Source organism: Tetrao urogallus (assembly GCF_951394365.1).
Source record: "Tetrao urogallus genome assembly, chromosome: 1".
Classification (NCBI taxonomy): Eukaryota; Metazoa; Chordata; class Aves; order Galliformes; family Phasianidae; genus Tetrao; species Tetrao urogallus.
In genome coordinates this window covers 125,154,692-125,226,780 of record NC_136813.1, presented here as the reverse complement: position 1 = coordinate 125,226,780, position 72,089 = coordinate 125,154,692, and the positions used below count along the sequence as shown (strand labels likewise).

General features: G+C 40.0%; 1 protein-coding gene across 1 annotated transcript; it reads right to left on the bottom strand.

The window, feature by feature from the left end:
- Positions 1 to 41,435: 41,435 nt before the first annotated feature.
- Positions 41,436 to 59,779, bottom strand: SHISAL1 (shisa like 1; the record flags this gene model as incomplete). The annotated part of the gene is made up of 3 exons (XM_079549653.1): positions 41,436 to 41,769; positions 49,692 to 49,905; positions 59,713 to 59,779. 3 exons carry the CDS (start codon positions 59,777 to 59,779, stop codon positions 41,436 to 41,438), a joined length of 615 nt encoding a protein of 204 aa, XP_079405779.1.
- Between the last annotated feature and the right edge of the window lie 12,310 nt (positions 59,780 to 72,089).

Here is a 72,089-nt window from a genome sequence, read left to right as displayed (position 1 = left end):
CCTGCTTGTGAGCCTGCTGGAGCCTAATTGTTTTAGAGTGGAAGCAGAACAAAGCAAACAGGCTGCAACAGGGTCTGTACAACTCTTTAATGCTGAGATGGGACAAATCCATTCCTTTGGGGAAGCATTTCAGAAGATGCAGTTGATCTATATTGTGATGGTTATTATTATTATTCTGGAGCAGTTTATGTATCTCTAGCCCTGTGCCTTATGTTTTCTTTGAAAGTACAATATAATCCTTAAAAAGCTTTGATGCAGACATGTAATAGAGGGAAGAAGGCAATAAAGGGAGCAAAAAAACAACACTGAAGTAAAAAAGAAAAAAAAAAGAGTAGAGGTGAAATGATGTAAATGAGAAAGAGGAAGAGATGACTGATTCCTAATTCTGTCAGCAATCTGGGGTATGAAGACAGAGGACATGGTCACAGCTCTGCAGCAAAGGTAAACCCTGTAGGAACGTGGGAAGTGCTGGGAAGTATGGTGCAAGGCACTTCCAAGCATCTCCACATCTTCCCAGGCCTGTAACATCCCCAGGGATGCTGCTCCCATCCCAGATCGTTTGGGTGCCACTAGCCACACCCCTGAGAACATGGATGAACTCTCTTCAGTCTCTTTCCGCTGGTGAAAGTAAGGCAAGGGAACAGCCTCATGGTGCACCAGAGGAAGTTTAATTGGACACTGTGAAGTTCTTCATGGGGATGGTTGTTGAGTATTGGAATGGACTGCACAGGGGAGTGCTGGAGTATCCGCCCCTGGAGGTATCCAAGAAATGTGGATGCGGCACTGAGGGACATACATGAGTTAGTGATGACACTTGATAGATGAGGCTCATGGTCAAACTTGGTCCAATCAGACATCGCCCTGTGGTGTCATCAGCTTTTCAACAGCTTGCTTGTTTGCTAGCACCTTATTTTCATGATATGTGACTTCTGCAGCACAAGTGAGCACCAAAACAGCTCCAAAGCAAATGCAGCAGAAGTTGCTGTAAGTTGCTGGAAAACAGCCCAATAAAATAAACAGATTCTGTCATTAAAAATAAAGTAGGAGGCCTGCTGAATAAACTGCCCCTGAAGAAAGGGAAAATATCTCATGCCTCACACATTGCATTGACTGGGTTTTATTTTGGTAATTTTGAGCTTCTTGAGCTAGTGTTACCGAAGCCTTGGTTGCATGCTTGCTGTTGTTGTGGTGGGGAGGGCTACAGACCCCATGCTGTGGAAATGCAGTGCCTGAATTTTCCAATGATACCTTCACTTTGGCAGATGGCGTGCTCTGGCTTTTTTAGAGAAGCTGGTTATTTTGCTTTACATGCAAAGAAAAATAGTTGAGGCATATAAAGTTTGGACTCAGAGGACCCCAACCATTCTTTTTTCCTTACTTGAAGAGAACAGGGCTGCTTACAGAACAGAAAACCTGCCAAGATCAAATTGGTAGAAGATGTTGAGAGCAGGCCAGTGCAGGGGGTAAGCTGAAATGGAAACCCCATTGCTCTGGGGCAGTCACAGCCCACTGGAAGTAAAAAGAGATAAGGACAGCTTCATCCTATGATCCTTCCTGAGGATAAATACAACTGTGATAGCTCAGGGGACGTGGCAGAAGTGAGTCTGCAGACCTGTAGTTGTTTCCTAAGGAAGGTGAGAAGAATGGAAATCCTGCCTTCCTCAGTGGTCTACCAATATAACCCAGACTTCGATGTTATAGAGAAGACAATTAATGATTTAGTTTGTATTAAATCTGCCAATTTTATGGCTATGTGGCTGAATTACTGCTTCCCTGCAGGGACACAACGGGGACTATTAATGGAACAGGCCAGGAGGTGGTGGGGATGGTTTGGTAGCAGTGATCCAGAAACAGCGCTAATATCTGAGCCTATTTTCATCTCCTTCGTATCGTGTCACTGCTAGTTTCTAGTTTTAGCTTTGCTGACATCTTATTTTGCAGAAGACATTCCCATTTTAAGGTCTTGCACTCTCTGTGATTGCTTTTTTTTTTTTTTTTTTTTTTTTTTTTAAGTGATTTTTTTTTTTAATACAGTCTAAAACATATTTTTTAGGTACACTGCATCCAGCAGTCTATTTGCTTGGATACTGTGGTGCCTGGAACATTTGGGAATGCACTCAGCTCTTTTGAGTAGTTTCTTTGGGGAGGCTGCTTTGGATGTGGCTGGGCTTCGGCTCTCACTGTTATTCTGCAGGGAAACTCGATCAGGCCCAGAGTCCAGCAAACAAATCCATGCTGTAAGATTCTTCTGATAATTACTTTTACAGATGTTAGGGGAATTAATTCCGTAACTTCTGAGAAGTTGAATTTCCCATTCCTTGTCAGCATTTCAACCTCTTCTGAAGTTTTGATCCTTCTGAAGAATTTTCTTAGTAAGCTGATGTTGGAAAATCTTTCTTTTGTTATTTTTCTCTTCTTAAAGAATTAACGAACAAAAGTGTTGTAAGCTACAGCATTTAAGGCTAATCTTTTTACAAACCCACAAAAGCAAGAAATTGGAAAATGGCACTCCCTCTTGTTTCTTGTGCTAGTTGCTAACAGGGGGAACTCCTAACCAGAGTACAGGCACTTCTTCATCACCAGCTAAGCTTCCCTTTAGCTCTGATGCATGTGCATTTTCTGTGGGTCAGGCAAGCGATGGACCCGAGCAACTAAAGTTGTATATATTAGTAGCTCTGATTAGAAAATAGATTGTTTTATCCTGCAGAAACACTGAGACTTTGAAGGAGCTCCCCTTCCTCACTTCAAATTAAGCACTTCCAGAGACTGCAAGAACTCATTTTATTTCCATTTTAGACTTCAGAAGAAAATGTAATATAGTCCATACGGCTGGAAACTGTATATTTTTTTAAAAAATCCATATTTAAATATTTCTTTCTGAAATGTTTGTGACAGAATAAGGTCCAAATTCGCTTTTATGAGATCATTTCACTGCATTCTCTTCCAATTTTGGTAGAAGCAAAGTGACATTTCCCACTGAAAAGCTGTTAGTGAAAAGCCATCTGGTTTCTGGCCACCTCCTGTATGTGCCCCATTCAGGGATCTCCTGCAGCTATGGACCCAGCCCAGTCCTTGGGCAGGCAACCTTCCTGTATGGCCTTCACTGAACCTCCCAGAGCTCACAAAACTTCTCTGCTCCTCCTTGATGCTCCTCTGGACAGTCAGCCTTGCCTCTACAAATTTTACACAGAGCTGAAAGTAGGTTCATCGTTTTTCAAAAAGTGAAATACTTTTACTGTGGGGCCTTTGCTGAGGTTGTGACTATTGTCAGTGAAAAAGTTGTTGACAATGGTGGTGGTTAATATATGGAGGGACAGTAGCTCTTCTAAGAGTGTATTAATTCTTTTTGATGAAAAAGGGTGATACTTTCAGTTGCCACACAGTCACCAGCACCTAGCAGTGCATTATGAAATGATTGTAACTTTGCCATGAGAAAAACCCAGATTGTGAGTACAGAAATGAAAGTTGTAAGTAAAAATGTTAAGTTAAATACACTCAAGTTATATTTGGCAATGCAAATGCACTAGGGCATCCAGGAAGTCTTGGAAAGATACCTCGAATCCAGAGAGTGGTGGTCAGTGGCTCATTGTCTGGATAGAGATCAACGACAAGTGATGTTCACACAGGTTAGTACTGGGACCAGTGCTGTTCAATATCTTCATCAGTAGTGACATTGGCAGTGGAATTGAGTGCACCCTCAGCACGTTTGCAGATGACACCAAACAATCATGCAGTCTACATGCCTGAGGGATAGAATGCCATCCAGAGAGACTACACAGGTTTCAGCTTTGGGCCCAGAATGATATCCTTAGGTTCAATAAATCCAAGTGTAAGTTCATGACCTAGGTCATGGCAATCCCAATATCAATACAAACTGAGTGGTGAAAGGATTGAGCACAGCTCTGCTGGAAAGGACCTGGGGATAATGGTGGATGGAAAGCTGTACATGAAAGAGCAGTGTGTTCTTACAGCCCAGAAAGCCAATCGTATGCTGGGTTACATTAAAAGATGCCTGGCCAGCAGATTGATGGAGGTGATCCTGCCCCTCTACTCTGCGATGGTGAGGCCTCACCTGGAGTACTGCATCCAGATGTGAAGTCCTCAGTACAGGAGAGACATGGATCTGATGGAGTACATCCAGAGCAGGACCACAAAAATGATCTAACGGATGGAACACCTCTCCTATGAAGACAGGCTGAAAGGTGGGACTGTTCAGCCTGAAGAAGAGAAGGCTCTGGGGAAACATGAGAACAGCCTTTCAGTATTTAATGGTATGGCTATGAGAAAGAAGGGGACAGGGTCTTTATCAGGGCCTGTGGTGACAGGGCAAGGGGAAATAGTTTCAAGCTAAAAGAAAGGAGGTTTAAATTAGGTTAAAGAAAAAAAAATACAATAAAGATGGTGAGGCACAGGAACAGGTTGCCCAGGTTGTCCATAGAGGAGGTTGATGCCCCATCTCTGGAGACATTCAAGATCAGACTGGATGAGGCTCTGAGCAACCTGATCTAGCTGTAGATGTCCCTGTTCGTTGCAGGGAAGTTGGATTAGATGATCTTTAAGGGTTCCTTCCCACTCAACCAATATTATAATTCTATGATTCTAAGACTGATATGTCAAGGTCAGTGCCATCTTGGTTGGTTTTTGGCACTCTGTTCCTCCTTAACTTTTCAACTTGAAAATATGAATTTTCTTATTCATCTGTCTTCTTTCTCTTTGTTAGTTTGGTTTTGGGGAAGAATTTTTCCCCAGAACTGGGTAGGCTTTTTTTTTCCTTGATATTTGTTCTTGCATTAACCTTCATCCAGGTCAACTCAAGGAACAGCAAACAGCTGTGTTGTGCTTCTCAGAGCTCGCAGCAGAGCTCCTTGACCGTGGCACCTGTACAGAGAGGGACTGCCACCTGAACATCACTTCTCATCCCAGCTTCTGACAGTTTCTGTTGTTACTGTTTTATATGCTGAGCAGATGGCCTTGCTAAAGCAAGCCATGGGGACCAAGTTTTTTAAAAAGTTGCTTGTGTTTTTGGCAAGTTGTTTTGATTCTCTAGTCCCTGATTCAACAAAACAGCATCTGTTTTCATGGTGGTGACAATTATGAAAGGAACAGGATCCTGAGATGCAGGGATGTTGTTGGCTACTTTGGTTCTGAGAGGCACATCTGCATTCCAACTGTTCCTCCATGCCCAGTCTCTGCCCAAAACTTGGTGTTGAATCTGAATGCTCCCTGGACATGCAGAAGGAGAACAATGCAGGAGCCCCAGTTCATGCCAGTGAAGAGGAAGCCTAGTGCAGAGATTTGGGGGATGCAGCGTTCCAGTATGCATAACCCAATGGAGGCAGGTGAACACAGCAAGGTTTGCTCCACAGCTTGACATCATCTCCCACCCTGGCCACAAGGAGATCTTTTTCTCCCTTATCACCTGAAGATACAAATGGGAACCTAGCAATTCAGCAGACTGAAGTGAAGCCCATAGGGTCCGATGGCTGTGGTGGTATGAGGGGAAAACATTACTGCTGTTGGTAACGCCACCCATGTTCATATTATCACTATTGGTATTATCAGCACTTTCCAGCCATTAGCTGCTTTAATCTCTTCATGTTCTATGCAATGCTATAAATTTGCGGAGTACCTTTTTTTTTTTTTGTCTCCTTTCATTTTATTTTGCTTCGGAAAACAAGCTTAATCACTTTATTCTTTTAGAATGAGAGGCAATGTCATGGGAATTGTGTCAAAATTGAAATGAGGCTTTTTTGCTAATATGTTGTTGCCAGTAGTTTTTTGTTTGGTGTGTTTTAATTTTTGGATAAAATGGAAAAGTCCAGAGACAGCTGGATGTACATTAATCTCAGCTAAAAGCTCTTCAGCAGATTAACCCTGGAAAGCAGACAGGATGTGAGCACAGCTGGAATGAAGGATTGTGTTTTTATTTCAAACGAATATCCATAGTGCTTTTTATTTTGAGGACTCACACCAAGTATTACAAAATTATCTTTCTTTGTCTTTCTTCAGACTTGTCTTTTGAAGTGTCCAGAGACTGCCTTACTACATACATTGATTTCTGTGGAGCTGTTGAAATAATTTGCCAGAATCCTTCCAACCCTTCTTTTGCACTATCGGTATGAGCTCTGATTTCTTGGGATTTTTATCTGTTTAAGCAAAGCTTGTTGGGAATCCATTAGCTGTAGGACTAAAATATAGGATCATGAGACATTCATGTATCTCAATGCTTGCATCAGACTATTGTATTAGAAATCTGGTTTCCTAAAAAGTGCATCTTTTGGTCTTCTGGCTTGGGGGGCAGCCAGAGTCATCCCTGGGGTCTGAGGTTTAGTCACTGAGCATCCTGCAACAAGGAGGAGTCAGAAGGAAAATGACAGTTTCATTTTAGGGGCAGAAGTGGCAGGTAGAATAGTGTGAAGGATTTGAACAAATCTTTTGTCTTTCTCCCAGTGCTGCAATGTTCACATGCAGATGTGCTCTTGCACGCATGCATTTGTGAAAACAAAGGTCCGATGCCTCTGCCACATGGTGCCGAAACACAAAACAAGATGCCAAGGAAACCCCAAGCCCCGAACTAAAAAGCAAGCAAAATGCTCACATTGCTGTTATGCTGAATGTTTCTGCCTCTCCTTTACATGTGACTTTGGTAAGGCTTCCTAAAAAAAGCTCATTGGAAAGGAGCAGCTCAGCTTGTCTACAAAGGTGTCAGCTAATGCCACTGGGCTCTACGTGCCCGGGATGTTTCTGCAGTTACTGATGAATGCAGCACTGAGAGGTGAGTGTGTTGCAGTGAGGCTTGAAAGACTTTACATGTGGAGAGAAACAGGCACTGGAAAAGGGCACGTCACTCACAGAGACAGTGTGATCGCTCCTTTAGCGGCTTTGTGGTGTGGGGCAAGGAAAGGGCGAGGTGGCCATAGTGTGGAGAAAAGGGCTGGAGAAATACACTTCAACTTGAATTACTGAGAAGATTTTCAGAGGCCTAAAGCAAAGTGCATATAAAGTGTCTGCCTTTCTCTCTGCCTTCTCCATCAGAGCATCAGAAACTTCACAAAAATTCCCAGGTCGTTCCCTTGCAGTTCTGGGCTTGGATGTGCAAGTTTCCCTGTGTCCATTTATGAAGGACCTGTAATAGCAGGAGAGATGGACTGCGCAGCCTAAGGGCCTGCAGTCAGCTGCAGACAGCCAAGAGCTGACCAACCTCCCACTGCGCTCACACTGAATGCTGAGGAAATATAGCAGGGTGGATTTGGAGAGGATATTTTAGATGAAAGCGGTATTAAGGAGTACTGTGAGGCAAACAACCCCTGGTGACATTTGACGAACCGTTATTAACCCGTAATGTATACATATTTCTGCTACTGCTTATTTGGAAAAAAACATAACAAGAAAGGATAATAAAAATATCTAAAACTTTTTAGTGCCCGTATGACATCAAATGTCCTGTTGAGCTGAGGGCTTTGATGAGAAAAGATTGCAATTATATTTTTGCTGATTCTCCAATGTCATTTCAGTGGGGATTAACCACTGGTGCTGACTGAGGCTGCATGTGCTCCAGCTGCCTGCTTTGTAATGGAGCTGCAGCCACTGTAGCTTATAGGGGAGGAAAGGTTGTCCTGCTTAGGCCAATTGGAGATCTTCGTTGTTCTAGCTGAAATTTCAGATCATGTTCTGAAAAATGGTGAGAGACTGTTGTTACAGCTACCTAACCTACAGCTCTTTTCTGTCACCTCTGAGGACATTAGAGACTTCTCCATGTATATTTCCCACTGCTGGAGCAGGGCGTGGGTGGGTTGTTGCACACCCAGCATGGTGTCACATACAGTGTCCTGGTGGGCCTTGGTCCTGTGCTCCTTCTGCTCCAGCCAAAACACCTGGGCTGCTTCAAGCTCGCTGCATCAGCGCCAGGAGCTGGAGGCACTGGGGATGTGAACGCCTTGCTGAATTTCCAGTGAAGAAAGAATCCTTCCCTACTGTTCATTTATCAGTGTAATCTCAAGCTCCTGGGGGAGGGAGACCTCACTATGCTTCTATTATAGTATAGGCTCATAATGAAGTTTTGACTTTTGTTTCATGATCAGCATTTATCTCTGTCGTGCATTTCAGTTTGGGGAAAACAGGGAAGGAAAAACCTCAATCTGTTTTATTTTTCCTGGGGTTTATTAATCACCAGGGAGCAAGCAATATTTTCTATGGAAAGTGATTATTGTTGTTTTGTTCTTGCTTATGATATTAATATTTTTTTGTGTGTGAGATATACTGATCTTCTGAATACGTTTGCACTAAATCAGTAGTTCTGTTTTGTTTATTAAGACCAAACTCCCCTTATTGTCTATTGTTATAGAATTAATTACAAGCCTTTATTGAATTTCTTCCTTTTTCAACAAGGAAGCATTGTAGCAGCAGACTCTGAGGATACATGAGCCAGAATAGTTTTCATAAAGCTCTAACAGGGCCCGGATCAGCTGTTTTGTCATGCACGTGGATTTCTGTATAAAGGCGTTAGAAAAACGCCCTTACATTTATGTCCAGTAAGTCTCTCCTAAGGTGGCCTATAAAGAAGGCAGCACAATTTTCTACAGAACATTTTCTGTTTTCTCCCTCTGACACAGCCTATGACAAGAAGTAGCTCAGCCTTTTTCGTTTTTCTGTCTTCCATGGAAGTCCCATGAAGAGCAGCATCAGTGCTGACCTGTTGGATCTGATTGCTGCAAAGCCTCTTTTTATTTTATTTTATTTTATAACTTTTTTTTGCAGAAGTTCTACCAATGCAATCTAATTGTATATTGTTCTGTGAGCTCTGACGTGAAGTGGTTTGGGAGGCATTTGGGATTCAACTTACGTGCGATCATGGTGGTCGAGTGGGTGACTTGTGCTGAGACCTGAGCCAAGAAGGTGGAACACTCTGGCCTCCATGGGCTCCCATCAGATCACTCTTAATGCTTTCAGACCATCCTTGGTATGTGCTTCTTTGGATGTAGGGTAGCCTCCTAATGTTTGATTTTGTGATGGGAAAAAGAGCTTGACAGAGGCGTGTAGCTAATAGATATGAGCAAATAGCCATGCTAACAGGAGTTGAGTTACTGCTAGCCCAAAGCATCTCCCTTCCCAGTGAACAGATGTGCCTTCTTTCAGACTCTGCCATTTTTACTCTGCTGTTCCCCAAAGTTTGTTCTCCAGTTGCCAGCCTGCTGAGATTTGTCCCCTTGGTTCTTCTCTACAGAGCTTGGGCAGGAACAAACCCACAGCCTCACTACAAACTGGACAGATTTGGGCAGCAGAGCCTGGCTTTAAACAGCAAATACCAGAAAGGCACTTTGAAGTGTTTTCAGTTTCAACAATTTCTTTGCTCCTTTTGTGCACTGACATTTTTCTGGCTCAAGGTGGAAAGGAGCAAAGTGTGGCTTTGAGATATAGCACGGTCTACAAGTCATAGTGGGGTGGGAAAACAGATGCTTGACAAGGCAGGACCTGGCCAAGGCAACTGCAGGGATTCAGTATTTAGTCTCTTGGAAAGGACACAGCAGCAGGGAATGTCAAACAAAGCTGCAGAAACATGGCTCTAGCATCCACTGCAAGAGCCCTCCACTGCTCTTGAGGAGGAGACTCTTTGGGGAAATGTCTGGGACAGAGCATGCCGGCCCTACAGCACTGACCCTGCATCAGTGGCCCTGTACTGTCTGTCCCAGTGAGTGCAGGTGCAGGCTTACAAGACTTGCAGAGGAGAACAGGAGCCTAGGACCAGCTGGAGGAATGGGAACAGAAACCTTGATCCAGCTTTTAGCTGTCAGGAAAGAGATATGGCACTGAGAATTAATTTGCTCAATTTGTTCATTCCTGCTGAGAAGGAACGTGTGTCTGTGCAAAATGATGCTGGAAGCTTTAATGCATGCATTCATCCATGTCATGGGTAGAAGGTGAAAAGAAAGGATTTCTTAATGTTGCTGATTCTCCCCCATAATGCCTGATTTCCTGTGGTCTGACCATTAGGAAGCTGGAGGAGGAAGTAAGAGAAAAAGTGGTGCATAAGTAATCCAAGTAACCTATTTTATCTCAGTCCTGAATCAGTTCCAGTGTCAGGCATGTCTGAGTGTCTGTGGTACCTATCCCCTTGCTGTGAGAGTGATGGTCATTGGGAAAGGAAACAGGACTGCAACCAGTGGCATCAGCAGACAGTGCCATGACTGGGAAAAGCTCACATGCAGCCTAGGAGTGGAAGCACTCAAAGAAGCCCAGCGTTGGTCCTTGCACCTATGTGCAGGCATGCTCAGTGCTCAGAGGCATGGCTCTGCCTCGTGGAGGTGGGAAGATGGAGCATCTGCAGGTGGATGAGAAAGCACTTGCTGCTTCAGTGAGAGCAGGAATCAGAGCTGAAAGAAGCTCGCCATGAACACCATGGAGTTGCCTACTGTGAAGCCCATGGGTTTGACAAGAACTTGACTGTGGGCTTATGTGTGTTTGTATGAGTAGCATAGCAGAACATAAAATCTATGAGGCTGACAGTGTTGCATGGTTCATTCTGCTAGGGCTTGGGGCTTTCCACTTCATTTTTTATTATCTACAGGAAAAAGATGTCTTTAACCTGTTTCTGCAGAATAACAACAGGCATAGCACAGGGATGCTGTGTCTCTTTACTGGATAAAATCGCAATTGGCTTTTTCTGGAAGTGTTTATTCAGGAAAGAGGATGTGTGCTATGTAGTTAAAACTATAATGGAGCATATAGAGCCAGCCCTCACTGCCCCATCATCAACAGGAGTCAATTTGTTTGTCATACAAGGCTGCCACCCAGTAAAGGATTTCCCAATACAATCGGTAATGCTGGAGGAAGTGAAATTCACAGTGAGCAGTCTGAGAGCACATACATTAATTATTGGTGATCTAATGTACTAATGGTTGGACTAGCTAATATTGGAGAATGAAGCAGGTAGGTTCTCTGTGGGGGAGATAAAACTTGAGGTCAACTGAAAATAGCTCTTTACTTGAGTAAACTTGAGTTAACTGAGTAAAGGGATAGCAATGGTTGAGAAGTATGAAGTCAATATTCTCTAGCTTAAAAAAAAAATATCAGAAAAATAAAGCAGCCTTGCACAATAAGAAGTATGTATGCAGGCACACAACTTACATTAAGGAAGCTGTGTTGTTTTGGTGACGAGCACCAGCCCCTAGGAGGTGTGAACTGCACTCCCACTGGGAAGCTGGAAGAGTGCATGGAAGAATCACTAGGAGTGCTGTCCTGTGCAGGCAGAGGCAGAAGGGAATGCAGGCATCTCAACTGGATGCTTGCATTGCAGCAGAGCAAATCACTTTGTGTTTATGTTGGAAATGTATGTAAAAAGAAAGGTGCAAAGGCTAGCTGATGGAAAGGTATTGCTGAGAGGCACGAGTTTTTTTCTCTCTATGTGACTCCTCAGTTCATCTTAAAATCTGGAGGATTTCTTGTTATCCTTATAAATAAATCCTGAAATTTTATCCTGAAATAAATCCCAGTGATCACACTTAAGGATGATGATGCACTGAATGATGCACTGAAAATGTAAAGATCTTGAGGCTCTGTACAGCACAGCATTCCAAAGCACAGGATCAGAATTCTGACTCAGAAATTCAAAATACATTATGCTTACACATGAATGCTCACACATGCCTAAAAGATTGGTGTCCCCCCAGCCTCCACTTCACACATGGACTGCATTAACTGATGAGAATATCTAAAGAGAGCTGGGCAGAGTTTTGTTGTCTCAGAAGTAAATGTCAACGCTAAAGACACTTTTCTCTTCTTGTCTTTCTGTCTGTATTTGTGCATGATGAGCAGCTCAACACCACCTTTGCTTTCCAGCAAAGCAAGCATGTAATTTAAAGGAACTGATGCTCCTGTTTGTTTATGATTTGGCGATAATGGCTTGGTAATGGCAGTCTCTAAGTCACTATCGACATCCTAACATCTTTTGTGGACTTTTCAGAGATATCTCATTTGCTTGCTTGGTATATAAAAGCTGCTCCTGCTGAGCATAATGTCTTGAATATAATTCTTACTCAATTACTAGAAATGCGCTGTAACATTGTGGAAATTCGGTAAGGGAGCCGTAACACACTTCATCTATCAATTTACTCTTCTTCTGTCATTTGTCTGACCTTATGAATGGATCTGTCTTCATAACTGCAAATACAGTTTGAGAAGGGAAGTGGGCTATGATTATTTGTAGCTATTTTTAAAACCATCTTTTGTCCTCCCATTCTTTGCCATATGTCTCTGTGAGTGAGCACAGTGGGAAGTAATTGCAGTTGCAAGTAAAGGAAGAATTATTAAAGTGTTGCTTTAATGAAAATGTTGTATTTCTGAGCTGATGTGCGCAGATATAGAAACTGCAGGAATGATCTTTATTGCAGGAAATAATTGACATTACAATGGATTTCTCAGATACGTCTATACTTTAATTTTGATTTGATGTTCCTCTGCCTTTTCCAGTGTAGGAGAACACTCACTAGGGAGCCAGGGAGCTGCAGGAGAGGAGCTGCTTCTGTCTGGGGACACAGATCACACCAGAGGGCACGAAGCCCCTCCAAGTCCTCTCTGTGTTGCCATGTGTTGTGCTAGGGCCCAAGCTCACTCTGAGTGCTACTGAAGATGCCAGAGACTTTTTCTTGAGGAGTGGGTGAGTGGAGGAGAAGAATAAGTATAAGCAAGGCTACCAACATAGAACAGTAATTGTGTTTGTCTCTCTGAGTTTGTACAGGTACAACTTGGCAGTCAAAAATGCCCCCTCTGACTAGTCCAAAAGTTGAAATTTCAGCTAGGTATCACAGAATCACAGAATTGTAGGGGTTGGAAGGGACCTCCAGAGATCATCGAGTCCAACCCCCCTGCCAAAGCAGGTTAAAGGTATGCTAAAGATTTTCTGGAATATTGGCAGTGTGACAAATGGACTTGAGAGAGCACCATGTGCTCAGAAGGTCTTTCTGGGAAACTCTGAGTCCTTTGGTCCAACAGAAGAAAAATGTAAGCCTTGCCTTGGTGAGCTGTGGATTCCATCTTTTTTGCAAGCAAGTTGAAGTGTATTCACCCCACTTCAGCTGGGGTGGTGAAGCTGCCATCACACGTGTGGAAAGCAGTGTGGTACATTCCTTCTGCTCAGTTGCATATTTGGCTTCTCAGCTAGTCCTGAGTAGTGGAAAGGTTATGTTTATTTCTAGGAGTCTTTGTTAAACATCCCACACTTTCCTCTAAAGTATCTGGTATTAGTAGCTGCTGGAAATGTAATGCAGACTTAATGGACCATGTGTTGGCAAGTGCTACTTGTGACACCAATCTAAAAGCCTTAGCCTTTTTTATTTTTTTCCCTTCAAGCCCAAGCATCGTTCCTTGTGCTAAATACAAAGTCTTCTTCATTTCCACTTATATAAACTACAGAGTATTGGTATCTGGGGATTTCCCTGCACGTGAAGAGGGAAGACATGAAGTCTCAAGCTACCGAAAGAGGTTGGAAACTCAGACCTCTAAAGCTATTCCAGATGGTCTTGAAACATTAAAGCAAGTTTTATTATAGAGAATAGTTTACATTACACTCATTTATTAAAACCTAAGGACATCTTTATAAAAACTACTGTATATAAAGACAAGAGCAGTGCAATAGCAGTGTAAAACACATTTTTGGTTTACTTGGCAACCACTTTAGAAAGACAACATGATTCATAATATGAAGTTAAGTATGCTGCAAAAAACAGGACAGGTTTAGATCAAAAACTAGATTAGCAAATCACTGACACTGGCACATATTGATTTCAAACATCGAGTGTTATGTAAACAGTATTATCGTCAGCATATCAATAGTGAGAAATCACTGTAACCCTAGAATTTCTAGTTTGCTTAATTAGCCTAAAATTTGACTGTAGACTATTAAAATGGACTATTGTACTGTATCTATTCTTAGTGATTTACTACTTATATAAAAAGAGGACTAGAAAAAATTGTCTGTCTTACGCAATTTTCAAATTAGAATTTTCAAGGATGAGAAAATATGCTTCCTTCCAGTGAGTTGGTTGGGTTTTGGGTTTTGTTTCAGTTGTCCTAATTTTCATACATCACCACTGGTAATTAAATAGAACTGGCTTCAAAAATTGCTTTGATGCATTACTTGAACACTTCTGTAAGTGGACAGTCCTCGTATAGAAATTACAACCATAGTAAAACTATTAAAAACAGTTATCTAAAATAGCTGCTACAATATGCTGATGTATACATTAAAAGGCCAGGTTGTTATCACTTTCTGTTTTTTTGTACAATCGATAACCAGGCACAAAATATGGTTAATTACAACACCAAGTCCTGCACAAGCTGTATTACGTATCTTTTTATGTTCTATGTTACGCACAGCAATTATTAAGAAGTTGGACATTCAGTTCTTGGTAAAAAGTAGGAGAGAAGATGAGTTGGATGAGGAAGAAGACTTCTGGAACACAAATGTAATTAACAGCCACTGAAGTAGCTGCCATTGGTGTACAGGGCGTACAATGAAATTATGCACTTTTTGTTAATTTTATATCCTTTGTTTTCCAAACTATATCAGGATGGAAACTGAGAAATATATTTTAGCCTAGGTCTTTTCTTTTAGAGAGAGATCGTGTTTGAACCAGGCTCTTTCTGCAGAAATACTTGAATGATTCATTGCAGTTCATCTGGTACACCACGATTACTTTGGTCAGGTGAATGCATGGCACTATCAGACCTCTGCTATACAGAAGTTTGGCATGTTCAGGCTACCTTTTGTCTAGCAGTGCTCTTCTGCAACATCTTGTCAGTATGGGGAATCAGCGTGGGAGAAGGGCTGACAGAAGTCAAGGTTGGGAAATGTGTATGCACTGCTTCCCTTTAGTTTAAGGCCCAGCAAGCATTAGTCTTATTCAAGGTCTATTCTGCAAAACTAGGTAGGCTATCAGGTGATTATAGCAACACAGTTGATGTACATCATCAGCTACGATGTGGATTTATCCATAAATTAATTGGTAGGCAAAATCAGAACTTCAGCCAGAGAGTATCTACCTTATATAAACTGGCTTTGTATGTAGAATCAAAGGAAAACAAAGAAAACTGCTCATCAATTACAAGGTATACATGTACTAGAAGTAAAGCATAAAACTGCTCATTAATAACGCACAATTCCCAGAGGGAAAAAAACCCTTACAAAATACAGTAATTCACACAAATCAGTATCTAATACAAATTCCTCCATGAACATAAGTTTTTACAAAGCTCTCTGTGGCCCATTGCCTCACAATGAAAGAAGATGCTGACAGAAGGCCAAAGGAGCAAACACCTACTGCAAAACACCAATGTGGGACTGACTGCTGTAGGCATAGATACTTTGGTGGCTGTCTGCAAGGGATCGTGAATCTTGGAGCTAATGTGGAAGTGGGAGAGGACACGATGCCTGCAGAGGCATGGACAGTGTTGTTTCCAGCTACTTGGCCTTCTTGCTGTTCTTGCAAGGTGGCCCTGCTAGCATCAGCATGTGTCCTCAATAGGAGAGATCTGCCAACTCTCAGAGCTCAGCCTATTCCCCTGCTGAAGCTCCAGGCTCCCACGATAGAGCCACTGGGGCTGTGCTGATATCTGCAAGCTACTTATGGTGCTTGTTTGCTGGAGATTCTTTTTTGTTCCCAGCTGAAGTTCCTTAATTCTTCTGCCATGCACTAATGAAATGTTCTTGTGAAAAACTAAGGTCCGCTGTGTTTGGAGTGAAACAAGGTTTAAAAAGTACTGACTGCTTTTTATTTGAAGTGCTGCAAAGAAGAACACGCATTCTGCGAAGAGAGAGGGCAGCCAGGCTTCTGCTTACCTAGAGCAAGACGGAGCCTAATGCCTGCAGGCTGACATACTTATCTGCAGCATTTGAGTTCTTGGTAGTTGGTTTTGCCTGCCCCTGTACAGAGGTACTCTGCTTTTTTTTTTTATATTATTTTTGCCAATTGGATTGCAAAGAAAAGGGACTTGAGCATGTCAGTATCCTCTTCAGATCTTCTTTGGAGACCAGGCACTCCTATGCTCTCTAGTCCTGCTGGCTCCCCCAGCAGTAATTGTTCCTGGGGAATTCAGTTGCATACTGTCATGCACTTCAGTAGCTATGAATTAGTTCAGATCTCTCAGGAATCTACCCCTTTTGAGTTCACCTTAAGACTAAAATGCTCTCAAATCAAAAAGGCTAAAAAAATAAAAATAAAAAAATACTTATTCACAAGGTGCTTCTTTATACTCACTGGCAAAGTGTTCTTCATGCTGGTTGTACAATCAAATATGTCATTATCATAAAATTACTTGTATCCATGGGACAAAAGATTAGGCAGGAAAAATTAATGTGGTATTAGCGTGACACTGTGTTGCAATTTTTAGATGAACTCTGCTTAGTTGTCATTGCCAGACTTTCCACACATAGATCTTAACAAATGATTACATTTCACAGAATTTGTTTGTGTAATTGATATTGTGTGATTCTTAAGTAAGCCTGTCCTGTGGAAAGTTAAGTTAAGCTATCATAACTTAGTGACCAAGTACTCCATGTCCTTCTGTGCAGCATCATTGCTCTTTTGACTTACAAGTGAACTCTTAGATTTGAGAGGGATAAACTCTGACACCAGTCAGTGGCTGAGGGAATTGGATTATTGCCTTGTAAAGCAAAGGGACAATGGTATTATTGCTTTTGTAACACAAAGGTTGTTGCTTGTCTTCTAATATTCTTTCAGCTTCAAGGAGTATGGGGGAGGAATGGGGTGTCTGCTGCTTCTTAATAAAAGCTCCCCTCTTCAGAAAAGCATGTGAAGCTGAAGCTGAGATGTATTCAGGTGTTTGATATCAGATGCTATCCTGCAGTTTGATTGGTATTAAAGGCTTCACATACCTTGTTATGCATGACAATGTGGGGACTGCCAGCATCTACTCTATTGTGACGAAGTAATCACCAGAGAACTTTGGAAAAACTCACATTCCTTATTCCGACCATTTAGATTAGGCTCAAATGGCAATAGATGGATGGGGAGGCAAAGAAAAGTTATGTACCAAAGGTTTGTCTTGTGATCTTTTTCCACCTTTGTCCAGATTTGCCAGAGCAACTTTATTTTCTTCCTACTGAGCACTTTCTCAGACATTATGTTTCCTTTCAAAGATAATATTGGTGGTCTAAAATTAAAATATTGCTTACGGACTACTGTCTTCTGGAAATTCTTCCTACATTGTTTGCCTACAGAGGTTGTCTGAAAGATGTTTCTCTCCAGGTGACTTGGTCAACCTCCATCCGGTCCTTTTTCTCTCTCTGCTGCTATCCACCATTTTTTAAGCTCTTGTCATTGAATTGTTTCCTTGAAAGCTGCTCCATGGAGTCTGATCTTACCTCTCCCATCCTGAGGCACATCAATATACTTTTCTGGAAGACACAAAAGACACAGGTTCCCACAACGCTTTGTAAGCATTCAGCATCAAAGTACTTTCTGTAAAGATAAAAGCGTAGTATTCTCAGGTGTGGATTTAATCTGGGAAGGTAGCAAAAGAGCAAGGAAATGGGTGAGAAAGAAAAAACTACAGACACTCAGATCTGAGGTAAAGACAATAATCAGATTATATTCCAAATCTCTTTTTTTCTATGTGTATGTGGGTTACTGTTTCACATTGCTGAGCCACCTTCTACCTGTGTGATGAAAAGATAAAATATTTATCTAAAAGGTAACAACTGCTCAATTCTTCATTTCCAGTGCAAGCTGTCCACTCTGACAGTACAAAGTGCAGAGGACTTCCTTTTGCAACTATAAATTTACTTTGAAGTAAATTTTACTTGCTTACACAATCTTACTTTTGCTGTTTACATGAGCAAAAGGGTATTCCTATGACCATATTGTAAATGCCTTTAGCAAATATCCTGGAGTTTTCCTCTTGCACTTGTTACCAAGGTACGCATCAGATCAAGAACAGACGGATTACTCCAACCTCAATTCCTTTCATATGATGAGAAAATGCTGTTTTTTTCTACTTCTGCATATATAAATGACTGTATGTTATAGCTATGCTTTCCTTACGGAATTGTTGTGTTTATTTTTTTGCTCGCAGCAAAAACAACGGTGTAACTCCACCCATCTTCACCTTGTGCTGAGTGTGTAATTATGTGATATAGGAACTGTGATACATGTATAAGTTGCCTAACAAAGAAAGTGTTGAGATAGACGGGGACTGCTAATCATAACGATAAACTGAAGTGATGCATCTGCTTGCTTGAGTAGGAAAGCATTAAGGGTATGAGTAGAAGCTGTTGGAGGCACAATTAGGTATCCTAGTAACAGCAATACTTTATTAACTTCTCCCAGCAGATTTCTTTGTGTACTGGGTATTCCCAAGTCCATGCACTACATTATACATGTTGCATTTCATTAACGTATAAAATGCAAAGAAACATCTAGTTCAGACAGCAGAATATCCATGGGAATCAGAGTGCTTGAGGTTATCTATCTACCCATCAAATCTGTTTGGTGTATGAGGCAGTATATGCTCACTATATCCTTGATAACCTTATTCATATTAGAAATAGAGCAAAAGTATTTTGGATTCTGTTTTTTCACTGTTCTTTTTTGACAAAAACGGCCACTAACAAATCTGCAGACCTGCCTCTCTAAAGGCAGAAGTTTAAAAGTAAGTTTGCTTGTATCTAGAAAAGAACTTCCTGACACTTGGCTATCGCTAATTTAATAAACAGCCGAAAGAGGGGAAAAAGAAGAGTGAGAGCATGTGCCATGGCTTGGAGCCACCTATGACCTTTACAACACCTTCCGTACCTTCTTTTCACTCTTTTGTGGAGTGCTGCATGGGCTATAGCTCAGATTGGATCAGATCCATAGAATCACAAAGATGTAGAATATCTTGAGTTGGAAGAGACCCTCACAAACCACTCAAACAAACTTCTGGCTCCACCCAAAGTCCAAACCCTATGGCTGAGAGTGCTGCCAAGATGCTTCTAGAACTCCAGCAGCTTGCGTCCATGCACACTGCCCTGGGGAGCCTATTCCAGGGCCTGACTACCCTTTTCTTAACCCCCAACCTGACTCTCCCCTGATGCAGCTCCATGCCATTCCCTCGGATCCTGTCACTGTCCCCAGAAAGAAGAGATCAGTGCTGCCCCTCTGCTCCCCGTGTGAGGAAACTGTAGGCTGCCATGAAGCCAGCCTCTTGCACCAAGAAGGAGGCACCCGCTCACTGTTCCCCCAGGTCTGGCTGTGGCTGGTGGAACTGAGCCCAGTCAGCACAGACGCCAGGCTAAGTGTCGCTGCTAAAGGTGCAACTCTCAGCTTGCAAGCTGTTGAGTGGCACACAGGCCCAGTAAATTCCAATTCATGACCATGTTCTGTTTCCTCTCAGCTTGACCCATGCCCTAGAATGAGAAGTGTATGGGGGCAGTGACTGCAGGTTGGACTGATGATGGGCCAGTCAAACTGGGAGGTTTGACAACAGTGGGATCATTGGAAATGCTTGCATTTTCCTAAGGGAAAGAAATGCCAATTTCTATGCATGGTTAGCTAGAGTGCTCTCGGCAACAAAACCTTGTCTTGTGGTCTCTTCTATTGGGTTTTTATATATTAAGAGTTGATGCACTTGGAGCTGGCTCAGCTTGCTGTCACTCACTAGCACAGGTCACCATCCACGTGTTACCCAGACTGCCATTATTATGGCTCTGCCTGGCTGCTCAGGGGACAGACCCATCATGCTGCATCCATTCACACTGACAGACAAGGAAGTAGCTAGCTAAGAAATTGCCTCTATCTTCACAGCAATGGCTTTGCAAAGCGGCTTAGCTCCACTGAAAAAAAAAAAAAAAAAAAAAAAAAAAAAGACATCCATTAATAACAAAGGAGTGATGCAGAGCCTCTGGAGAGAAGGCTTTTTGGGGGAACTTTTTTCATTTTCTGACAAATGAAGTAAACAGTTGCCACATTCCTGGTTCCAAGGCCTCTTGCAAAGTTCGTGTTCACATAAAAACACTATCAATCACTACAGCTCCACCAGAGCCGAGATAACAAAGCAAATACCCTCTGCTGAGATAACAAAGTGAACAGCCTCTGCAATGTCCTCTTCTCTCTCTGGTATAAAATTGTATTATGCTGATCAAACGCACCCACCCTGATCTCGAGGTTCTGGTGCAATGCCTTCAGCTCTGCTTGTTTGGGAAGTGGAGGAAAAGCTTTTCATAGGAGGAGCTCAGATGCTGGACTAACAGACAGCTTTCAGCAGCAGGATGTGAATGTGTGGATGCACTGATTGTTATAGGCACCAGGCATGTCCTCCTTTCCCATAAATGGAAGGACAAGAGAGAACAATGCACAATGCACCAGAGTCTGAAAAAAAGCCTCGCAAGTTTGAAAGGAAAGGATATGGAAAATGAATTGCAGGACAAATACCAAATGAAAAGCCATTCAGTTGTCTAAATATATTGCAAAGCAGAAAGAAATAGAACATAATCTAATCCCTCTGCCTAAGGAGTATGAAAAAAAAAAAAAAAAAAAAAAAAGAAAATAGTTTTCATGGCTTGGCATCTGTACTGTACTGTCCAATGATTGCGTTATACAAGGCAAACAACACAACATCCAAAATATATGCTAAAAGAATGCTCAGGTTACCAATTCTAAATCTTAAAAGGTATGAAATGCAAGAACTTAAGACTGCCTCTGCAGTCTTAATTTGGCCCCCTTGTTTGGGTAAAGAAAAGCAGAAAGCCTCAGACTTTAGATAGAGCTTGTCTCCTTTCTTTGGGAAAACTTTTCTTTCTTTGGGAAAACTTTTCTTTCTTTGGGAGAGCACCAAAATAGCTGAATGAATCACTTTTTTCCAGTGTAGTGGCAACACTTCAGATACAACTAACATTTGCTTCAGGTTGGAGCAGTAGTCTGAAGAGGCCACAAATATTGTTCTTCTGAGCTATGAGCATTTCAACATCAGGCAGTGGCATGGGATGTTGCTATCTTGACATGGAGGAGCATCAGTGTGGCCCTCGTTTTCAGCCCCAGGCTGTGATTTCTTGCTGGCTTACATCGCCTCTGGGGCCGCACAGATTCTCCCATGCATCATAGAACCTTCAGGGGGTCTGATAAAAGGGCTGCCTTTAAATGGAGGCAAATTGGTTTTGTTACAATCTTTACACAAAATTACTGCTGTCACTGGTAGCCATTGCTAATGTTTCTAAAATACCAGTTGGCTCAGGGCAGAGACATCTGCTGCTTAAGAGTTTAAACAAAACCCAGGCACTGGAAATTTTTGACTTGAGAAACAGACTCTGATTTTTCAACTCGTGTGTTCTTTCTGCTTTAGCTGACAATTCTGCAAAGGTGGAAATGTCTCAAAGTGTTTGAAAGCCAATAACTCGGGAAGTGTTAGGGATTAAATGGAATGAATATGTAGCAAATGTCAGATTGATCAGAGTGAAGTTTATTCCTCAGCTGCAGGACTAAGAAAAAGAGGCTGACAAAACCAGAAGCTTCTGTCCTGGTAGGTGTATTCTTGGCAGCTGGGGGCACCTAAATGAGGCCAACTGAGAATTGGGCCCTTTGCTAAGCAGTCACAAATGCCTGAGAAATTGCTGTCCATGAGCTGTTAAGAAACACCATGGGACTTACTGACAGGCCCACAAGCCCAGGGGGGCATGGGACTGAGGGTATGCTGAATTTTGCTCATATTCTGCTGGAGTGTTTTGGAGGGTATCCTTTTTGAGGCATACACCAACTGCATTAAGCTGGCGGCCCATGACTAACCCAATGCACATGTGAGTGGTGATTAGAAAGGTTACTACATGCTCTGGACTAAGCGTAGATGGAGAAATGTGAATCACAGTTATGTGAATCACAGTTCTGGGGTGTAGCACCAGAGTGCTTAGCAAATTGAACAGTTCCCTGCTGTTTTAAGAGAGACCTTACTGGGATTTCTCTGCCATGCCCTTCTGGAGGACATAACTTGCTCTTTTGTCCTCATAGCTCATGAGCCACCATCTTGATTCAAGAGCATCAGCAAAAGGCAGGTATTTTTACTCAAAGGGTGGTGACACAGTGGAACAGGTTGCCAGAGAGATTGTTAATGCTCCATTCCTGGAGGCATTAACATGGAGCCATGGATATGGCTCTGGGCAGCCTGGTCTAGTGGTTGGCACCCTGTACATAGCAGGGGAGTTGAAACCAGATGATCTTTAAGGTCCTTTTCAACCCAGGCCATTCTGTGATTCTATGATTTGCAATGGGGATCAGCTGTGGATTGGAAGAGATTGCATTTATCTGGTGTGTTCTGGAAGGCTGAGGCCTACTGATAAGTCTTCTGCAATGTGCTCAGAAGAGTGCTGGCATATGCCAAGGACTTCAACACCAGGCGAGAAAACTTTTTCTGGGGTGGGTTCACTGCAGTCCTACTGAAGCAAATTGTAAAAGTGAATTCTGTGTTAGCTGTCTTCAATACTGGAGCATTGCAGCAGTACATTCAACAGTAGCAATTACTGCTAACAGAATCACAGAATCACAGAGACACCAAGGTTGGAAAAGATCTTCAAGATCACCCAGTCCAACCACCCACCTATCACCAATAGTTCTCACTAAACCATGTCCCTCAACACAAAATCCAAACATTCCTTGAACACCTCCAGGGTCGGTGACTCCACCACCCCCCTGGGCAGCCCATTCCAGTGCCTGACCACTCTTTCAGAAAAGTAGTATTTCCTAACAACCAGTCTAAATCTCCTCTGGTGCAGCTCAAAGCCATTCCCTCTAGTCCTATCACCAGTTACGCGAGAGAAGAGGCTGACCCCAGCTCACTATAACTTCCCTTCAGGTAGTTGTAGAGAGCAGTAAGGTCTCCCCTGAGCCTTCTCTTCGCCACACTGAACATTCCCAGCTCCTTCAGCAGCTCCTCATAAGGCCTGTGCTCCAGGCCCCTCACCAGATTTGTCGCCCTTCTTCGAACCCGCTCCAGGGCCTCAATGTCTTTCTTGCAGTGAGGGGCCCAAAACTGGACATACTTGAGAGTACTCAAGCCTCGGTGCTTGAGAATACTTACAATGCTTGAGAAAGGACTACGCACAAAAGTTCAGAGCTTTTTGGTAAGCAGAGCTTGGGATGTGCTTGGATCCCAGGTCTGCTATTAATTAAGCTAACAGAGAAAACGGGTTTTAGTAATATTTATGATTGCACAAATTAAATACATCTTCTGTCCCATCAGTGGGGCTGGGTGGGAAAGGAATGAAGATGAACAGGATACAGTTTTTTCTGTATTTTACTAAAGGCTATATTTTAAAATACTCACCAAGCATAGTGTATTGAAATCAATAGAGTGGCTAACATAAATATGTATTACTTACTGTGAATAATGGTTCCTGAACTGTGAATGATGATTTCTGAAGTAATTCTGTGCTTCTGAAATATGTACTTTTCAATTAGTAGTCATGTGTTTCATCTGATAGTTTCTGGCAGATACTCCCCAAGACAACTGTCCTGGACCTCTCAGCTGGGGAGACATTGAGTATTTTTGAAGGAAATATGAAGTGTTCAAACTTCTGATTTATGAGTATTGAATAGAGAGACAGATGAAGGTTTGAAGCATAAATTGAAAGATGATCACTGAAAACTCTATGTGTTTTCCCTCACTGAAGTACATTGATTCTTTAATGACTTGAATTTTTTTCTTCCTTCTATTAAAGCTATTAAAATATATATGTATACTCCAGACATCCTGGGACTACCAAAGCACCTTAGATGTGTGGATCATCACCTGTAAGTAAAATGGAAGCAAGCTGGACTGCCTGATTTGCCTTCTGAAATCCTCCATTAACCATCAGTGTCTGATAAGCTGGATCAGCTGAAGATGCAATTCCACTGGCTGGTTGTTGCCCAGATTTCCTGCAGGCTGATGTGTGGCAGCTATTAAATAACTGATGTACTTGAAGGCCAATTAATTTGCATAGTTCACAAGAAAAAATGGTTTTATTATGTGCAGTTTGAACTACTTCTGATTTTTGTCAAGACTTCAAGGAGTTCTGATGACAAATTCGGTAGGAGTATGTAATTAACAGATTTCTTGTTCTATTTGAGCCTGGGGTCATTCTCACGTGTTTTCTTACACTGTATGTACATGTGCAGTGCCAAACGTTTCTCCCCTCTCTTGTGAAGTCCCAGTGGCTCAGAGGCATGATGAGTGCATCCCCTGAGGCTATACCCCAGGCACAGTTACACTGCAGGTGCTTCATGCCCCTGTAAATGGGCAATGGATGGGCGCTCTTTGGGGCAGGCCTTAACATTCTGTTTTTTTTTTTTTTAATTAAAACAGTAAATGCTCTTTGAAACCCTTTAAAAAAGTCTGAGAACCTTTGAATATTTTTATGTCAGTGTTAAACGGTCTGAATGATTTGAATGTCCCCAATTTCAGCTCATCCCAGTTTCCCAAAAGCTGATGTTACGGGCTTTCAAGATCTGTTTCCACAAAGGGGCTGTGACATACGTAAGATATTCAAGTGTTCTTCAATTTTGCAGAGCTCTAACACAGCAGTGTCAGATGTAACTCTAAAATCCAAGAGAACACAATGAGAAGTACAAGAGGCTTTACAAGAGCATGCCCTTCTATGTAAAATTGAAGTACACGATATGAGAAAAAGGCTCCTTTCATGCTGGCTGACAATTTGAATTTAACAATTCCATAAAATTTATAGGATGATGCATATGGTTTAGGAGTTGACATTAATTGAACTGCCCAGAAAAGATACCAAGTGAATGAAAAATGAGGTCATACATAAGTATTGTAGGTAGATACATAGGAGTATGAGTACGCACACATATATTTGTATGTACACCTGCATATTACATTAACATTTTGCCTAGTATTCATAATTTATATTCACCAGGCTGACAAGTTCTGTAAATACTCTGACAGATTCTTTATGTAAGTGGACACACAGTATAGAAACTAGCCCTGTTTCTTCACAAAATTCAAGAAGGACTGACTGAGCTAAACAAAAGTGGGTTAATCTTCATCTGGTGACTAGCCCGCTCCTGGCATCCTATCTCTTTTTGCCCTTGTGATCTTTACCATCTTGGCATCAGCCAGACGCCACTTATTAGAATTGCTGCCTGGCACTTCCTGAAGGCCAACAGCGGATTAAACTCCTATATTCCTGGAAACGGAGCATTGGAATCTTCTGAAGCAGTTTAGATTTGAGTGTGCTTGTGCTATCTGTAGAGCTGTAAGGTTCTGACTTCTTTCAAGTTCTGTGGAGGTCAATAAAACCAAAAGACATTGAATTTGCAGAATAATTACATTAGAAGCAGATTTTTTTTCTACATTCCACCAGAAAGAAGGCAGCAAGGTTGGTTTGCAAAGCAGAGATAAATGTACTGCTTGAATCTCAGCTGGATCATCCACAATGGCTCCTAGTGCAGTGGAAGAGTCCAGGCTCTTCATTCCCTGCTAGCAGGGTGGGTATGCAGGGATTGAGGGCTGCGTGGTTGCTTATAGAGGGGGGTGGCCAAATCCGGTATCACCCAGCAGCCAGGGAGGTCCTGGGTAACTCTGCATGATAGATGCACTCCTCAGTTCCCACTTCACCTCAGCCCTTGTTTGGCTTCCTGTTATGCTCCTCTCTTGCTCTTGTTTCCATCCTTTTTTCTCTCCTGTATGTTCAAGAACTTCTAGAGCTCTCATTTCGCCTCCAAGAGGGCTGGAGCAATGTGCACATGCTGTGTCCCTTAGCCCTGTCTGAGCCTGAACTTGCTCCAGCTGCAGAATGGTCAATGAAGAAGGAGAATTCCAATGCAGCACTGGAATTCTGATCCCTAAACCTCAGGGTTTTACATTTGCTCTTTGTTAAATCCACTTTTTAAAATTTATCGTGGCAGCATACAGGAAATCCATTCATTTCTAGAAATTAAATGCTTATTGGTGACATATGGGAAAAAAAAAAAAAAAAAAAAAAAGTACCTCTTGAAATAGTTGTTTCTTTTACCAAAGCATCTTATTTTCTACTTTTGCTTTTCAATACTAGGAAGGCTAGTCTCCCGATATAGAGCTCAAGAAAAAAAGGTAGCAATTTCTGTGATAAGAGATAGATTTCAGTGTAGGAGGAGACATCACAGCATTGTGTTTCTTGTAATTGCTCTTTTTCTGCAGGATTTTTTTTTTTTCAACAGAATTTGCATGGTTTTTTCCAGCAGTATGAAATTCAAACCTGTTTCTGCTAAAATAAATGTCTGAATACACTCCAAATAGGAACACAGAACATTTTTAATGTTAACAGAATGATTGTGGCAACAATTAAACGAAGAAGAGCAAAGCTGTCATGGTGTAATCTGGTTATGGTGCTTGGTTTCCTGTTGCAGGTCCAGTATATGTTTGTTTTGCACATAACTACTAAAGCAATATGCAATTCTTAACGTTATTTGTAGTTAAGAGCAGAAGAGCTGCACCTGCAAGAGCACCAATGGAAGCAGCGCTGCCTGTAGAAAAGTTTTCTGCAGGATATCTCTTCCTTCTCCCTCCCTGCTTTCCACACACAGTGAGACCTGGAGAAGTGGAGGTGAGTTGGTGTGGACAGAAGAATCCAATTCAGCAGAGGGCAGGAACTTTCTCTTTTGTGGCTACCTGAGCTGCATCATGCAGCTCTACAGAGCAAAAAGCTTTGATTCCGGTGATGGGACTGTGACTGGCTTATTGCCTTTAAATTATCTCATGGCTGTATTGGGTTGCTGGGGCATAAAGTTTGCTTTGGTTGCAAGAGGAGCTTTGTGCATGTATCTGTGACAGCACATGACCCCTGCTGAGGAGCAGTTCTTGAGTGCAGAAAAAGAAAAGCTGTGCTTGCCTGGTGCCATCTGGCTGAGGTATCCCACTTGCTATGGATTGGTTTGAACAATCATTTATAAAGCATGGAAATTTCTGTTTTGAGCAGTTATGATGGCCAACTGGATGTTGCTCTCTGTTCTGTGTTATTCGTCATTATTTGTTCACTTGTTTGTGTTCGTGCATGTTTGTATTGTGGATCCACCGCATGCTCATTTTTTCATGACATATTCATGCTTTTTGCAGCTGCCCTGTGCTTTTCAGGTGTGCACTTTGATATTGGACGAGAGGCAGAAAGGAAGTAATAATTTAGAATGAATAATTCAACAATAAGTATCACATGCACTCAGTGTAATGGAGAATCCTGCTGTGCTGTGTCAATGTTCTTGCATCCACTATAATCTTAGAGTACTTCTAAATAAAAAATGGGAAGCTGGCAACATACAAAAATAACCTTCACTTCTTCATCTCTCCTACCACTATGAGCTTTCTGTGCCCACAGATCAGTAGTGACAAGGAATTAGCAGGTGATGCTAAGACCAGAATTTGCTCAAAGATTTCCATGCTTTGGTTTGCTTACGCAGCCACCACAGAGTCCTATTGGCATCAGCAGCTAGTGTGCAGCAGCTGCATAATCAGGAGTTTATTGAAGAGCTGGGGAGGAAGAAGGACATGTTTGTCCCCTGTGTTCCCAGACACAGAGGATGAAACAATTGGAAAAAGCATTGTGTGATTCTGATTTGCAGCTGTTGGTTCCTCTTCTCTGTAAGTCTGATGTGAATGCAGTGCTAGAAATACTGATGATGGTATGTGTCTTTTGGGAGCCCAGCCTCACACGTTCTCCAGCTGTTCTGCTTATGCTCCTCTGTTTGGCCTCCTGTGCAGTTTCAGATGATGCAACCAAGACAGAGACTCTTGCTTATACTTCACAAGTCATCTTGCCTTGTTATAAAATCATACCTAAAGGGGTATTTTGGTGCAAATCAAGGTATTTCCTTGCAGAAATGTACACTTAAGTGATCTGAACACCCCTGCCAAACTCCAGCTGGATCAATGCTAGTGACATGAATAAGCTCATCTTCCAATATACTGACCAAAAAAGAAATAAGAGTGAGAATCACCCAAGTGATTCAGTCCATCCTAAGGGAGATGAACAGCCCTCTGGAATTTTTTCTCTCAGTGTGTCAGGGAGGATGTCTAAATAACTGGCTTGGGGTATATGCTCGAGTTTCAGATGGCTAAGCTGACTGAGGTTAATTCTTCTCTTTCTCACCACTCTAAATTTGAATAAATTGATCAATCAGGTATTAGATGTTTTCATTTTTGCTACAATCCATTGTTATCTGAAATCTCCTCACAAGAATTTACAGACTGGAATCAAATTAACTTTCAGTGCTCTTTTTAGCCTTCAGCTTTTTAAAGTTCTTACAGTTTAACAGACTTTCCAAAACTCAGACCAGCCCACAGCTCTTTTCCAAATGATCTCCCACCTGCTATTAGCTTGTTTTTTGCTACAGGTGGTGAAGGCGATGTTTCCCTCCAGCACTCTCACCGCCGCTAGTGAGATAACAGCTCCCTACCTCTAATTGGCATTTCCATCTTTATATACTTAATAATTTATTTAGCTCACTTAGTCATGATGTGCTGCAGGAAGCTCATGATGGCTAATTACCTATTGTATTCCTGGATATTTTAAATGTAATCAGCAATGCCTGCAGCATAACAGTTAAGAATAGGTTGTGCTTTTTCCCTGACTCTTATATATCCTCCATCTGCTACGTAATGCAAAATGTGCATCTTGGTGCAGTGAGGCAAGATCCTCACACAGCCTCCAGTAAGGCAGGAGCCTCCTCTGTCAGCCTCCAAGAACCTTGCCCTAGCATGAGGTTTATATGTGCAGATCCACTCACTGTGCTGCCATGTGGTTTCCACGAAACCCAATTGGAAAAACTGGTATTCACCTATGTTGGGACAAAGGAAATAAGGCAGGGATTGCCCATGCAATCACTGGAAGATCAGGTCTTGTAATGGGAATTGGATTATTCGTCACTACCCTAATTGCTTAACAAGCTCTTTTGCTATTATTGTGCTTCTCTGTAAATCTTCCCTTACAGCTATCATTATTTTGTGGATTACAGGTGAAGTATAGTTGTGTTACTGCTTCAGGTATTCTCACTCTTTAAGCTCCTTTTACTTTACGTACTCCCAGGGAAAAGAGGCAACCTGAGCAACAGTCGGCAAATTCTGAACCAAATTTATTTTTGGTTTCAGTAGCACGATAGCCTGGTTGTATTTTTAACACATTCACAAAAAAATTCATTGCCATTTTTACCTTATTTTAGTTGCACAAACAAATGGTGGGGCTCTTTTAGCAGGGACACCCTTCTTGCTCTGAGCTTTCAGAGGCTTCATGAAAGAGTAAAATGGAAAAAAGAGGAAAAAAGTCAGTCCCCATCCACTCGTTTAATTTTCTTAGATGTCTAAAAAATGTAAGTTAAGTGAGCATTTCTGTAGATTATCTCAGTTATTAACTTCAGCAGCGTAAGAGAAGTTTGAGAGTTTTTTAGTGATTACAGAGGATGAATTCTGGCCATTTTCAATCAGAATTTCTTCGGAATATTTCAAGTGAAACTGTGATCAAGATGAGCTGTTTGTATAAGTATGATAAAAGGTTCTGTGCTCAGAGCTTCAGTGACTCATCAGTTTCAAGAGATGAGAAGTTGAGAATGAGAAGTAGAAAATAACGTGCCACCCTCATCTGTGTGACTGATTAAAATCTGTATCGCTAATCAAGCTAGAATATAGTTAATGACTTTAATTAATTTACTGTAATTTTTGATGAAACTCTTTGCAATTACTGGCCCACATGCTGCTACATGATAGTAATGATTGTCGACAGGAAGAAGGCAGGCTTTTCAGTGTATTTCAGCTCTCCTGGCAGCATCGCTTTAGTGACTGAAAGGAATTGCTCTAACGCAGGGCTCACCTCAGCGGTGTGATTAGCTCCTCTTAGCACACAGAATCTCCCTTAGCCATGAAGGCTCCTTCATGCATAATCTAATCAACTTTGTGCCACAGCACCAGTCATTCAGAAAGAAAAACTGTAGGCAGCACTTTTGCCCTTTAAATCCAAGCCCATCAGTCTCTGCTCTGCCAGGTGATTGCATGACCCTCAGAGCAAACCCCTTATCATCACTGCTAATAACAGCTGCTGTAAATGGTCATATCTCCACCATCCTTACATCTGTGAAGCTATCTGGAGCATAAGGGTACCAATGCACACAAACAAAAGGAAACAGATCACCCTATTGGGTAGTAAAGAGAAGTGGTTTGAGTATTCCGCAGCTTCTTGGCTTCCTGTTGTTTAAGATGGGTACCCATTTTCCACCATTTATTCCTTTGATGCTGCTCTGTGGAAGCAGCATGTTGCTGTGCTGATTAGCCTGTCTTCTGCAGTGTTTAAAGTCATGTACCACAGGTTTGCCTCCTTGTTCAGTCTGGGATCAATTTATTACCTGCTGCTGGACTAACATTATTGATATTTTTAATTGCTTGAGCTATATTTGTCATACTCCTGCTGTTAATGTTTTAAACCAGGTTCATCTCCTTATCATTTCTGATTTCCTAAGAACTTCTTATGGCAAACTTTAAAGTCTTTCCAGGAGCATTTTTTTTTTTCTGCAGTACATAGATTTTCTTAATAATTGCAGTTGTAGATATCTGTGTACATGTATCTGTAGAATCATAGAGTCACCAAGCTTGGAAAAGTCCTACAAGATTATCCAGTCCAACCCTCCCTTTAACACCAAAAGTTCTCACTAAATGATAACATTGTTCATTTAACTTCTCCAAAAGCTTTTAAATTCTTGAAAATAGTTTGCTGATTGACACAGATGTTCTCTCATGGCTTAATGGACAGTAAAATGACTAACATTTCTCAAATTTCAAGGCTTTTTCATCTGTTTTGCTTTTGAGACTAGAACAACCATTTTTCTGATATTTTCCTAATGATGAACATGCTGACTGTGTCTAATTGCTGGCTTTTTATTGAACTGTGTGGTGAAAGATCAATATAAAACCAAGGTCATACAAACATGCTTTATCACCTTTCTGATGGAATGCCTAATTCTTGCTGTCGTTATCTGCATCATGAACTAATCAGCAACAGTGATAATAGAAGTAATGATGCTGCAGATCCTTGACCTCAGCTTTCAGTGCAAATAACTGACTGACACTGTTACCATTTATGGTCACATTCAGCATTATTACATAAGATTTTGATGATTTAATTATTGTTTGGCATTCCATGGCACGCCATTACTTCATGTAGAAATGTTAACACACTCTCAAAGATCTTCTGCAGCCCTATATAAAGATTATTACATATAGCTTTCGTTTAATAATAATTCTGAGAACGATAAGCTGCTCTGTACATGACCTATGTTGTTCCTACATGAGTTATGAAGTAAGCTATCTGTTTCTTGATAACCAAAATCTATGTTTGTGGTGACTTTCCAAGACACTGAAAGCAATGAGATTTTCATTTAGTTTCTATGCTTTTGAGCATCCGGCTCCTAGAAGGAGATAATGGGTAGGAGAACAAACTACTCAACGAATTATCATGCCTTTAAAATTAAGCAGCTTTTGTTGTGACAGAAATGATGGGACTTGTTGATAAAACTTGTGATATTGTGCTCATTCCTGTGTATGACACCGTAGTGTTGTGACATTATGCAGTAAAATTGCAGGCTTAGTTGATTTCTTCTGATTTTGTATGGACTTTATGCTGTTATCTGGTAATTCAGCAACGTATCTCTGGATTTGTTACAGTGCAGGTGAACAAAGGATCTGGCTCAAGACAATGCTCCTGGCATGACTGCTGCAGATGGAACTTACCTGTCTGCAAGGGGTAAAAGGATCCTAGCCCAGGAACTGACAGGCATCATTGAAAGGTCTTTAAACTAGGTAAGAAGGGGGAAGAGGACAAAATGAGGGCCGCTGGGGTTGAGCGGGTAGTTCGAGGCTCAAAACAGAGCTTGATGGGTGATGAGGGTAGAGTTTGAAGGGATGGAGAGTGGCAGGGGGATGCTGCTTCCCTTAAGTGTCTGTACACTAATGTGCGCAGTATGGGAAATAAACAGGAAGAATTGGAGCGCTGCGTGCAGTCACGTGGCTATGATCTCATTGCAATCACGGTGACTTGGTGGGACAGCTCGCAAGACTGGAATGTTGTCATGGAGGGCTATGTGCTTTTTAGGAAAGATTGGCTGGCGAGGTGGGGTGGTGGAGTTGCTCTTTATGTGAGAGAGCAACTAGAATGTATTGAACTCCACCGGGAGGAGAGCGGTGTAGCAGTGGAGAGCTTGTGGGTGAGAATCAAGGGGAGGGTTGGTAAGGGTGACACTGTTGTGGGGGTGTACTACAGGGCCCCTGATCAGGAGGAGGAGGTTGATGAGGCCTTCCATAAGCAACTGGAAGTGGCATGATCCCAGGTGCTGGTGCTTATGGGGGACTTCACTTATCCAGATATTTGCTGGATAAGCAACATGGCCAGGCATGTGCAGTCCAGACGGTTCCTGTAATGTACTGAAGACAACTTTCCGATGCAGGTGGTGGAGGAACCGACGAGGGGAGGGGTGTTGCTGGACCTTATTCTCACTAATAAGGAAGGGCTTGTCAGGGAAGTAAAGGTCAGGGGCAGCTTGGGTTGTAGTGACCACGAGAGGGTGGAGTTCAAGATTTTGAGTGGAAGAAGCAAAGCGAAAAGTAGGATTGCTACCCTGACTTTAGGAGAGCCATCTTTGATCTCTTCTGGGACCTACTTGGAGCTATCCCGTGGGCTAGGGTGTTAGAAGGGAAGGGGTCCTGTGAGAGCTGGTCGGCATTTAAACAGCTCTTTTTCCAAGCTCAGGATAAGTGCATCCCTGTGAGCAAGAAATCAGAAGGAGACCTGTGTGGATGAGCAAGGAGCTCGTGCGCAAACTCAAAGGAAAGAAGAAGGTCCATGAAATGTGGAAAAAGGAACTGACCACTTGGGAAGAATACAGGAATGTTGTCAGGGCCTGCAGGGATGAGATGAGGAAGGCTAAAGCCCTCCTGGAATTGAATCTGGCAAAGGTGATAAAGGATAATTAAAAAGGCTTTTTTAAGTATGTTAATGGTAAAAGGAAGACTAGGGAGACTGTGGCTCCCCTGCTAAGTGACAGGGGTGTTCTGGTAACGGGGGATGCTGAGAAGGTGGAGATAATGAATGCCTTCTTTGCTTCTGTCTTCAGTGAAAAAGCTCTCCCTTGGGAATCCCAGACCCTGGAGGTTAGTGAGAGCGTCTGAGGAATGGAAGACTTCCCTTTAGTCAGAGAAGAGGCGCTCCGAGAGCACCCAGGCAACACCAATGTTCATAAATCCATGGGACCCAATGGGATGCATCCACAGGAGCTGAGGGGGCTGGCAGAGGTGGTTGCTGAGCCACTCTTTCATCTTTGAGAGGTCTTGGAGAACGGGGGAGGTGCCTGAAGACTGGAGGATAGCCAGTGTCACTCCAATCTTCAAAAAGGGCAAGAAGGAAGATCCAGGCAATTACAGGGCAGTCAGCCTCACCTCTGTCCCTAGAAAGGTGATGGAACAGCTTGTGCTGGATGCCATCTCCAGACAACTGGAAGAAAAGGAGTTTATCAGGAGTAGTCAGCATGGGTTCACCAGGGGGAGGTCATGCTTGACCAACCTGGTGGCCTTCTACGATGCTGTCACTGACTGGGTGGATTGGGGGAGAGCAGTGGATGTAGTCTACCTTGATTTCAGCAAGGCATTTGATACTGTCTCCCACGACATCCTTATAACAAAGCTGAGGAAGCGTGGGATAGATGAATGGAGAGTGAGGTGGATTGAGAACTGAAGAAAGAGTCCAGCGGAGGGCTACGAAGATGATGAAGGGCCTGGAGCATCTCCCCCATGAAGAAAGGCTGAGTGAACTGGGTCTGTTCAGCCTTGAGAAAAGAAGACTGAGAGGGGACCTGATCCAGGTCTATAAATATCTGAGGTGTGGGGGGCAGAGTGATGAGGCCAGACTGTTTTCAGCAGTGTGTGGAGACAGGACAAGGGGGAACAGCCAGAAACTGCAGCATAGGAAGTTCCGCACAAGTGTGCGCAAGAACTTCTTTACAGTGAGGTGACGGAGCACTGGAACAGGCTGCCCAGGGAGGTGGTGGAGTCTCCTTCTCTGGAGATGTTCAAGACCTGCCTGGACACCTACTTCTGCAACCTGGGGTAGGGAACCTGCTTTGGCAGGGGGGTTGGACTCGATGATCTCTGCAGGTCCCAACCCCTACGATTCTGTGATTCTGTGAATCTACTCAAAATATAAGAGAAAAATTGAAAATGGAAGTTGTTCAGGACCAGTTTTCAGTATTTTACTTTCACTTCTCAGTGTGTAGTTTATTTAGCAATTTCTTCAGATAATCATCTAACTACTCACTTTTCTACTAATTGCTGTTTTCTGACAATTTGTTACCGCATTTAAGTTAGTTAAATGACTTCAATGGATTGTTTAAAAGAAAAGACTTTCATGAAGTTGATAAATACAGCAGTCTGTATTGATAAATACAGTATTGATAAATACAGTGTTTGATGGGTAGGCTGAGAAATAAGTATGTAGACAGTATTGATCATCCCATATCCATTGAATCTGTATGTGACAAGAACATACAGAGATAAACGTTGCAATATTGGGTTTGACTTAACAAAAGGAAAAGGAGGATAGGTATGAAACAAAGCACATGTATCATTTATGCAACAACAAAAGAGGCAGCGTCTACCAGCATATACAAAGGATTGCCTGGATTTAGACTGAAGTGGGAAGAAACCTTACATACTGTCTTTACTTCTCATTAGCAGCAAATTTCAAAAAACAGGAAAGAAAGCACACAGTAACTTAGTTATCTTGAATTGCTTAAAGCAAAATGATGAAATTCAAAACTTTCAAGTTGTTTGCATGGGGCAAGTAGGCAGGAATCATAGCATTAATGACTCTGGGGTGCTCGGTTCCAAGTCTGTTGTCCATTTTTGCTCTTGGTTTCCTTCCCTGACATCAAGTAGGAGCCCAGGCAGAATGGATTTGCAATGCAAAATCAGTTTTATCCTCTGGCTCTTCCAGGACCAGAAAGTGATTCGCCTAGCTTTGTTTTTAAGCAATTTCTGTTTTTACATTATGCAGTTCTTAGCAAACATACAAGAATATTTAGACAAAATCTGTTTAACAATATCTTTATTCTAAATGAATAAATTATGAAGGGAATGGTAGATGTTACCAGATACATTTAACATTTGTTACTAGGCAGATATTCCAGGACTTTAACTCCTAGGTAGCTCTCTCACAAAAGCTCTAACAGATTATTTCATTTTTTTTTCTTTCTTTTCTTTCTTTAAAAAACAAAAACAACAACAAAAAAAACTATTGGTGCTCTAGTTTGCCATACTTAATCTTGAACACAATACCACAGTCTAGCTAGGGAGTTGTAAATAAAGTCTGCCTTGAATTTGGCAGATTTTGTTCAGTTTGTTGCTGTAAGTATCTTCTATGGCAGCAGCCTCTGCCCAGGATCCTCCCACTACACCAGCACTGAGTACTTTTGCTGTACTGTCATGTGCCATGGTCACATTGCACAGCTACCTCTCTTCAGAGTCAGTGTCCCTAGCGAGGTGACAGCAGTAAGGCTGTCTCTGCAGCTCTTGGAAATTACTGAATCAGAGGACCTACCAAATGTGGATAGTGTTTCAAAAGGTAGTAAGAAAGGAATTATTTCACGTAGTCTTTTTAGCCACCAGCAAAGTGGCTGTGGCTTTTTCTTGCACAGCTACTGTGGATGTGCTCAGTTACCTGCTAGATTTTGTATTCAGCCAATATTTTTGTTTTCTTCCCTCTCTGTAAGATGTTTGGTAGTCACTGGAAGAGGTGTGAAGTACTGGTGTGCTAAAAAAATATTCCACTTTTTGTCTTAAAGACAATGCATCTCAGAGGAACTTGCAGCCAAAGCAGGCTGCAACATTTCACGTAGGGAAGTTAAAACAGACTTGCTTTTGTCTAACCCATTCCAACTGCATAAATGAACTAATCACAAGCTCACCCTGCTGGGCTGATAGCTTTTCTGATCCAGGGCAAGCAGCAATTTCTGAAACTGTGACTCATGTGGCATAACATACATGGTCACATACAGAGTAGACATAACCCTGAAGACAGAGGCAGCAGTTCACCTTCATGACAGCATCCCTGCACTATGCATCCTTGATGGATGTGGGGAGGAGTTTCACATCACCAGAACAAGGCAATCACATTCATCTGTTCCACAGCTACAACACAGCCACAGGAAATTTGGAAAACACTGCTAGGCTGCCCCTGTGCACAGTGCTTTTGTGTGGTCACCCTGACCTTTTTTATTCATTACTGACTATGAATATTCCTGGGGTAGCAAGACCATTTTTTGCTTTGGTCTGGATGTTGATTCTTCAACTTAGAATATTTCCTTGTATTGCTCCCTGGCTTGCACTTAGCTGAGCAGCAGTAAGGATTTCCACGCTGTTTGTTGCTGCTTGATATCCAGCTGTTAAAAAGCCTTCTTGATCTGCTCCACCTGCAGATTCTCACATGGACCAATAAGCGTGGAAGGACACAGCTCACACACTTCAGCAAGGACCTGGAGGAGCCACCTCAATGGCTTAAGCTCAGCCACTTGCAGGCTGCTTTTTTGAGTCTGTGACGGTGTTTGGGCTGTGGGAGGTACATCCAACAGGACCTGGACTCAGACCACAAAGGCCTTAGGACAGCCCTCAGATGGTTTCCATACTAAGGAAGAAATCAACGTTAGTTGGGCTACAAAAATCTATACACTACATGGTGAAGAAATGTTATTCTAAATCACGCTTGATGTTTCTGAGATTAATGATTTTTTTTCCTGTCCTTACACAACACTGCAAGCCCTCTACACATCAGTCAGCAGCTTGTATAATGGATTCCAGACTTCTTTAGCTATACTAATATTATGACTATACATGGCCCTCCTTGTCTCAAGTAAATAACGGAGCGGTCTGCTACAACAAGATTTACACACCTCGGGGATGGTTCCACCCACCATATCCTATTGGCTTGCTTTATCTTTTCTCTCTGACATCTCTGTCTCAGTTACTCGTTTCATAGCCAATTCACAGTATGTAAACTAAACATTAAATGAAATGATAAGAGAATGAGCATTACACGAATTTTTAAATCCAAGGAGACCCCACATTGCTTTACAAGCCGTGTGTTAATCCTGATGCTGTTCTTGGGATATTTGCTTACACTGTCAGTAAGGACAGGAAGGAGAAAAAGTCTGCAGTGTTGCTTTGATTCTTCATAGAATGATAGAATCATTTGAGGACCATTAAATGTTACATAGTCTAACTCCCCTGCAATGAACAGGGATATCTACAGCTCTATCAGGTTGCTCAGGGCCCCATCCAGCCTGACCTTGAATGTCTCCAGGGACAGAGATCAACCACCTCTCTGGGCAGAATGATATGCAAGATATGCAAGAATCACATTCCGGTTATCATACAGTACTATCTTCTAGAATGAAAATGTTTTTTAATTGTATTATGAAAAATGTAGGACAGGAAACTAAAACTTTGGCATCTTTTGTCATCATGAAACCCTGTGGACTTTTTTGGAAAACATTTTTAGCAGTATGCAAGTTTTATATCCTGGGATATATGCATATCTCACAGGACTAAAAAAATCTGTTTTGCATTTTCATATAGTATTTTATTATTTTTGAGCAGAAAGAAAGCTCATTTATAAATTGGAGCTGTTCTTACGGTATGACACCAACTATGTATATGTGAGTGTATTTGTGAGGTGTTAAAAAAGAATGTTTATTTTCTCAGTGGAGGAAAAAGCAGGGATAATTCTGATGCTTTAAGTTGATTTCATAAAGTAAAATCTTGCTGTTATCAGAGCAGATCAAGAGGTTGATGTCATCATCAGGAATAATGGAAATTCAACTATAAAATACAGAACTAAAAGAGGCTAATAACTCGGCAGTCTTAAAAGAAGTGATGGAAATGATAAATGCAGTAACTCCGTTACACTCCTTCACTGACAGAATGATTAAACTGTGAGAAGACAGTACTGAGATCATTTATCAAACACAGGCTGCAGCAGAAACAGACTTTGAAACTAAGTCTAATTCATACATATATGGCAAAATTTCCATATTTTCATGTATATAACCTGCAGATTATTTAATGGGCAAATAAATAGCCAGGCAACCTACACTTATTCCCCACTGTCTTAGCATGTGCTGTAGTAGACAAGACTTAACTTTTTCTGAAAGAGCTCCCTATTTAAAAACCTCTTGCACACACTGATCACCTTGCCTGTGATCGTCGCTGCCTACTGCACTTTCCTCTGTATTTTCCTGTGTTAAGTGCAGACTGAGACATCTATGAATTTAGTTCAAGGGCTGCAAGTTTTCAAAAGTTGCAGGTTATAAGCTTGAAAATATGGTATCTTCTGCTGTGTCCTGAAACATAAGGGATAAGTACAGATTTGCTAAGGAAACAGCTACTTATTTATTTCATTGAGCAATGAAAGGAACTAGAAAAAGTGAATGATTTTATGGGAACTAATAGGAGTATAGACAGACAGTGCAGTGGGGAAGGGGTCAGGGTTACTACAGTGATGTATCAATGCTCATCTCCTGCAAACACAGGAAAAAAGAGCATGTGATATGCTCACCTGATCCTAACATACATTCTCCGCTTAATGCTTCAAAAAAAAAAAAAAAAAAAAAAAAAAAAAAAGCAAAAAAAAAAAAAAAAGCAAAGAAACAACAGAAGTCAGTAAAGGAAAGTGATCAAGAATTCTTCAAAAATTACTGGATAGTTTTCTTTCATATGGCAGAACTACCAATTGATACCACCGAGTCTAATATTTTAAACATAAGTGCATCTATGCACACAGTCATTACACTTTTGTATACACACACACATACACACACGTATTAAGCTGAAAACACGATCGGTGTATGACTGAAGTGCTGGTTTTAACCTGAATGGCATTTTGGACTAAAGACTGGGAATTCCACATGCAAAAAAGCTTCAGGGATTGAAAGGAGAAGAAAAAAAGAAGAAAAAAAAAGAAGTGGAAGAACAGAAAAGAAGAATGCTTCTATCTAAATACAATCTTAAGTGACACTATTAGGAGTCTCCCATTTGGACAAGACCTGCTAAGTCTAAACTGCACCACATACATTCAGTGCTGACTGCTATGACAGATGAGCTCCTCTTTCACTGATCCTTTCCATCACCAAGTTTTCTGTTAATCACAAAAAATCTTCAATGATTTTCACTCTAGATTTACATTTAAAGTTAAGGAACAAGTTATGTAATAAAAGGACCGTTTCTAACATCATCTTGTTTTCAACACAGTACTCCCCAAATGTTTCAGATCAAGACCAACGCTGTGACTTTACATGCTTCATGATATCAGAATTACCATCATCTTTTACACTTTCCTCATTCGTGGATCACTTTACTTTGCCAAAACTCCACTCTCTGAAACACTTCTAAAACACACTAGTGCACCCTCTTGCCCCAGGCTGAGTCTGTATGCTGTGTAGAAAACTCCTCTTCACAAGAAAATAAAAAAAAAATCACCTGCCTCACTTGACATCTTATTCAGAATATCACATTATTCAGGTCTCATCCTTCGATTCTTTTCTGTTTGGTAAAAAACAGTCAAAAATCATTTTGTGACAATTTGTCCTATGGTTATCAGTCTTTTAGTTTCTTGTGTTTGTATTTTTTACATTCTCACTGTTTCTGAACCTGTCTCCCATTTGGTCTTGTTGTGGTTGTTTCGCTTTTTTTTTTTTTAATTTTGTTTTGTTTTGGTTGCATTTAACTTTACAGTAGCCTACTTGTGTCATCCTGTCAAATTAGATTAAGCTATGCTTTTTTCAGCTATGCATATAAAAAACTAACCCGGTTTTCATGTTGTTTCTGTGTCTCATACCCCAAATGAAATTGTCACATCTTACATTGAAGCAAGCGTTGCTATTTATACAGTCTTTTAAAACCAGACCAACAGACATATAGATACACACGACAAATAGTCTTTGACACTAGATGAAAATTGACTTCATAATGGTTGATGTAGAAAAATATATATATATATTTTATATAATATATAATTTATAAAAAATATAATTTATTTATACCACAGAATAGAATCTTTAAATGGAAGGGACCTAATAAAACAATCTGGTTCCAACCCTACTGCTGTAGGCAGGATCACTTCCCACTACATCAGGCTGCCCAGGGCCACATCCAGTCTGACTCTGAGTACCTCCAGGGATGGGGCTTCCACAGCTTCGGTGAGCAACTATTTTGTACTGTTCCAGTTCCTCATCTCTCTCCGAGTAAAAAAAAAAATAAAAATCATAATATCTAAACTGTATTTACTCTCTTCAGCTTAAAGTGAATACAGTCCTGTCACTATATTTCTCTGAAAATGAACGCATCTTTCCTATAGGTACCATTAAGGTATTGGAGGGCCTTGTGGAGGTCCCCCAGAGTCTTCTCTTCTCCAATCTGAACACACCAAGTTCCTTCAGCATCTCTTCATAAAAGAGGTCTGTCCCACTGAGAAACTTCATGACCTCTTCTGGACCTACTCCAATAGCTCCATGTCTTGTGCTGGGTGCCCCAGCCCTGGATGCAGTACTCCAGATGGGGCCTCACAAAGGCAGAACAGAGGGAAACAGTCCCCGCTCTTGCCCTGCTGGCCAACCTTCTCTTGATAAAGCCAAATTTACAGTTGCCTTTCCAGGCTGCAAGTGTACACTGTGGGTTCATGCCCAGCCTTTTGTCTACAAGAACCCCAAGTTCTGTGCAGGGCTAAATCCATTTTTCACCCAGTCTCTGTTGATGTCTGGGACTGCCTCCACCCAAGTGTAGCTTCTTGTACTTGCATTTGTTGAACCCCATTTATTTCATGTAGGCCCACTTTTTAAGCTTCACTAAGTTGCTTTGGCTGGCATCTTTTCCTTTTGTCATATCAACTGCATCCTCATCTTAGTGTCATCAGCAAATCCGCTGAGGCTGCACTCAATCCCAGTCTATGTCATTCATGAAGATAGCAGATAACACCAATCCCAGTGCAGACCTCTAAGGAACACTCCTCATTACTGATCTCTATCTGGATATAGAGCATTGACTGCAACTCTCTGGATATGGATATCCAGCCAATTATTTATTCAGCAAACAGTCCACCCTTCAAATTCATCTCTCTCCAATTTAGAGACAAGGATGTTGTATGGGAGTAACATAACTATTTACCATTGAAAAATGGCAGCATCTATTTCTCTGAGAGAACAGTATTACAAGATGATGTAAGACATTCCAGAATAACAAATAACTCCTAAGCAGCAATTACATAAGAGAATTCATAATACAAAGAATTACGTCTTAGGTACTTGAATGGTACCACAACCCTGAATTTGCAGATGCTTCCAAACGCAAATGACTGTTCACACTACAAGGTAACGGAGTTAAAAAATACATCACAGTATGGCTTAATTTACTTACCAGGCAGATGTACTCTGAAAAGACATCAGGGGTGGGCTTAAAGCATCTCCTTTTAGAGTATGTACTGTCTGTGATGTCTGAGGCTGTGGCTGAGGCTGAGTTTGAGGCTGCGTCTCTGGCTGAGGCTGAGTCTGTACTTGGCTTGGGTCCTGAGCAGAATTAATCCATCGGCTCTGTCCTTGTGTCATCCACTTTCCCTGGATTCCCCACCGTGCTAGGTAAAATTTGCAAATATCATAGTTCATTGAAGAGTAATACAAAAGGTCCAGTACCAGCAAGATCACCACAAAAAAACCATAGATCCACACCCCTAACAGTGCGCTGTAGTTGCTGTGAAAAAAAAGAAGGGAAAACAAGTCAGGTAATACGTCAGTAATCATCATTGTATTAAGAGTTATTTGTTTCTTCAATTATGTCAGTAGAATGCATAGAAAACAAAAATTTTCTTTTGAAGTATATAATTAAAAATTATAAATACTGCGTGACATACCAATTTATACCAATGTATAAATGTGGTCTATGATTAACTCCAGTGCTTTAAACGAGACCACAAACGAAGAGTTGATGTTAGGTGTGGTAAAGAAGAGCAATGAGAGTGAATGTCCATCTCTTTTGGCCTAGGACCACTCCTTCTCTGCCACTGAGTGCAGCCCAGTTCCCTGGGGTCTCTGTTCAGGCTAAGGGATAGGGCTGCTGCTTCTCCCTTCACAGATTTAGCCATTAGCAAAACTGAGCATACATTCCAGAGTCACAGACAGGCGGCTTCAGCCAAGGGCTGCTTTCAACAGCACTTACACACAGCACTCATGTAGAACAGATACAGGCGGCCAAGACCCCTTCCTTCTCTCTGCCTGGCAGAGACATAAGGTCACCAGTACAGGCGTACACACATCTCCCTCTACGTTCATGAACACACACACATTTGCAATCCTTCAAGCACTTGGTATGGGTCCTCTGTCCATCTAGCATTTCCCCAGACCCCACACGTACTGGCATGGCCTTTCTGTCTGCCCAGAACTCCTCTGCCCCGATCCTTAAGCACTGCCTGGCACAGCCCTTCAGTCTGCCCAGCACCCCTCCCCAGACCCTGAGCCCCATGGTTGTCCTACTTGCTGGATGGTCTAGCTTGAAGTTTGCTGGTGAATATATACTACCCCTTCCCCTGCACACCCCCTTGGGTTTGCAGAGCTCTGTGACACATTCCCAGTTCAGGCCCCGTTGGATCACAGTTGTATCAGTTGCAAAGTTCATACTTCATAGAAGCAGTACCTGTAGCTCATTAGCCTGCCAATGCATGCGACTGGAAGGTTTGTTTCTTGTGATGCTTCCCACCTTAAAAGTCATCCATCAGATAACCCTACAGGAATAAACATTCCTACGCTCTTACCTGCTCTCATAAGTTAGTGTGACTGACCAGATTTGGTGTCCATCACCACTTCCTTGTCTTGTTACCTCTTGTTTCATTAAAAGAGGTCCTTGACCAGATACACTTAAAAGAGCAGACATTCTCTTTCCACATAGTGTTACAGACAGGTCCTGTGTTTTATTCTGCAAATTCCTTCTCCCAGAGAATAACCTCTCTGGAAGCAACAAGGCATTTATATAGAATCATAGAATCACAAGGTTGGAAAGGACCTACAAGATCATCTAGTCTAACCGTCCTTCCACTACCATTGCTACCACAAGCCACTAAACCATATCTCATAGCTCCTCATCCAGATATCTCTTGAACACTGACAGGGACTGCAACTCCACCACCTCCCTGGGCAGCCATTCCAGTGCTTGACCACTCTATGAGAGAAAAAGTTTGTCCTTATGTCTACTCTAAATCTCTCCTGGCACAACTTGTGGCCATTTCCTTGGGTCCTGTTTGTTGCCTGGGAGAAGAGGTCAAATCCCTCCTCACCACAACCTCCCTTCAGGAAGTTGCAGAGTGTCTTCCTGAGGTCTCCCCTGAGCCTCCTCTTTTCCAGACTAAACAATCCCAGCTCCCTCAGCTGCTCCTCATAAGACTTGTGCTCAGACCCTTCACCAGTTCCGTTGCCCTTCTCTGGACACATAGGAGTGAGGATAACCACATGAAAATATGTTGCAATCATTGACCCTGAGGAGGTGTCTACTACTGAAAACAGTCACTGCTGACATGTATTACAAAACTCCAGTCTTAAAAGTAGCTCATAGTGCTTGGACTTGCCTTCAGTGTTCTGACTAATTATTGTTGGATGCAGCAGATGCTATTACAGGTATCTCTCAGATCATTAGTTTGCTGGTAGTAAATTTAAGAAGGAAAAATACTGACAAGATCTTATTATATTATGCATTCAATAAGAAGAAATTATTACATTTGTACATGTACAACATGTACATGTTGGTCTAGCTATAGGGTGTATATGGATAAAGGTAGTAAAATTATCTGCTGCTGGCATGGTATGCAGAGCTTTAAAGCTAGGACAGATGAGTAAAGTTATTAAAAGAAAAAAAGAAAGAAAAGAGGTCGAGAACTGGGAGAACAAAAATGGGAAAAAGTGGTAAAGCTCTGCAGGTGACACAATAGTAAAAGTAAACAACTATCAGATGAAAGTGCAGTCTGGATTGGAAATTCTGAGTGAGGAAGATGAGGTGAGAGCAGAGAAGGAAAGAAACAAGTAAAAATGAATTTGTTAGGTGTGCAGGAAAGAACACTGATCTAGACTTAAGAGCTTATGTGGAAATAGGTGTGGAGGCTATGAAAATGAACAAGCAGAAGAGACACTAATAAAAAATGTCATTAGGAAGACAGCCATAGGGGAAAATGATCTCAGAGTAATAGTACTATGTAAGTACTCCCATCTGTTTGGAGCTGAACTTACACAAAGAGAATCTAGCACCAGCTCAACCATACTCATTCATAGACACTCAGGGAAACTTTGAGGGGATTGCATTTCATCAGAACATCAATCAAACCTGAAGAAAAAAGGCTGGGAACATGTATTGTAGACACAAGAAAGAAAGATACTGTGACAGTTTGAAAAAATATCCCAAACTCTTTCAAACCTAAACCATTTCAAGCTCCTGCTTTGAACCTTCACTTCTGTTTAAACTGTTGTATGGCTCTTTCATTTTATACTAAAAAAAAAAAAAAAAAAGTCAGTAATTGAAACAAGAAGTCACATGAGAAATCAGAATTTTAATTTCTGTTGCTGCCTGTAAGCACATAACAAGACTGATTCCCCTTTTCAGTGAGTGATCTTTCCACTAAGCTGATAAACACGCCTAGATTAAATGAGGCTCCATAGCAAACGATCGTAAGGAAACGATCAGGAAGGTTGGGGCTGTTAACAGGCCCTTCTGCGTAACTGCAGGATTAAGCTAGCCTAGGATTTCAAACTTTTCAGTAAATTCCTAGAAGGATTGGAAGTAGACAAAGCATAGTGCTTCCAAGAGCCCTTAATTCAAAAGTCAGAAAGAAATCCACTGTAACAAATCCTGTCTTTCTGCACCATTACTGCCAACAGTGTCTGTGTTACAAAGATGTGAACTGTGTTTGATCCACAGGAAGAATGGAAATGTTAGAAAATGTTATTTTTGTTTAGCAGCAATTTGAGAGGGAGGAACATTTCTTATTGTTACCTCAGAAGAATTCATTGCTATTTCAGGCATTTAGTTTTACCCATAAGAATTTTGGTTTAGTGAAAATTAGAGTTATTTTGAGTGTTCCAATTTAAAGCAACAATTTATTAATCATGCCATATACGAATTCTCCATCTGTTCCTTCTAAATAACATCTGTTCCTCACAAGTACAGAAATGAAAGAGTGCCTTATTTAACTTAACAGACAGTGGGACAGCATCACTATCAAAGGAGCCTCGTGAAAGATCACAAGCAAAACTAATAGAGTAGTGCGCTTCATACACAGAGAGAAATGCTGTATTTTGATACACTTTGTTTCTCAAACTATTGAGTTGGTAGAAAATACTAATTTTGCTGATGTTCATAACTACATTAAAAATTAAAACTTCCCTACAAATTGAGAAGATACCTTAATTAGATAATAAACAACCTTACTTCTGTACCACTGAATAACAGTAGGGCCAGAGACAGGGCAAAGAACTGGGAATCAAAGCACCTAGGACTGTATCATTTCATTGAGCTGAATTATTTAATTTTAAAAGTTTCACCCTGCAATTTGATTTTTCTGCGCTTCTGTGCAGAAGTTTCATTTTGATAAAAAAAATAAGTCTGAATGGATTCCCAATCTGTCAAGATTCAATTTATTGGAGTTTGTTCCTTCACCAGGACAGACAAGTCTAATTTGGTTGCTTTGGTGTGGCTGTATCTCCTTCTCCCCCTCTCTGGGTGAAAAGCCTGTCTTCATCTCCTAATTCTCCCACCCTCCCAACAGGTGATTCTGGAGCTTTGCTTTTAGCTTCCATACAAGGTTAGCATAGTAATGCTGGAGTGACTTCCAAGGCCATCCTGCCCAGTCCTCTGCTGTCACAGACCCACAGACAGAAAAATTGAATATGGAGTAAAGTTACATGATCATTCCTTCCTAGCTTGTACATGAAACAGAATAATTCACGGATCTACCACAAAAGCTTAGGAGCTCTTTATTTCAAGACACTTCGGCTTTTACAGAAATAGAATGTACATATGCTATAGAATTGATGCAGATATTTACTTTTGTAAATATTTGCTCTGGCTTCAAGAAGCCTTGAATTGGGCTCTCTGAGGAAAATAAATACTTTTTTTACCCGTCTCATCCAATTCCATGTACAAAATCCTACACAGATTTCTCTGACACCCCTACAAAGAAGTGAAAATAGACAGATTATGTTATTATTTTTACCCACGCAATTCCTTCAATCTAATTTATTAATTTTTCAATAGAGATGGCAAGCAGGTTTTGGACTAAGCTGTTTTTTAGAAGAGTTTGTTGTTTTTTTTTATATGCTGCACACGAACAGAAAATAATTCATTAAGGAATTCGGGCTTAAAAAAGCCCAACAAATCAAAACAATTGTGAGCAGAATTCTACAGCTGCAGTATAAATGTGGGCAGATGGCCATGGAAAATGCTTCTTTCCCTATTCTAGTTAAAAAGGACTGTTGCTTGCAGTAGTAACACGTTTTAAGTGTTGCCCCAAGCAAATGCAAGCTTACCTCCTTGCAAATTCCTTGGTACTTCTATCACTGAGGAAACCTCAGTATTTTTTTACATACACACTAAAATAGAAGATATCTAAAGATGTTTGTCCCATCTTCTATTTTCCTGAAGAATCCACTGCTGCAGTACCTAAGAGGTCTTCCCAGCTAGACTGCATCTTTTTGGAACAGTTGGTGGTGGAAATGAAAATTTTATGTATTTATTTAGCTTTGCTTTCTGTAAAGAAGATTTTCTGTGAGATATTTAACCAAATGCCAGCTCTGCAGGGGACATGCTGCACACGGAGAAAGATACTGCTATTCTGGTCTCACATTGCTTTTGGTGCAGTGTTGTAGTGTGCTGTGCTAAAGCCATTCAACTCTGAAAAACTGGAATAAAACATAAAAAAAAACACGGATGCATTACAGACTGCCATAACGCTGTTCCAGTGTCAGATCAAGGACTCTTAACACAGTACTGCTGCTGATTCCTACCAGAACATGCATAACAGAGAATCTGAGAGAGGACAAATACAAGACTCAGGTTAATACCATTTTTAAGAATAATCAAATAACTTATTAGACAAAGTGTTATGGAAAAATTTTTGGATGGCAGAATCTTTTTTGTCTGTTAGACATCACTGGTATTCCTATATTTAATACTACACGAATTGCTAACATTTAAAAATATTATAAACTGATTAGTCTGTGTGATTGCAAAGATATAGACCAGTATTCTGCAGTTACCAAAACACAGAAATGTTTAGTTATGGAAATTTAAGTAATGTAAATAAACCCACTATCATTACACTGTATGACTGTAGAAGACAAATGTGGTTTTTCAGCCATGTCACAACAAAGGAATTACATATGACTTCATTAATTTTTCCCCTCAGTTGCCTGATAAAACAAGAGATGTGTTTTGATGATCACAAGAATGGCAAAGGGGAAAAATAACAAAATATTAATAATATTGAATCACTCTTCCCTTAAAACTATAATAACTACAATACTGTTTTTTTCAGTTCATTGCTACTCCCATATCCTAAATCATTCATTCTCTGCAGCCACAGTACAATAGGTTTCACCAGATTTTTTTTTCACTGGTGTGTGAAATTAGATCTAAACAAATAGCTGACTTTGTAACAGTATAGTGAATCCTGGATGTATTAGAATCCAAATAAAGTTAAATTACAAAAATTAAATAAAGTCCGAGTGTGTTAAGATGTTTATTACAGTGACCTAAGTGCAGGCATCTAGGCTTCGCTTCTTTCTGCTCTTCTACAGCACATTAAAATCGTAAGAAAGTCTTCTACAAATCTCAGTGAGCTCAAGATGAGGAGATTTCTCTCTGTCTCTTTACACTGGAGGATTTTTAATAGACAGTTAGCTTCTCTTCATTTTCCTGGCCCTGATGGATTTAATATCGCAGACAGTTACAAAAGGGGAATAGTGGTTTCACTCATGCACTTCTCTAAACTATCTCTCCAAAAGCTCTTTTTTTTATTTAACATTTTCTCTCACACCTTTGCTTTGCACCTTTGATCAGCACATAGCTAATGTCCACAAGAAATTCTGGACTGAAGACATATGTAAGTTACGCGCTCTGCAAGTGATTCTCAATGACTCTTACCAACAAACACTACAGAAATAGCCCCTTCTCCATCACAGCTGCATGAAGTGACTTTTAAAGAAGTGTCTGCTTGATTAAAACTAAAATCAAGTTACACTAGGCTCTAAGTATTTTAATTAAAGCCAGATCCCATAGCCCATAGAATACCAAATGACATTCTTTCCCATTGATGAACTGCTTACACATCACAGCCCTAAAATAGAAAGAACTCTATGTTTACTTCTGTGGGTGCATGCATGTGTGTGTACATGTACACGTGAATGCACATGCAAACAACAAGGCAAGTGGCAGAGAAATGTTCTACATCCCAGGAGATACTATGCAAGTATCACTCTTTTACACTACATATGCTACAGGCTCCTTCATTCTAGGTGGTTGTTGCTAACACCTTTTAAGTTATAGTGTGCAATCTATACAAGATTCAAACATTAGAAGGCAGAGCTGTAGGAAAGGTGTTAAGGAAGACAACACTGAGCTGGCTGCTGCTTGCTGCAGTTAAAAGCTAAAGGAGCCAACATCAGAACATCAGTATTCCAGCTCTGCACCTTGTACTATATAGATGAATGACAACAAGCTGACCAAGGTTTGCACCAGAAAACAAAACACTGAAATCCCCATAGTAACCAAAAATCAATAGGTTGGAATTCCAGCTGTCTTTAAACTGTCCCTTTCTTGCCCTAAAGGGCCTGGATACCAGAATAAAATGTCAGGGGAAAGCAAACAGATCAGAATTTGACTGTGGGAGTTTTACATCAGCTGAAAGTTGCCCTCTGCACCAAGAGAAATTACAGTGGATTAGTGTGGCCAGAATATAAAATATGATACAAGATAGATCACAAGTGAGCATTTTGCCATCATAAATAAGTAATCAGTAACAAACATCTGCTTGCTACAGATTAGTTTCTTATGAAAAAAAAACACAAAACCAACAAAACAAAACTAACTGATATTTAACCTAAGGATAGGCCCAGAACTACATGGAAGTATCTCAGGTAAGAGGCAAGGAGATCACACAGTGTTGGTATATAAGCAAATACATTCTGTTCCCCAAGGTCAGAGATTACAAGAGATTTACATGTGAAATATCAGAGATTCAATACAGGGCTGACATGGAAAAAGTCAGCTCCCTCCCTCTTCCCCCATGGATGTGGTTTTGAGGTTTATTTTTACAGACGTACATTTAAATATAGTTCAGATAAGACTGAAGCTGAGGAGAGACTGTTCATTTGTAACTTTTATATATATCTTTATATCTCTTGTATTTATATGCAACTTTTACTTACACACTGTCCAAACAATGTTTATAATATGCACCAAAGCAATGAAAGCAAAGCTAAAATACCATTTCTTTTAAAAGTTCTACAATAGCAAAAGCCTTTCAGCAATGTTTCTCTGTGTGTGAATATTTTAATTGCTCCTATCATTAAGTACACCTCAGACTACATTACTAGACCAGGAACAGTTTGGTGAAGAGCACTTAAAACTCATGTACTTACTTATGCATATATCCATCTACATTCCCTGTTAAGTTCATCTGCATAACAGTCTGAAATTCTGTCTCATTGCAGCAGTATTTAAACACTGTGTTGTTATGGTGACAGCAAAAGATGTAAGATTTATTGTCAGAAAGACGGGGGCAGTGAAAACCAAAGTGGTAGCGTCCTTTGTAGTCTGTATATGGCTCGCAGACCCGAAAATGTGCGGACAACACTGTAAAACAAAGAACAGTATTAGCATGGTGAGTCATTTCTGTCATCTGTGTGCTATGAACTACAGTTTTTCATTGGTTAAGCTTAAACAACTGTTCTTTGATTTCTGAAAAAGTTAATATTTCAGAACTTTCAACATTATAACATTTTATACTAAAAATCATAGCATTTAGAATTTGTTGTTTTTTGACTTTTACTACTGCTATAATTCTGATAACTGTCATTTATTTCAAGGGAAGAACTGCTTTCCAAGCCAAGAAACACAATAGTATTTAGGAAAACATTTTCATGGTGTGTACACAGATATCCACAAACACCTAACAATGTCCATGTTTGATTTTCCATCAATGACTTCATAGAAACAAAAAGCAGATATAAAAACTGCAACAAAAGTTTGAAGATGCTTGATCTCTGGTCATTGTTACTGATAGAAATCTCTTTTCCACTGTGAAGGTAGTTCTTCAGTAAGGATTATTCTGTCAGATATAGGAAGTACAAAACAGTTTAACAGATCTCAACAACTTTGAATTTGCAAGGAGACAGTAGAAATACAGCTACTCCTGGGAATTCTTACAGGTCTTTTTTATTAAATTCTCATGTAAAGTATTTATTACCCCTCTGAGAACATTTTTTCCTGGACTGTCGCAATGCTTTTACCATCACTTTTCCTGAAAAAGACATAAAAGGAAGGCCATCCATACCCTTTGAATGCAGCTGACTGCTGCAGTGACTGGCACACTGTGGTTACAGCTGCATGGTAAGATCGCAGGCAGCCTGCTGGTTACCAGCAGCTCTGAACTGGAAGCCATGCAATCACCTCAGTTTGCCTGAACTAAGCAAGCGTGCCAAGGGGCAGCAGGGAGAGCCCTTCCAGCATGGTTGTTAATCACCTACATGTGAGTACTTTGTACATCTGAAAAGTCCTGCACAAAAAAAGCTCCATATACTGTCACCATTCTGATTCATTTTTGTGGAAGGCCCTGCAGTATTAAGGGCTATGTGTACCATAGGGTGCCCAAAGGCCTTCCACTCTAAAGAGAACAAAATATAGAAGTCAAGAATCTGAATGCACAAGTGGCAGTGAAATGTTTTTACTCTGATTAGAGAACGGAGGCACAGTAATGCTGTGGGCAACTGCGCTTTGTGAGGTTACACAGACTGAAGATGCTCACTTTAGGCTGGCAGAATTAACTCTTCTAACTTGATGTATGATTTTCATATATGTTTATCAGTACATGAGGATACTTATAATGACTGGCATAGATTGAGCTTAACTGTACAGCATCTCTCCACACACAGTTCCTGTTGGCTGAAAATCATTGCTTTCTCATTTTTATTTTCAGGTTTCTCGCATTCTTTTACTGTGGGCTTAATCAAATTTTAATGATCATTGCAGTGGAAATGACTTCTTTATTTATGCGTATAGAGGGATATAGAACAAAGCATTAAACTGAGGAGAAAACAAGGTCACATATTCCCTTCTGAATGAAGGAAAACTACTCTAAACATTTTACAGTCTGAAATATGTATTTATTTTAATGGCTAAACTGAGGCCTAAAAAAAATTGCATGAGAATCTCACGAAATCAGTGCAGGAATTCATTTGCATCCTCTCATGCCAATGTTTAGTTTTTCATTTACCTGAAACATGGTCCTCCTTGATAATAGTACATGTGTGGCTAGAATGCAAACTTAGGTTTTGTAACCACAAATTTATTGAGAAAGAAACAACACCAAACCAGATAGATGAGGGCCTCCAAGGATAATCAAATGTGTATAAAACTTGATTCACCCTTTATGAAAGTTCCTATCTCCACTTGTCTCTATTTCTACTGATTGAAGATCTTACAGCAGTTATCCTCCAAAAACAGACCTCAGCTCCATTCCTAAAATTAGCTGAGATGAACCTAAGCTCTAGTATTAGTGTAGCACAGTGTTCAGAGAGGCAAGTAATCTCAGATATAGATTGGTAGGATAATGCAACTATTATGCACATTATGTACACACACACACCTGTCATTATTACTTTAACAACAAAGAAAATCCCTTCATAGACAATGTCACTCGGGATCTGAAGAGCTTGAAGAATGCTGTGATTACCAAAGGAATACAGACACATGTATTTGTTTGAACAAGTACTAACTTCTCTCTCCCCTTGCCCCATCACCTTAAATAACATAGCAGTAAAATGTAGGTGTTCCATGATTGATCCACATTTGAAAAATTACAATGGCTGAGGTTGGAAAGAAAGTTGCCTGGCCCAACCCCTGCTCAGGCAGGGCCACCAGAGAGCTGCTGATCAAGCCAATAGGCAGCTTTTGAAAATCTCCAAAAAGGAGGCTCCACAACCTCTCCAGGCAATCTGTGCCAGGGCTCTGTCAACTGCATGGGATGAGATTGCTTCCTAGTGCTCATAGGGAGCCCCCTGTATTCTAGTTGTGCCCACTGCATCTAGTCCTGGTACTAGGCAGCACCGAAAAGAGCCTGGCTCTGTCCTCTTTGCATATTCAGGTATTTACATGCATTAATGAGATTCCCCTGAGACTTCTTTTCTCTAAGCTAAATAGTCTCTCAGCATTTCCTGATATGAGAGATGCTCCAGAAACTTCTCCATCTTAATAGACTTTTGTTGGTTTCTTTTCATTATCTCTGTCTCTTGCCTGTACAGGGGGGCCCAGAGCTGAACACAGTATTTTTGATGTGGCCTCAGCAGTGCTGAGTAGAGGGGAGGGATCACCTTCGTCAACTTGCTGGCAATACTTTGCAACCCAAGACACTATTACCTATCTTAAATACAATGGCACTCCGCTGTTTCATTTTCAACTTGATGCCCACCAGTATTCCCAGGTCTTTTTCTGCCAAGTTGCTTTTCAGTTGGGCAGTCCCAGCATGCACATGTGCATGTTCCTCTCTAGTGACAAGACCTTCTTTTTCTCCTGTTAAACCACACAAGATACCTGTCAGCCCAAATCTCCAGCTTGTCCGGGTCCCTTTGGAAGGCAGCATGAACTTCTGGTCTCTCAGCTACTCCTTCCACTTCTGCATCATCAATAAACTTGCTGGGGTGCACTCTCTTCCATCATCATTTTAGTTTTAACTATGCACGTTTATTATTATTATTATTATTATTATTATTATTATTATTATTATTATTATTATTAAAGCTGAGACCTATGGCACAGAAGAAATTCATAAACCAAACAGAGTATTTGAGTAATGATTTGATTTCTAAAATGACCAGAAGCTTGATTCATTTACTTAAATACAAAACTCTGGTGCCCGTTAAGATTTCCCCAGTCTGTCCTGCCTCCTCTCCAGCTTTCAGTGAAGGAAGTTCAGGTCTCTCATAGCTCCAGTGCACACATGGATGAGCTAGAGCAAGTCAAATGGCATTAAATTAACATGGTTAAGCTCTTGTAAAGTGCCCTAGGCATTCTGTAAATGTTTAATACCAGCTTGCAGGGGTGCATTACAAACACTCTAATGCACACAGTTCTACTAATCATTGTTACTAGGAAAAAAGCATCCATGTCTAATGTCAACAAACAGAAAGAACATTGACCTCCTTTCTGGTGGTCATACAGATCAGTATATCAAGGTAATGCCTGCTTTGTGTTTTACTGTAGATCTCTTTACAATCAGGGAGCTTTCCTATAAGTCACGTTTCTGGGCCTAGTAAATCTGAGTGAAATGGAAGCCTTCATGGAGTAGCCTTGCACTTCAATAGTGACATTTATTCATAGCATTTTTATTCACAGTAGTGAGCTGAAGAGTATCCATTTAATCTTTCTCTGATAAATTGCCTGCTTCAGATGCTTCAAATGAAGAAATATCTGTATTATGCTGTGCAAAAAATGTTCTTTTAAGATATATACAAGCTACTTCAAAAGTAATGCCTCCTGTTTTATAGTACTGGCTAATGATGTTAGAGGCAATGTTGGCAGTATGGCTGCAGAGGCTGAATCTTCCCACCAATAATCCATTACATTTTCTTGCTGTGAGACAGATGGTAGCAGAGGGACAACCTGACTAAATAACGTCTGTAATGGAATTGTGGAGGCAGCAAAGGTGTGTCATCAAATTCCTCCGTGTGAAAAAAAATGGCACCCATTGACATTCACTGACATTTGGAGACCAAACAGTAGCTGTGAGCACAGTGAGGTGGTGGGTGGTCCATTTCAAGAGTGGCAACGTGCTCTTTGTATCTGTTACAATTTCCACAGAATTAAATAGGAAGCATTACTTTCAGAGCAACCTACAGATGTACCTCATTATACCTTCATTTATCATGCTTACTTGATATATAATTAGATGAATGTTATGACATATACATGTTAAATGTAGACTTTTTTTTTTTTTTTTTTGTATGATGCCTTTTTCCTTTTTCCTTTAAAAGTGTTAGATTACTACATTACAGCTACATAGTAATTTTTGCAGTGTTTAGTATAGATTGTTGTTTCAAATTTGGGACATTTTAAGAGAAAATGCTAGAACTAGCTTTGAAAATAATAGGATAGCAGAACTACGAGTTTTCATATATAGTTCCTGCAGCTTAGCCTGGGTAAATTACAGCCAGGTTAAACTACTGCAAGAGAACAACAGCCCTGTGAGGTTAGGCTTGAGTTGTATATGGCTCCAGTGCATGTTGTCAGAACTGAAACTCCTTCTCATAAGCAATGGAATGCTTCCACGCTTCTCAAACTATCCAGTGCTGAAAAAGAAACTGCATTGTGAGAATGCATTAAAAGGCTCCAGGAAGGTTTAGATTCTTCCTCACTGCAAAGTAGTTTACTTATCAGCACATGTGAAATGTTTTCTGATCCCTAGGCAGATTCTTTGACCATTCTGAAGGAAAATTAAACACAGCTGAATTTGGTGATGAAAACATGGGGAAGGGTGACTACAGAGAGAAGGCAGAATAGAAGATAACATTGGGTCAGAGCGTGAGTTAAGCTTCTAATAAAATGTATTCCCAAACAAACCCTTAAATAGTAAAATGTGTGCTAGTGATTACAATAAATAGACAAAAAAAAGCATGAAGTGATGTTTGAGTTTTGGTCTGAATTTGCTAGTCACTGCGTGGTGGGATAACCCTAGTTGGCAGCTATCACCACAAAGTCACTCATGAACTCCTCCTCCCAGTGAGAGGGGGAAGAAAATCAGAAGGGCAAAGTGAGAAAACTTGTGGGTTGAGATAAAGGCAGTTTAATTTGCGAAGAAGAACAGAAGAAAAAAATAGGTGACATGAAGGCAATCACGCACCACCAGTGGAGAGATGTCTAGTCCATTCCCCAAGCAACGGCAATTAATGGGGAAAAAAAAAAAAAAAGCAACAAACTCCTGTCGCAGCTTTATGGCTGGGAATGACATTATCTGCTCTGGAATATCACTTTGGTCATTGTGGTTCAGGGGGTCTGGCTGTACAGGCCCAATGAGAAACAGAAAATGCCTTGATGCTGCGTAAGCAGCGTCCAGCAACAGCTGCAGTGTTGCTGTGCTATCAATGCTTTATTGGTCATCAGTCTGAAACACAGCACCACAGAAGCTGCTGGAAAGCAAAATAATCCCATCCAGCCAAATCCATTACACCGTGACAAAGCATTACACAGTTTACAATAAATCAATCATTTCACTTGCTGTATTTGCTTATTGGATCTCTGATTCCTAGAGCAAACTAAAGTATAATATTTTACAAAATATTTTTCCTGAAAATAACTCAAATACTGAGCATGAAAGAGCCTTGTCTCTACAGCAATACTTAGGATAAAAGTAATGTAGCTGAAAGGCTGTGGGTTGTCTGTTGCAAAGATGGCAGCTGTTTCTGGAGTGGATTTGCATGTGCAAATTCTCATCCTGTTTTTAAAAGGCATTACTGAACAGGTTGATGATATAGATGCTCCTATCTCTGTTCCTACTAATTTCCGGAGAATAGTCTGCTATGCTTCAACAGACTGATTTGAGCTCATCTTAAAATTTATCCAGTCTACCATAAAAAGTAAACAGCCAGTGTATATGAAGCTGCTACTGCAGCCCTACCTGTTCATGGTTAAACTGTGCAATTTTTTTTCTAATTTAGTCACATAATTTTTCAAGTACCAGAATTTTCAGAATGGCTGATCATTATAAGCTTTCCAAATAAATCCATACAAATACTCACATATTTACATTTTACTTAGCACAACACCAATCATCTGAGAGTCTCTGACAATTTTGCTATGTAAACATTCATGTTTTAATTGAAAGGATAATTAATGTAACATGCAAATAATGTCAAATTTTGCTTGCTAGTATAAGCTTTGATGCCATCCCTTATGTATTTCAATCCATTACATGAATCTAACTATCAATATTCCTGTACAGTAAAATTAGGCATTACAGTGGCCTGAGAGTATATTCTTACCGTATGACTGCATGCTGCTTCTCCCTCTATTAGACTCTCCCTATTCAGTTAGTACAGTTAATAAACGTCCATGTATTCTGAAATTGTGCATCATTGTGATAACACTGAAACAAAATCAGTCTGAAGTTTTAGTATGCCCAATTTGATTTTATCTTTTTTTTTTTTTTCCTTCATGGGGTCACAGTCTATTTCTCCCTTCTCTGAGAACATTTTGCCCATGTTGAGAAATTATAACTGCTTTCTGTATATTTTATTATATATTTCTATTATAACTATTTCTGCAGGCATCAGGACAGGTTAGGGGATGATCTGCTGGAGATGAGCTCTGTGGAGAAGGACATGAGGGTGGGTCCTTGTCGACAACGGATTAGCCATGAGCTAGCAGTGTGCTCTGCTGCCAAAGAAGGAATGGCATCTTGGGGTGTGTTAAAAAGAGCATGGCCAGCAGGTTGAGGGAGGTGATCCTCCCTCTCTACTCTGCCCTGGCGAGGCTGTGTTTAGACTACTGTGTCCAGTTCTGGGTTTCCCAGTCCAAAAGAGACAGGGATATCCTAGAAGCAGTCCAGCAGAGAGCCACAAAGATGATAAAGCTCCTGGAGCATCTTCCATATGAGGAAAGGCTGAGTAACCTGGGTCTGTTCAGCCTGGGGAAGAGAGGACAGACTGGATCTGATAAATGTTTACAAATATCTAAAGGGAGTTAGGAGGCAAATAGATGAGGCCAGACTCTTCTTGGTGATGTGTAGCTATAGGACAAGGAACAATGGCCAAAACTTGAACATAGGAAGTTCCATACTACCATGAGGAAGAACTTCTTTACAGAATGGGCAATGGAGGAGCACTTGAAAAGGTTACCCAGAGAGGTTGTGGAGTCTTCTTCTGCGAAGACATGAAGATCTGTTTGGATGCCTACCTGTGCGACCTATTATAGGGTACATGCTTTAGTAGGGAGGTCCCTTCCAACCCCCACGATTCTGTAATTCTAACCACACAGCTCAAGCTGCCGAATTTTAGCCTCATCCTTAGCCACCACCACAGTACCAGACCTACTGCCACTGTTTCCTTTTCTGACACAAAGGAGCTTGGGCCCTGAGAAAAGCTGTTCTGGGAACTTGCCTGTTAACTTCTGCCCTTTCCTTCTGCCTGCAGAGCCAATTGCACTTCAAATTACTGAGTGCAGTTTACAAGCATGCGTATAGATTTAAGAACTTGAGTATTTGTATGTCAAAGATTGGAAGTGAGGCACAGTTTCACAGGTGAAAATCTGAAAATCTAGGAAACTCAAGAAGTTTTGCCTTTAGATTTTCATTTCAGCTCAGTTTAAGAATGCTGTTTGTATAATTTCAGTGAGAGTAGCAATCTCTTTTTTCCCCTCATTACTCTCAGTGCCATTAGTTTTCCTTTATGGAAGCTGATCCTAGCCAAAAAACAAAAAAGTACACACGTGCTGTCTACAAAATAACAAATAATAAATGTTATCCTTTGATTCATGTCCCATGAAAGGTCATTTAGCAGTGGTTTAAACCTAATCCTACAGATGTCAGTAGTAAAATTCCTCAATGAGTGGAACTTAGCTAGCATGAAAGACTTGTGGTGACTCCAAATGAAGCCTGCACTCTACACTGACTACTACTATTGGTAGGTACATTATGTAAGAACTAAAGGTCATATATAACTAGTTTCAAATAAAAAACTGTATATCAGAGGCACTAAGTTTTGTCTCCTAAGAAAAAAATATGTCAAGCCATTGGCTTTTTGCTTGTGTTTGAGGTAACAGATGTTTATGTAGCAGCAGATTACTACTGTTTGCAAGCATAGTGCTATCATCCATTCTACTCGAACACAGATATATTTAAATTATCTTGGGGAAAATGATTGGAAAAGTGAAGTCTCAGGTGGTCTCTAGTAGAAGTCCCCTAAAATGAGCAGTAAAAGTATGAAAACATAATAAAAATCAAAAGAAGAGACCAGAACAGCTTTGTGATGTTTGATCAGTGGGATATAATCACTGAAGTCTTCTTGAATAACTGACTTTTCTTTTACACCAGGGAAATAGCTTTCTGAAATGACCTGAACCTGAAAAAACACAAAGAGATTGCTCTGACCTCCCATGCCTGATTCTTGTGCACATGAGGCTGGTAGAAATGAAAAGACTCCACAAGAAAATAAAATTTTAAGATTACACCAACAAGTAGTTTAGCTGATAATAGTGTAACATTTTTCACAAAAGGAGATTAGATCTATAGCTAGGTAAATATTTATCCTTAGTAAGAATCAAGCTGAACATTTGCAAACAAGCACCAGTACTGTGGGAAAGAAAATCCATACATCAAATAACTGATGGGGATATAACATTGCACATTACAGACATCACGTATATGCAATAATATGCCAACTCTTACTGAAGCACAAAGATATCTGAAGATATATAATCTCCGGTAAAGTTTTAAGTATAGTGATTATGGATGCGGTGCGGTATAAGGGAATATGGAGCAATGATGGAAAAAAGCATCAACCACATTTTCAGTTAAAAAGCACTTCAGGAAGGGAGGGCAAAAGAAGCCTTAGTCAGAGTTAATAATTCCTAAGACCAAATCTATTTGGCCTGTGAATATTCACCCCTCCTTTTTGGTGTAAATGAAAACATTCACCTATCATTACAAAATAAATAAATAAATAAGTAAATAAATTCCATGTCTTCAATGTCGCAGATATCTTCTGAAGAACAAATGCAACTAGCAATCATAGCACTCAACTAATTCTCAATATAACAGCTGACAGATTGCTGCAAAATCTGTGTGCTAGTACCAAATATCTAGGGCAGATCTAGTATCTACAGAAATAAACATATATTCCCTTCTAGTTCTGTCAGTTCTTCAGATTTGGGAAAATTTGCATTCTATCATGTCATGCATTTTTCTTTAAGTATGTGTGTGTATATATATATAAATATAAGTTACATCATATCTGATGTGTACTCATTTCAAATACAGTTAAAGTTCAGTGTTCAATCTTTCACATGCACATGTGTTTTTGTGTACACATAAAAGCATACATTTGGTACCCAACTTGCTTTTTTTTCAAATAGATGATAATTCAGAAAAATGATTGGATTTTATGGTGGTGCAGATTTTGGTTTTTTCTTTTAAGTGAGCTGAAAAACTACTATAGCAAAACAGTGTCTTTTTCTGTTAAACTATGTTATTGCCCCACCAGCTCTTCTTTCTTAAGCTGAATTTTCAATTGCATTTCACATTTCAGCCTTGTTGTTAGATGTAAAGATGCTTTATTTGTTATTCAATTAACAACTCACTTGAACATTTTGGTTTTTTAGGAATTTGATATCAAATTGCAACACTTTTTTCCTCATGACATTGATAGATAAATTCAAGATATGAAAGTTAGTTACCTGCTGACAAGAGTAATGAAAGCAAAACCATCAGCACATTCAAGGACTGTTGACCACAACTTGTCATTGTTGGCTTTCATTGGTCCATTAGAGAATCACCTGTTTGATGAGATGCAACATCATGGTTAATCGTCTATTTCATATCACTTTCGTTTGTTCAAACATTTACTTCCCCACAGAGCTTTGGTTAATTGAAATAACTTCACACAACAAGAAAAAAAAATATTTCTATTATTCCTTTCTCATTTTACCCTGAATGTATAGAGCTATTTACATACTTTTCATTAACTCAGGGTATAGAGAAATCATATAAAGTATTTATTGGATATTCACACTTTCCCTGTAATCTAAGATCAGCAAGACTGTGCTTGTTTTATTGTCACATGAATGGGCTGTTGTATTATGCCTGTAAGAACCAGAAGGATATAAACAACGTAAAAATAAATTATCTGCTTTGGAAGTCGATCTGTTTTACTCCAATAGAGGGTGCAGTCGTTCAGAAAGTGGGTTGAACAACTGAGATGGCTGGAAACATTTGAAAAAACTACTTTGATTCTAATGAAAAGACTTTTGTAGAATTATTCCTATTTCTTGGTTTTCCTGGAAGACAGGGCGAGATGCGATCAGTTTGGCTGGCAGTTGTTCATAAAAAGGATAGCCTAGTTTGTTTTGCAGAAAAGCCCTACAGCTGGGGAAACGCATCTTACATCTGCATTGATTCAACATCACCAGCTGCATTTCACACAGCTATGGCAGAGGTTCTGTTCCAGTGCAAACAGCGTCACCAACACCAGCAGGAACATCTGGTACCTGTTGTCATTGCTAATGCAGACTAATGCTGGTCTTCAGCATCCTGAACTCACACGGACACCGGAAAATAATAAGAAGGTAATTTGTTGGCCTGTACAACACTGGGAGATTAGCCTATACATCAGAAAACCTAGGTTTTACTACTGAAGGCTGTTGGGTTGCATCTTATACTTAGGCTGTTGAAAAAAAAAAAAAAAATAAGGCTTTTATAAAGGAGTGACTTGGAAAAAATTAAAGGAAAATGGCATTTTATGTCAAAAATTAAATTGATTCTGACAGCTCAAGACCAACATGATGCCAAATGCTTATGAAATCAGATAAATACAATATAATTTACTGATTGATGTCCTCCATAGACTACAGCAGCAAATTAAAATCCCAAGACAATTGCACCTGCACTTTAAAAAGAAGGGGAATGTATCAGTTTTATAATAACTGCATTATGAGTAACATTTGTGGGCACGGGAGGGGAGACAGTTCTACTGACAGTGCTTAGAGGCAACAGATATCTCACTAAAAAAATACTATGTCCAGAACAAGTAGATTCTGTAAGAAGTCATCTTAGCAGATGAAGAAAACAGATCACAGTCCTATAAATCAGTGGTAACTTTTGTACAAGAAGTTGTGATTGAATGTGCTGTAATCTGCAAACGTGAATAGTGTCCAAACCACTATCATACTTGTAGCTTTAAAATAAATCAATTCAAAAGGAAAAACAATTGGAGACCATACCAGTAAGAGATGAGAAATAATTACAGAAAATCATGAAATGCTAATTAGGAGCATATTAAGAATACTTCTAAACATCAATACTGTTTGAAAAAGTCATTATCTTTCTCCAGAAGGAACATCACATCAGTTAAAACACCAAGCAGATATAAAGTCAGAATTTCATAAGAAAAGAGTAATACTGATCATAAGACAGAGATTAAGAATGTGGAAGTTTAATCAAGTGAAACAGGTACAAAGGATGAGTTACCTCCTATATTGCGTAAGGAAAAATTTCCTGAGTAAACCAAAACTGCAAGAATTCTGATAGTGATTAATTACCAGAAGGAAACCTTGGCTTTAGTAACAGATAATTAAAGGGATCAATATGCACCTCTGTTGTGTATCTGGGAAGAGACAGATGTTTGGTAGGGCTGAGACTATTAAATATTTCCATATCAAGAATAATTTAGGATGACATTAATGAGTTGATACCAAAGTTTATAATTTTAAAACCACAGTTCTATGTAATTTGTATCTCATTATCTTAGAAGAGATGGCAAAGGAGTATATAGATCCTTTTTTTTTTTTCCCCCCATTATTCCAGTGGGAAAAATATGGTAGCATTCAGAAGAAACTTAATGACATCTTAAGCAGTAAATTGCATAATCTAGGTAAATATAAGCTTGTGAGCCTGATGATGATACAGAGAAAACTAATGGAATGGTAAATGTAAAAAACAATTAATAACTAATTAAGGAGACTAATGTAATTAATGTACATCACTTTGGGCTTACAAAAAGTACATTTTATAGCTCTCAATTCTGTTGTTGATGAAAGTTGCCTAATAAAGATAGTAATAATATAGCAGATTTCAATAAAATATTTTATGTAGTAGTATGCAATTTAATAAAAAATGACGAAAATGCAAAATAATAACACTGCATGTCAACTGTCAACAGAAGATTAACTCAGACAATAACAAAGAAGCATTTTTTTCTTTTTTAATTTTCACTCTTATAGCTAATAGAGTACAACCTTACAACAGAAATCTAGAACATTTTCAAGACGAGGAAGATTATACTTATGTCCAACAGAAGTAGCAACAATGATACTGGCATTTTAATCCAAGGGTTGTGATGTTTCAATTTTGTTAAGTGCCAGCTCAGAAGATAAAAGTGGGGAGACAAAAACAGTAAAGACCTACAACAAAATGACAGAGTTGGGTATGTTTGTGTATAGGAACGATACAGTGCATCATCTATCAGTCATTCTGTATATACACACATGGTCATATGGTATACCATGAAACCAGAGTGAGTGTGTGTTTATTGTTCCTAGAAGGGATACAAATATATATGTGTGATACATATATATAGAGAGAGAGAGAGGAAAATGTTCAATTTTGTAACTACTGATTCAGTGCATTAAATTGTATATGACCATTGCAGTGAGATGGAGATACAACTAATCATTCACTACTTTACAATTATTGTTATCATTATTTTCTTTCCATACTGTTGTTCAACTAAAGCAATCATATTTAAGTGCATCATCATGACGATATCTCTGAGCTCTGGAGTAGATTGCTCCAAAAATAATGCCTCTGGAACATGGTTTGTCTTTCACATTACTTTTGCCACTGCTGAAATACAACACCCATCATCTCACTATGCTCACATCCACTGTTTGGACTCCATGAACATTCAACAAGTGTTGATGAGTGTCAATAGGTATCATTTTTTTTTCTGTATGGAGGAATTCGATGACAAGTCTTTGCTTCACATGCACTTTCAAGTCAGATACCATTTTGTCAGACTGCCTCTCTGCTGCCATTTGTTGCGCAGTAACAAAATGTAATGGAGTACTGTTGGCAAGGTTCAGCCTCTGTTGCCATATCACCAATGCCTCTGATGCTGTTGACCAACGCAATAAAATAGGAGGCATTACTTTTGGAGCAGCCCTCATAAAACTCAATCAGCCAGGTGGAATAGACAGGCAGGAGAACTGGTGGTACAGAAAAAGAAAGGGCTGAAATCATAAAGAAATCATCCTAATGCTACTCCACATGATGGAGTGATGTAAGTATATATTGTAATTATTTTACAGCTGAATAATTCGTTATGATTATTATTAGTCAAGACTGACAGAATGCTTTAAAATTAAAAAAAAAATAAGGAAAAAGGAACCCTTTTTTGTTATTTCAATAAAATTTGAACAGCATGTGACAAATCCAATAGAAAGGTAAAGGGCTTGGAAGGTAAGCAATTAAGCTTTCTTCCTCATTTTGTAAATCAGTGATGTGTGGTCTAATGCCCAATTTTAACTTTCAGTGCACCATTTCAATCTTATTTGAGGTCAATATGGTCATCCTTCTCCTTGGCTTTTGACAACCCATTCTTTGTCTTACACCACATTCTGTTTTCTGCTAGCAATCCTAAGTACCACTACAGCTACACAATAAAGAAGGCTAACAAAATAGTTGAAGAACCATAGCTTTAGAGGACAGTTGTTTTTTAATTATCTCCCTCTTTCAACATTTCGGTTATGAAATAGAAATAATGGTCCTTACACATTTTTCTTAAGCTCTCTTTTCACAGAATAGAGATTATGTCAGGAATATTGCTTTCCCTTGATGAAGATGCAACAATGAATGATTCAAAGAGAACATAATTCATAAGAAAGGTGCTGAGATGTTAGGATCAAGGAGCAGAGACATTAATATGAGACGCAGCAGGTGGGTAGCTTTTTGTTCCTGCCGACAGAACCTGTGTTTGCCCTCACTTTCTACTCCCACCACCACCATTACAGAAACTGACTTCATTTTCCTAACCCCTCGACATGTCATCCCTAGATGAAGATATGCAGAGAATTACAGAATCACAGGGTTGGAAGGTACCTCAAGGATCATGAATCTCCAACCCTCCTGCCACATGCAGGGCCACCAACGTCCCCATTTAATACTACACCAGGCTGCCCAGGGCCCCATCCAACCTGGCCTTGAACACCTCCAGAGATGGGGCATCCACAGCCCCTCTGGGCAGCCTGTTCCAGCACCTCACCACTCTCTCTGTAAAGAATTTCCCCCTGACATCCAAATATACATATCATATCTTTGCACCAGACTTTACTCTTTAGTCCCACACTGTGACATTCTAGCTCGTTCTTTGCTAGTGTGTACACAGTTTTAGTTATCCTTATGGTTTCATCTAGCAGCCTGTTCTTGAGGGGGATCAGTGAATCATTTAAAAGAAAAGCTGCTCAGATAAATAACCAATTAATGTGGTGAGATTTTATGCAGAAATATTTTCCACCTCAATTCAAAGGAAAAGACAAGTATGTTTAGAAGAGAGGCTTTGAACTTTTTTTTTGTTGTTACTATAAAGAACAAAAGGTGCTAGCTAGAGGATTATTAACTATATCAGCACTGTCTCAGAAGTTAAAGAATAGCAGAAGTCTAGTATTGATTTAGAAGATCACCTAATTCAACTGTCACAGGATCAAGTGCACCTAAATCACAGGTAGCACCACCAACAGAGTAGTTCCCTAGACTTCCCAGGGTATTTCCCTTCCAGCACTTCTCTAATCTCAAGGCTAGAAAGGTTTTCCTATGCCTAACTTGCAGCTCCTTTGCTTTGATTAAATCTCATCCTGAACTCAGCGGACCAGAAATAATTTGCCCAGATACGCATCAGTTACGCCTCTCCATGTCAGTCTTCAATTACTGCATTCAATAAGTGCCATCCTATCTATCCACTCAGTCTTTTTTTTTCTTAGGCTAACAGCTTGCACTTCTTACAATTTTTCCTTTAAGAATATATTTTCTATACTTCATCATATATCTTGCTCTACAGTTTATGATAAAGATGCAATATAGTTCTGTGCACATGACTTCAGTTGTTTAATTTATACTTTATCAGTGCCCAGAAGGTTCTATTAAATTCCCCTGTGGTTGCCAACTCTTCCATATTACATAAAATTACAGCATTACAAATGTGCAGAGAGCCACAGATCTTCTACTAACCCTCACAGTTAACCAAAAGATACATAGGTATGCTGTACTCAGGTACATGCCTCTATGTGTGCATAATTAAGGACGACATTGTCTTTTCTCACCAATCTTCAACAGGCCTTCCAATCCTGGTGAGTACCAGTGACCTGCCCCAGGAAATCATACCAGTGGCAGATGTGATGATGGGTTTCCCTCCTCTTTGTCTTCCATTTGTTGAAAGGCATAGAAACCATCTTCTGCTCCACTTCTTACACTGCATGGACAAGGAGGGTCACTAGCAGGGAAGTGGCCTCCTCTCAACCTATTAGCTCTTTACAAGGCAACAGACAACACAGCCTGGATAGTGACTGTAGTAACGGGACTAATAATGTGGCCAAGGCGGTCACAGTGGTTGAGAAAACTGTTTAAAATTCGATGCAAAAATGAGGCTGTGATCTAAACCTAACTTCTAGATCAGCTCTGCTAAATTCTCACATTAGCAGAGTGAAAAAATGCATCTAGAATGAATTCACGCATGCTACTACAACAAAATTACAGCCATATTACAAAGGTAGTAATGTAACTGGAAGGAAAGAAAGAATGGTTTCACACTGCAATAACCTCAAAAAGTGTTTATGAAAAACAGGTACTAGTTTTAAGTTGACAGATTACTTTAAATAATTAAAACAGACCTGTGCGAAGGAATTGCTGGTAGGAAACCTTCTGGATTAGAGTGCACCATTAACATGGCTCATTCAAAGCATCTTAATACATATATTCAAAGTTAAGCATGCAAGATGTAGAGACACTTATGTTTCTACACAACTGCAAATAAACTCTTGGCCATGAAACTCTTCCCCCTTATTTCATAAAATTTAAAATTGAAAACATGTGGATTTGTTTCACATGCACCCTACTGTCATTATTATTATTCCTCCTTGCTAAATAGCTGTGAGTAAACAATACACGAGTGCTAAAACATGAAGCTATGAATGAAGGACTTCCTGCAGATCATCTTGCAAGCTTCAAGTAGTCTATTGTTGTTATTAATAAGAGAAAGCCAAGAAACTTGTACATACTACAACTGTCAGCAACATCAAGAAACACCAAAGCTGCTCATTTATCTCCTGCCACTCTTGCCCCTTTCCCATTTTAGCCATACACTTAATATTTTCCTACACCCTGAGAGACACATGTGAATGCCAGGTGGAAGTGGATTTTAGCAACTCCTACTCTGACCATGCAGTATATTGCACAGCAGAATGACAGAGAAGTAAGTAAGATTTGTTAAGAAAACAGTATAATTGATGTTAGAGAATCAATGGCATATTCAGACTTTAAATTCACAAAATAAAACTGATGAGAAAGTTCCCTAAGCTAGCGTGAAATCTTTATTGGCTGCCAAATTCCTTACCATCTCTGCTAGAAAAGTAAAGATATTAAAGGTACTGTGGCAATGCAGTTTTACTGCAGAATTCCAAAGAAACCTCAGGTAATCAATTTCTTGGTGCAATTCATTTTCTATTTGCATCTGGTAGGATAATTACATGATTTCCTGGATTTATTGCCAATGAAGGTCAGACAATGATAGATGGCTTTCTGTCCCACAATTACCTCTCCATTGCGTGCATTAGACCTCACTTGGGGGAAAAAAATACCTAAATTCTTCATGGAGACAGTCAGATGTGTAAAAATAGCAGTTACAGTTGTGATGATTTACTGACATCAGTAACTAACTTCAGCTACAAGTTACTGGCAACTTTCTTACTTTTCAAATGCAAAATTCCCTCTGCAGACAGCAGCAGCAACCTCTCCTAATATTCTGAACAGAGCTTTCCCCTCTTTTTGAAAGCTGAAATATTCATATGTTCTCATTTCCGTGTACTGTATCTGCACAAGCATATGCGGCTGACAAAGACTTATTATAGCCATCCGGGATCCTTATTTTTAATCAACTCAACCCAGTTTTCTGAAGACACACCTCAGTTCAGAAACGTACCTGGATATATATCTGCATTAAGCAAAGCAGATGAGTGATCCTGTGCAAACAACTTCCAGTTCCAGCTTACACAGGTGGCTAACAGGACTGCTAGATTAAATTAATTAATACAAACATACATAATCAAGGTGAAACTGTCAAGTCTGTTCTGACATTCACAGAATGAAGTAATTTGAAACAACTAAAATTTGACTCTGAAATTATGAATGATCATCTTGGTCTCTCATGAGTCAGGAATGACAATGAAACATACACAGATTTGCAATAAGCGCTAAAAAGCAGGATGGGATTCATTTTAAAATTATTACAAATTCTTCTGGCAATCAAGATATCATTTCATTAGGCAAGAAATGCCAAATTCTCTAAGGAAAGTTAAGCTTATGTTTTGAGCTATGTCCAGCATAGAGCAAACATTTTAATTTAAAATATCACATTACCCCGAGTCTTTAATAAAGCAAATTTTTACTACTTTATTGGAAACAGTTTTTCCATGTGATTTTAAAGATGCTATGGAAAATTACAGTGAAGTTGTGAAGGTAAAACTGCATACAAGTTTTATTATTAACATGTTTTGAAATCTCCCTAGTCTAACAGACAAATATTTTGAATCTGTGTTACAGAAAAGCAATAGAACCTGAGAACATGTACATATCAAGATGAAAGAGAACCTGGCTAGTGAATTCTTATTATCCTCTTGATAAAAAAAGGTACCATGTTAACAAATAATTTATCTAGTGAAAAATAAGTTGGTAAATCCTTGGTTTCAGGAATACGCTGAAATTAAGAACTTTGCAAGATCACTTCTCAATTGCCTCTTCTGGAAAAGTATTTTGTAGAAGTCTGTTGGCATCCAAATCTTACTTCATTCTCTTGTTCTTGAATACTGTTATCTGTTTCTAAATAGATTTGTTTCTAACCTTTCGTTACTACAGGTTTGTAAAACGGTTTCAAAAATTATTTTGCTCAAAAGTAGAAAAAATACAGGGAGTAAGTTAAGCAAAAGAAAAATCTTTAGTTTAGTCATGTCACATGGGGCAAACTGGGAACATCCTACACAATTTATCGTTGTGTGTCATTGGTTTTGGAGGGGACGGCTCCTGTAGAAATCTGCTCAAAGGGCAACACTTTCTCACCTCTCAAATCTGAAACCGGCCATCAGCATTCCCCTAAAAGTAAAATAAATCTTTGGATTCCAGGAAACATTATGATCAAATCTTGCTTATGCTCTCATTAAAGAAAATGATGAAAACCACCTGTCAGAGTGAACTGAGAAACAATCAGCCTTCCTCTTTGTGACATCTGTGATGGTATATCCAAAATGCTCTATAAATTCCAACAGTAACATCACAAGTGAAGGCGGTTCTTAATGCAGACTGGAAAAAGGATAAGGATCTGTGACCACATCAGCTAAGGAGAAAGGAACTCGTGTGCAAACCTTGAACCAACAACTGCTAGAGAAAAAAACTTTGTGCCAGAAGATTGGAGTAAGTCCTTTCACCTCCTTTTTTGCCTTGTTGTTCTACAGTAGAAAATGCACTTTTTCACTCCAGTACATTTAAAAAATACTTCAGAAAGCTGGCTTTAAGGACATTATGTGCCAGTGCTACTGCAATCACACTAGTGTATTGCTATTCTAATAAAAACAAAACACACAAGATTTTGGAGTCTTCAAAACACTGAACTGATAACAAGAATGCTAGTGAATCCTTTTTCCTCTCTTAGTCAGGGATACTTAGAGGACAAAAGGAAAGAACAATTGTTAATAGTCAGACTGGCAGGTGGGAAGATTGCAAACCAGAAGGAAAAAAAAGAAGCAGAGCAACAGAAGAGTGGCTTTTAATAATGTAGAAATTTTTTCAATGTGCATTTTTTAAGCTGAAATATCAAGTAAAACATAGCTGTGCTGCTGGTGGTGACATCAAAGGCATCATTTTTGTTTCACATTATTTGTTTTACAGGATGCAAAAAGTGCTTATTGCTTATAGCCTGCGGTTTCTGCACGTTTTCTCATGCAGAGGCAGGTATGAGAGAAGCTACTTGAAGAGACTTGTATGAGTTTCATGAAAATGTTATTTCTTGATTACACATAGATCAAGCAGAGAAATGCATACCCCACTGACTCTACAAGAACCAAGCAAAAAACCCCCAGTGATCTACCAGAAGTATTAACTTCAGATTGAAGCTACAAGTCATTTAGGAGTGACATCTTTTGTTCAATACATATGTGCGTTCATTGGGCATCCATGCCTTATATATACACTCCTTGGTGTTCAAATAGTACAGCAGTACAATGAAACCTAGTCATAAGCCACAGACATCAACGCCATACTGTGCTCAAATGGCCACATATCTAAGAAATAGCTTCTACCCCCAAATACTTGCCATTCATATGTCTTTAATTATGGCAGTACACATGACAATTTGTGTCAAAAGAAGCTCTGAAAGCCTAACATACAGGCTAGGAGAGACTGAAGGTCAGCTTATGCCTGAAACAGGTTCTAACAGGCTATTCTGGATCATACCTGCACAAAGCTAGCACTGATCATGTGACTTATCTGTACACTTCTCTCTGCATAATCAGTTGAATAGTTCACTTTGTTCAAAAATTCCAGTATTGATAGGCATTAGTTTTCCATTTTTAAACGGTGCAGCTTAAATGCAAAACAGCGAATGCCTGTAAGAATGCAACTGCACTAAATGCTGTCACGAAGATGGATGAACGTACTTTGCATCAGACATTGAATTCAGCAGGATGCTGAACTGTGTCATTACAGAAATAAAATTCTGCTGTCATCTACACTTGAAACAATTTCACCTTGGCTTGGTACATGTGCAAGTCTGGTAGGAATGTGAGCCCACACTGTATTCTGGATATACGCTGATACAATCATCCCACATTGGGCTCGACAGTGAATGATGCTAAGAACACACACTCGTGACTACAAAGCAACTAAGTGAGGCGTTACCTCCCTGTCCATGTGTCAGATGCTGAGCTGACAACTCTGCTCTGTGGTGGAAAACAAAGCATTCCTATAAAACCATTTATCCATCTTTAAGCCAGTATTTCATTTCCAGTGTCAGCATCATTCTAAATCAGCATGCCCTGACAGGAAGCACCTTATGACTTGCAGATGGAAAGTGCATTGAGTCATGCATAAAATAAACATGACCCATCCACGCATTTTCATTTGGATCAATTGATTTATGCCACATAAATTTCCTTCACATAAAAAAGGGCATCTATTTCTGCATATTGTGCAAACTTATTTTACCATGGTGTTTTGATTAGCTCTTTAGGTAACTTATAATTAAGCTCTAGGGTAAAACACTGGTTTTACTGAAGTTGGTGGGACTTTAGTCTTGAAGTCAATAGGATCAGCTGCTCACACATGCAGTTTCAAACTATGTAGGTCACTCCAAAAGCAACACCACCTATTTCTTTCCATGGACACTACAACAGACACAAAGAGCACTGTAACACTATTTGACAGAGCAAATTCTCATCTACAAAATGTTGTTTTTCAACAGTCACCACCACCAGTTATGCATTTTCATCAGTGATGAACAAGAACCTGCATGCCACACTTGTAAAAATCTGCACCAGTGCAGATGACCCACTGTTGCTGTGGCTACTGCTGAAATGCATCACTTGCCATCTCGCTGAGCTCACAACCACTGTTTAATAAGCGTCAATGAATGTCAGTGGGTGCAATTTTTACATGTGAAGGAATTCAGTGACACACCTTTGCTTGATACCCACTTCCACGTCAGATATCATGTTGTCAGGCTGCCCCTCTGCAGCCATCCCACCAACCTCCACCATTGATACCATGGACCAACATAATAAAATAGGAAATATTACTTTCAGAGCAACTCTCATATTACTTGACTTCTGGTTGCAGTAACCAATGTAGTTCCATTTGACAAACTCTCTGAAACTGTCTTTTTGAACGTAACAATCACTTCCTCTTTACCTTGCAGACCAGCACACAGAACATCACTGACAAAACACTAACTCCCAATAATTCATACATAAGGAATAAAGTATGGCATTCATTGTATGTTACACAGCAAAGATATCAGTAGAAAAGCAGTAATGCAGACAGAATAGTGGAGAGTTGGCAAATGTATTTTGTTTCTTATATACATTAACTATACTATATATGGCCCAAGAATATTCCCAGGCAAGCCAAATCATGGGACAATCATGCTTTAAACCATTTTTTTTACAAAACATGCTTACAGATGAGTTAGAACTTTCACATACAGAAACATTAAGGAACAGGACATGACTTGGATGTAGCAGCAAAACCAAATAAGTAGGCAGAGTTTTAGATAATAGGAATGATTTGAAAATTTTGATGATACTTTTCTCTGGAAGTTGCTGTCAAAAGACTACTTCCTCTCTGCAGTAATATCATATCATATGCATTACCTCACTAAGGTCAAAGTAAAGAATCTCTTAACTGCATATGGAATTACTTCTCACAGTATAGTCGCAAAGATCCATTCTTTGGAGTATTTTAGAAAAGTGACATTTGTTAATTTGTTAATTGTTGATTTTATTATCCTATAGCACAAATAGTTTAAGCTATTTTATTCGAATGAGCAACACAAAAAATTGATCATAAAACTTCACACACAATAGAGAAGTTGTTGCTACAGCTTCCAAAGGGAGAACACTGTGCATGCAAATTTTATGAGCAGAATATTAAGATTAAAGTAATATCTTTATGGGTTTTCAAGGTCTGCTCACAAACATTGTATCTATTGTCACAACATTTTTGGATCCTCTTGACTAATAAAAATGTAATTCTTTTGGCAGCTTCCACAAATACTCATTTTGTAGTGATTTTCTTTTCACTAACC